Here is a 60,948-nt window from a genome sequence, read left to right on the forward strand (position 1 = left end):
ATTAGGTTTTTTTTTCTAGATGCCTTTATGGATACCTCGCATTTACTATCGAGGTTTCTTAAGGACTTTGGCACGCAAACTACTCTACTTGATGCTAGTCAAATGAAAATTGTGCCGGCTGAGAGAATATGCCTTATTGAAAACTATTCTTCTACCCGCATCGGCTATTGCTAATTTGAATTCGGCCAGGGCCTATGAAACCGCCTTGCAAAAACCCTGGAGAATTCTTTGTAGCGCAAGGCGATGGTGATTCTGATGAATATTTTGTCGTGTTCATTGGGAACTGACGACTTCGATTTGTAGCCGAGTTTTTTCCCGTGGTAAAAGAAATGTCGCATAGGACTGATATTCTGAGCATATACTTATCCTATCTTATACGATTGCATTCACTGGATCTGAAAGGCATGAATCATCGTTACATGTCGCCATTTATTGTTTTTATTCTTTTTATTACATCAATACAGAAATTAAAAAGAGCATCTCTTCCGGCCTCGTTTGTCATGGGCCCCGGAAGGTCTTGAATGTCCGCATCTGCCATCTGTAATAAAAAGTTCAGGTTGTGCCGCTCCTTGCTAAAGATTTGACAATCTAGGAGTAAATGTAGGACGTCCTGGTCGCTTATGTCGTCGCATGGACACATTCCATCACATGTTATTTTAAACCGGTGCAAGTATGCTCGCATGAATCCGTGGCCTGTAAGAATCTGAGTCATCTCAAAACACAACCCTTGATGCACCCTGACGTCTCGTGGTGCTGGAATCTAAGGTAAAAAGTTTCGGGTCAACTCCCCTGTCGATGAGTTTATATATCGTGAGTTCCACTCGTTTTTCACCCTATCTGAAATTGTAATTTTCGCGTAGCTCATAGGAAATTTGACATAAGCTATCGCGGTCTTGAATAGAAAAGGCAATCGGATTAGTAGACAAAAGATGTCCAATTGCTTGGATTGAGCTTTTGGAGTCCGGATAAATACAAATACTATGGTTTTCGGTGAGCTTTCGTTGTATTGGATCTGAGCTTGCCCACTCCAGAGCGCGTTGGATGGCACAGAGTTCGGCCTGCATTACCTTACAATAGCTAGCAAGGCGGTACTTACAAGCCGCTATCTTACCGCCATTAATGTATGCCACAAACCCTGCACCAGTACAGCCATTAATTTTGCTCCCATCCATGAAAATCGGCATGTTTTTGCATTCGTTGCAGGATAAGAAACCACTTCAGAAAATAGTCTAGCCGTTTGTGGCAGCCTTCTATAGTCCACCGGTTTTTCGTAAAGCCTATCGTCTGGCAGAAAATCTGCGAGGCCCTCTTCGCCCTTAGCTCTTGTTTTAAACGTAAATATAGAGGCATAAGTCCTGCTAGAGCTTGCATTGAATTTAGTGAAGCCGTGCGGTAAGCTCTGCATATTCGTATCGCTAGTGCACGCTGAACCGTATTGAGCTTATTTTTCCGTTGGGCAGCTTCATACCATATGCTGACCGCATACGCGATCATAGGCTCAATAGCACAAGTGTAGAGAATTCTAAGAGCTTCAGAAGATACACCCATTTGGGTTTGGCAACTCTTGCTATTTGAGCGAAGTCACCGCTGCTCTTTTGCAGATGCTGTCCGTGTGCTTCGACCAATTTAGTTTGTCATCGATTACTACCCCTAAAAGTTGTAAGTCCCTAGAAAAAGATAGAGGTTGCCCATTCATCACCAGCGAAAGCGAAGAGACGCGCCTCTTAGTAAGGAATAAGGCCTTAGTTTTCTCCGCGGAGAAAGACAGTTTGACCTTCCTTCCCCAGGCCTCGACGCTCTCCAACACGCTGTTAGTCATGGTTTCTAGAGAACCAAGTTCTTTGGATTCCACAATCAGCAATACATTATCAGCAAATGCCTGTACGTGTACACCTTCAGGACACTATATTCCACATGACAGGGCGGCAAGACGAACTTTGTATGCATCCCTTTGATGTCTCTTTGGTAGCAGATGCTCCAGCATATTCAACGAAAACTTCTCGGTCAGATAGATAGTTTTTGATGAGCCTGAAAATGTTAGCGGGACAATTTTTAGATTTCAACTGTTGAAGAAGATTTGGCCACCATGCGTTGTCAAGCGCGCCTTTGATATCAAGTGATACCGCAACTATGAGATGACCATCGCGGTTAGCCGCTCTGAGTCTATTAATTGCTGCATGAAGCGCGTCTTCAGTACTCTTTTGAGAAGTGAAACCGTACTGGTGTTGGCTGAGCAGGTGTTTAGTCTGAAGTTTCCAGGAATCTCGATTAATAAATAATTTTTCGAGTACTTTGCCGAACATGGGCAACAATCCGATGGTTCGATATGACGAGACGTTAGCGTAGTCGTCCTTTTCTGGTTTGGGAATAACCACCACTCTAGCTACCTTCCAGATTTTTGGAAAATGACCAATTCGCAAACAAGCATTATAAAGAGCGACAACTATGCTAGGAACAGTTAAGAATGAATTGAGCCTGGGATCCGGCGTGAAGTTGTCGTGTCCCGGAGCTTTTACCTGGATTGAACAGCCTTATTGTTTTTTTCGACCTCCTCGAAAGTGAAGTTTTCGTCGTCATCTACCTTTGAAGGAATCGGGGAGGCATTTCGGATCAATGTATGTTGCTCCGTTTCGAAAAAAACGATTAAATCAATCTCTTTGATTAAAACCAAATAAGTTTCCCTTTTTCTTTATTTATATATAAAATATAATACACATTGCCACTAAATACAGTTTTTAGTCAAGCTATCGTCATACTCAGCAGGTTGGTACCTTCCACTTTTCAAAGGACTACAAATCATTCTCATTCAAAACAAAAACTTCCGTCGGCTGACATTTTATTTAGACAGAACCAAGTCCAATCTCTATGGACATAACTATTATTACCATAACAAGGCAAAATCTTAATAATTAAGAGGAGCATGCATAAAACATTAAATAACAACAATATTTTACAGGCATAAACGAAAATACGATGACAGTTTCACAATTTTTTGTATTTAGTGACGTTACACGTATTAAAATTCAAGCAATCTTGTGTACAGAATAGATGAGCAAAGGCACCTAGCGCAAAAATACGAAGCTTGCACACATTTATATTTTTATAAAAATTGATATTTTTTTTTAAATATAAAAAATATTAAAACTATGCATGTGCCAAAAATCTTTTAATTCCAACATAGAAAACTTAATAAACTAAATTATAATAATACCTAAATATTACCAACCTAATAATAAGATGGGGTCCTTTGACGAATTCACATTTTTGTACAATTGTAAGCTTACTTTAGACTTAAAATATAAAAAAATATTTTTCAATGTTTACAGATACATATTTATTAATTAATACAGTTAAAATTGTAAATTATCAAAAAAAATGTCTATCGCCATAAACCTTGCGAAACCAAACCATAACAGAATAAACTTTGCCAAAAAATACTCATATTTCTATAAAATATCTAAAATTATGCCATTTAATCATACAGAGAATAAGATATTTTATAGATAGAATAATATTTTTATCGATTATAGTTTGGGCAGGGCAGCGCATAAAAATAAGAAAAAATTACAATATGTGTGATGTATTTTTCTAATTCAACAAAACAAATAAATATAATGAAAAAGTGTGCACAATATTGTCAGATCGCCCACACAAAGCTATTAACCAGGTAACCCCACGATTACCACGCGTCTTAAGCGTCGGCTTATAGCGTCGTGGGTTCCAGGTGCAAATCCTGGATCTGGCATGTTCACATATTGTTTTTCGAATTGTGTAGGGTTTAGAGTATGGACTTAATAGGTTGAGCAAGTGGCTGACATCCGATTCTCGTAAAAACAAAATCCGTTGGAGGCCCATGTGGTCCTATTAGGATCGGATATGGTTTAAAAAAACAACTAGCTTACGGAAGTGGAGTTAGATACACTTCAATTTATGTGACTAAGACCTAACGTCCACTTACACAAATCCAAAATACACCAAACAACAAACGAGATTTCTTAGAGCAAGTGGGTTTGAAGTATTCAAAAACTGTATTTAGCACATAGGCAATAATTATTATTGAATGGTTTAAAATAATATTACATACGGTTACATAATAATATTATGTCGCTATAGAATGGGCTACAAATATATTAATTGTTTACGTTATCGGTTGATAATAAAAATGACGTAGGTACGCACGTTCGGTCCTTTCTCGACTGACCATTATTTCAAAGTCTTTACTACAGATACTTTATCCTAGCTAATTAGTGAACGGGTAGCCAACGCCTTTATAGGTATAATATATTATATTGAAAATAGGTCCCAAAAACGCGGAATCTCTTAAAAATTATAAAGATATATGCTATCAGAAGTTATGCATGAGTTACACATTCAAATGGCCGTGTCAGAATACGCTAATTAGGATGGCCTTAATGCAATAGATAAATTCCTACCCACCTGACAATTTGACCCTTGCCTGGCACGACAAATAATGGTCAGTCATTCATCAACAGTGCGCATATAAACACTTACCTAAGCTAGAATGTCAAGTGCACGCACCGGATAACACAATGAACAATACCAAACGAGACCGATAATACGACCAGGCTTGACAACCAAACCATGGAGCCAGCCTCAATAGTATAAAAGGTCAGTGCCTGGCATCTTAGACATATCCTCCCTTCCCAACATTCAAATCATTCCTTCACAGTATACAGTTCACTGAAAAGCAAAGGCAGTGTCTTTTATTTAAGTGTTTTTACAGACAATTTGCATACGTATAAGAATTTACACGAATTGGCTTTTTACCGGAATGGGTCATTTCATGTAATTTCATCTTATTAAAATTATTATTCACTTATCTCATTAAAATGACCTTTCAACAGATTGAGTCAATTTTTGCGATATTATGACACTGGACGTTGTGCATGAGTAATAATATAAGATTTAAATGGCTTCTCACCAGAATGAGTCTTTTCATGCCATTTAATGCTACCAGATCAAATGCATGAGTAAATATTAGATAAATCACATTTAAAAAGCTTGTCACTAAAATGAGTCTTTTTGTGTATTTTCATGCTACTGGACGTAATGCACGAGTAATAACATTTAACACATTATGACTTTTTAACAGTATGAGTCAGTTTGTGTCTTTTCATGTTACCAGACGTCGTGCATGAGTAAGTGCATGTATCACATTTAAATGGCTCTTCACTAGAATGAGTCATTTTGTGTATTTTCATCTCACATGAACGTCTGCATGAGTATTTTCACTTGACACATTTAAATGGCTTTTCACTAGAATGAGTCATTTTGTGTGTTTTTAAGTGACCAGATTGTTTACATGAGTAATTACATATATCACAGTTGAATGGTTTTTCACCAGAATGCGTCATTTTGTGTCTTTTCATGTTACTTGAACGTCTGCACGAGTATTTGCACTTGACACATTTAAATGGCTTTTGACCAGAATGGGTCATTTTGTGTGTTTTCATGTTACCTGACTGACTGCATGAGTATTTGCATATATCGCATTTAAATGGCGTTTCGCCCGAATGAGTCATTTTATGTAATTTCATGCTACTGGAAAATCTGCATGAGTAATTGCATTTATCACAGTTAAAGGGGTTTTCACCAGAATGAGTTATTTTATGTGTTTTCATTGTACTAGAAGTCGTGCACGAGTAATTGCATTTATCACAGTTAAATGGCTTTTCGCCAGAATGAGTCATTTTATGGGTTTTCATGCTACTAGAACTCGTGCACGAGTAATTGCATTTATCACAGTTAAATGGCTTTTCGCCAGAATGAGTCATTTTATGTTTTTTCATGGTACCAGACGTCGTGCATGAGTATTTGCATATATCACAGTTAAATGGCTTTTCGCCAGAATGAGTCATTTTATGTGTTTTCATGCTACTAGAAGTCGTGCAGGAGTAATTGCATTTATCACAGTTAAATGGCTTTTCACCAGAATGAGTCATTTTGTGTGTTTTCATGTTTCCAGACTGTCTGCATGAGTATTTGCATATATCACAGTTAAATAGCTTTTCACCAGAATGACTCATTTCGCATCTTCTCATTTTACCTGACTGTCTGCATAAGTAATTACACTTATCACAGTTGGATGGCTTTTCGCCAGAATGAGTCATTTTATGTGTTTTCACGCTAATAAAAGTCGTGCACGAGTAATTGCATTTATCACAGTTAAATGGCTTTTCACCAGAATGGGTCATTTTATGTTTTTTCATGGTACCAGACGTCGTGCATGAGTAATTGCATTTATCACAGTTAAATGGCTTTTCACCAGAATGAGTCATTTTGTGTATTTTCATGTTACTTGAATTTCTGCATGAGTAATTGCAAATATCACATTTTAATGGCTTTTCACCAGAATTAGTCATTTTGTGTAACTTCATGACGTGACCAGGACGATATCTTGAAATATGACCATCGTAATCGGAATTGGTCGTTTTCCCAATTGTGGTTTTGTGTATCGCTTTGTGAAGCAACATTAGGTCTAACGATGAAAAAAAATCAAAACAGATACTGCACACAAAATTTTGTTTATGAAACGATTTTTTTTCCAGTAGTATAACAGCCACTAACAATCCTGTGTTTACCATATTCGATTGACAAATATCACGTTTAGTATTGCGACAGGCGACATCTTTGTTCCTTTCAATATATTCTTTGAGTTCTTTCTTAATGTCGTGTTCCTCAATATGTAGGTCTTCGCTAGATGCTTGTGCTTCAGTCACGTCCCAGGACGACATGAGGCTCACAACATTGGCCGGTACAGTGCTTCTAGCGATAATCTAAAAAATACATTTTTTAAAGTATTAATAAATTATGAGATATTAAATTAAGAGTTCATTATTAGTATGAGATCGAGGTAGAAATATTATACCTAGACACGGTGCTGGTGAACCTTTTTACGTAGGCACGAGTGCCAAAATTTTCCAAATATAATCTTTCGACTGTCTGACGTGCCGAGCAGTTTTTAATTGAGAAAAAAAGAAAAAGTAGTTTTTGAGTATTCTAATAAAAAGTTGAAATAATAACATTGAGGTTTCACCGTGTTTCTAGACGAAGGCATATTTTTTATTTTTTTAATATATTTTTCTTGTTTTCACGTTTTTCAAAAAGGTCGTGGGAGCATTTTAACCACGCTTTTTTATAGAATTCCCATAACTGAACGGTTTTCCATTTTCACTGTCATTCAGAATTACTACTACTAGCTCCACCAAGTTTTTGTAGAGTTGATGTTGATTTGAGGTGAGTACGACACGATTGTCGTTTATTTTATTTCGGGAACCGATTATAAGCGATTGCTTCAGTTAATTTCGAAAAATGGACCTGACAATTATTGGCCTCCTCCAAGGTGGTGCGATTTGATATATCTGGATTATTTCAACTTCAAACAACTGCGTTGACCATATACATTTTGATGCAAAAAAATGTTGAAAAGTTGTATTATTAGTCAACCTGTAAATGAACGTACCAGGTCCACTGGGCTGTATTGTCGATCGGAGGGGCCGGGTTGAGGATTATCATTATTGATTTGGCGAATTGCAACGTCAACAAATTCTTGTTTGATGGTGACATTCTCATTATCATTCTCTGACTTTATATTGATCAGGCTGTCTTCACACTCCTGAATATAACAACATGATTAACAATATTAGGTAACAGTATCATCATTATGATCAGCCAGAGTCAATCCATTTCTGGAATAGACCTGCCACAGCTAAATCCTCTGCTTTCAGTGGCTACCAATGTACGACTGCATTTGGCAAGTGTTTGTATACTCACCGAAAGACATTCCAGCTAACTGCAGCACTTTCCGTACTTTAATCAGTCTTTTTGTAAACATATCGCACATTGAGATCTATAGGGTCGTAACTGCAAATTTTATGATCTTGAGTAATTTGAGTTTGAATGTAAGATAATTAACTACAATTTAATTAATTGCAGTAGACTGTAGAAAATTGTACCATGTTAGAATAATTTTGTGTACTTTACCTTCTTACATATATAAATATATTTTTTTTAAATTATATTGCGGATTTTTACAGTCGCGGCCATATAGTTTGAGAATTGACGAACAAACTTCCAGATGAGGCTTCAAAGTTTAAATATAAAAAAACAAAATGCAACTTTTTCATTTAGAATTTATTAAAATAAGTGTTTTATATAAAAATTCTTTTTAATATAGAAAAAAAATATATATATATAAAACATAGAGAACTAAAAGAGAACAATGAAAATAACTTAATCATCAGTAGGACTCGAAATATAATTTATTTCAATGTCTTACGATTAAAAGAAATCGGTGTGTATACTTATGTACGCACGTTAGAAGTTATACTTATTTGGCGTAACAAAACAAAAACAAAACTTGTAATAATTTAGATTCTTCAACTAGTTCTTAATTATCTTGTTAAATTACAGACGTAAGAAAACGGGTCACTTATTGAAGCGCCGTTGGTTTAATTCTATAAATTTTAACTTATATTAATAAATTATTTATTTATTTATTTATTTAAGAATACAAAACATTGTGGACATAACAAATCTAAATTCAAGACGTACACAACATGAGATTTACATTATAAGTCAAACATTACCCTCACAAGAGAGAAGAGAATATAGAAAAAGAAATATATATATAATAACAATAATAATAACAAAAAAAAATAATCAAAACATACTTAAGTACAATTTAATACAGAAAATTATAATTTTTGAGAACGAAAAATATATAATTTTATACAGAAAAATACAGTTTCAAAAATAAAATGCAAAGTACATCATTGAAAATGTCTATGTCTTTAGGGAGCGCATTTACTAGTCTTGCACCCCTCGTTAATGGTGCCTGATAGGCTTGACACGAGGAAACGGTTTCAATCCAGAATAAATCATGACTGCGACCACGTAGATAATTGACAGGCGCATAGAAATTCAAATTCATTAGGACACCAGGATTGGAAACCATCCCTCGCGATAACAGGCAAAAGTGTTTCAACAGCAGAAGAGACCGACGAGATTCAAGAGAGTGAAAAGTAAGCATGCCTTGTAGAAAGGCAGTCGGAAAATAATCATCTGACGAATTATCGAAAGGAAAATAGTTAAATGTTTTAAAATAAAGACATGGAAGAAATTTCTTCTGGACGCGTTCTAAAATAAGCTTATAGGAAACCTCATAAGGACACCAGATAATCGACCCATATTCAAGAATGCTACGCACTAATGAGACGTAGAGTGTACGTAATACATTAGGATTCTTGAATGGTTTGGATTGTCGCATGATGAATCCTAGAAGCTTACTCGCACGTAGAGCCGTGGAAGTTATATGCGACTGAAAGGATAATGAAGAATCAAAAATTATCCCACGATCTTTCGCCTCAGATTGACGTTTTAAAGAATTTTTTGACATACTATAATTATATTTAATCGGAGTTCTTGACCTAGAAAAAGTAATACAAAAGCATTTGTCAGTATTAAATTCTAATTTATTCTTTTTTGATCAACTTTCAATTGAACAGAGATTTCTCTGTAAAATGCAACAATCCAACTCATTGCGAATTGGTGCATATAATTTCAAATCATCCGCAAAAAGTAAAAATTCTACTCCATCCATGGCTTTAACTATATCATTGACAAATATGAGGAACATAATTGGTCCAAGATTTGATACTTGAAGGACACCTGAAAGAGTTTGAAAGGCTTCAGATGCACACCCAGCGTACTCGACATATTGACAACGATGCGAAAAATAAGATTTGAAAAAATTTACAAAATTAATAGATCCGCCTACTGCACTCAGTTTAGTTAAAAGAATATCATGATCAACTCGATCGAAAGCCTTTGACATATCCGTATAAATTGCATCAACTTGACAATGATTGTCTAGTGAACGAGATATGTATTCAGTGTAGGTACTCCATGAGGTTGGTAACTGTTGATCGAGTAAATCGAAAACCATGTTGAGCGACAGTCAGCTGACCATCCACATGTGTATATATATATTTATGTAAAATGGACTCAAATAGTTTGACCGGTGCAGAGAGAACAGCCACTGGTCGGAAGTTAGTTATTTCAGATATCGAGCCATTTTTATACACCGGTCGTATACGAGTTAAGCTCCAACATTCAGGGAAGGTAGATTTACTTAAACATAGATTGAAAATATACAACAAAGGATCGCTTAAAAGTTTTTTGCATCCTTTTAATAGCCATGGAGGAATGCCATCTGGACCTACTGAGGATTTCGGATATAGTCTAGAGAAAACATATTTCATATCTGACTCATTCAGAGGACCAATATTTAGTATGGGCCAAGAAGACGAGAAGTATTCAGGTTGAGGTTGAAGTTTTGGTGGAATCGTGGAATAAACTGACCTAAAATATTCAGCAAAACCGTCAGCGATGGATTTATAGCCATTCAATACACTACCCCTAAAAGACATAGACGATAGCTGTGCAAAAGAGTTACGTAAGCTCCTAACATACGTCCAAAAAGTTTACGGGTCTGAGGTTAAATTCAAGAAAATTTTCTCAATGTACGCTTTGTGAGCAGCGTCAATGGCGCGATGAACTCTTCTGCGCATATCGGAGAAAGCACCATAATCATTCAGGCATTTCGAGCACTTCCATCGTTTATGACAGATGGCTTTCAAGTCAATGGATTTAATAATGCTATGAGTGAACCATTTAGGGTAGCTGCGCGAAGTACCCGAAGACTTCTTAATGGGAAAAGACTTGGAAAATACACTATAAATATTTACATAGAAAACATCAATTGCACTATTAATATCATCGGTACTATATAAAGCATTCCAATCAATACTCTGCATTTCATAATACATTTGTAATAGGTCGCCTTTGAAGAAATTCCATTTATTAAAAAAGAAAGTTTCCGAGCTAACAAAATTGAAATTATTGCTATCGCTCAGACGACTATTGGAAAAATTAGGATAATTGATTGGCAACTCAACTAATAGAGCAGGATGGTAAGCGTCTTCCTGAACAAGGGGATTAACGCAAGCATTCACCTGTGCATTACAATCTGTATCCGCCAAGACCAAGTCCAATATGCGTGATTTCACATTTTTAATTTGAGAAAACTGTTTAAAGTGCATACAGCTCAGAAAGTGCGCAAATTCCAAATCAACATTGGCAGATGCCGAATAAAGATTGAAGTCACCGATGATTGCAATTGAGCTGCCAATAGACAAATTTTCAAAATATGAGAAAAACATATTATAAGTATTACACGATGATCGAGGCGGAAAATAAACACAGCTAATAATAAAAGGCGACCCATTACACAGCAATTTGACAATAATTACATCGATACCAGTAAATATATGGTCAATCACAGATACACTATCTACCCGATCAGAGCGAACGGCAATTAACACACCGCCACCCCTTTGACCAAATGAACGATCACAACGAAATACAATATATCTACTATCGAAAAGTTCACCATCACAAATCGAGTCATTGAGCCAGGTTTCAGTCAAGCATATGACAGAAATGTCACTTGCCAAGAGAGTATTACGCATCTCGATTGTCTTCGTCCTGAGACCACGAACGTTCTGACAATAAACGTCAATGTATTTAGGTGACCGTCACGAGCTTTTGCTTGTAGTATGGGGTGAAGCTGACTTATTCCAACGCCATTCATTGACTATCGAGTCAACCGGCCAAATTTCAGGAACAAGAAAATGGCCAATAGAGGACTCTGGAACTGTTATCCTGAATGAAGAATATTTATTCTTTGTATTTAATTTAATTACTTCAAATTTTATATCACCTACACACTCCTTCACATAATCAGTTAGGCCGCTTACTGTAGTGTCTGGGTGTAATGACCAAATGTGTAGACTTCTGCGTTTTTCAACGCCAGAACACGATTTGGAACCAGGTTTGGAACCACATATTTTTTTGAGGGTAGAAGTTTGCAGGCTAGGTCGCTTAGATTCGTTTCCAGTGGATAAATTACGATGAGTCATTGGGCTTCTTTTTTTTACCGTTGACCATTCGCCAATGCTTGTAGATTGTGACTGAATGACGGTAATCTGTTCAGCAAATAGTGGCTCAACCTGTTTGTTTTTGTCTTTCACAGCCGTAGATATGGACACCGGTGGTGACGGAGCTACAATAACTTCGTCAGGCAAAACGTCTAAAGGCGAAACCGAAACACTCTGTGCTTGTATGTCCTTGTACTCCTTGCTTGTACTCCTCAGGGTCTCGTTTTCAACCGTTAATTCAGCAACTGCAGCAATCAAATCATTCGAAGCAATAGCCAGTCGCCCTTGCAGTTCTTTTGTGACTTTAGATTTCACTTCAGCCAAAACTTTGAGGATATAGTTTAAAGAGTTTTTGCACGAAATCACTTGTTTGCACGCCATTTTTTATAAAATTATTTAATTCGTGAATGTAAACAAACACAATAATTATAACAGTAAATATCAGTAATCACACGAATTAAATAAATACTTAATGACCGGTAATTACGTTTCAGCCAGCTTGGCAATAGAGTCTAACGGTATAAGTGAAATTAATTAGTGGATTATGATTACTTATTAACAATTAAATACGTCTGATCGCTTTGAATGCAGTAGGTCAACTACTTAGTAACTAAACGTGTACGAACAGACAAATTGAGTCTAGTACTTTAGTAAAATCATTTGGTCGAGTCTATCCATTCTGTTGTAATTTATCGGTCGAGTAGCGACCCCAAACCACCTCTCACTATATACCAAAGTGATGATATCGAATCGAACTCTATGCATAAAATTTGGGTGGAATCATGAAACAATACGACCAAAATCGGTTTATTGTTCGCATATGGTTAATAATGAATAATAGGTATCAGTTACTACGCTATAATATACATATTTAATTCTACTGAACTCCTACTGTGTACATGTCTTAAAATTAATATGAACATCTCACGATATATAAATGCGGAAGAATCTCAATTTTTCTTAATCCTAAAAATATTATAATGGTCATAGGTAATGCAATATTATGTAGGGAAAATGACATATATGTACGGAATATAATAAATGACTATCATTTTTAGGTTTGGTCCTGTCTGGACAGTTATTACTTTGACAGATCGTGAGAAGTGGTTTGACGTTTCAGACCAACCCACTTCTGACGGTCAGAAAATGGTTTGAAGTTTGCTGGTACAGTGAACTAAGCATTAAAACTAAAACTATTCCGGTTTGCTTATAACGCATGCGCAGTGCGCCAGTTTTGAAATGTCAAACTGTTTAGCTGGAACGCCTAAATTTATGTTGTCATGCAGCATGGCAGATAAGTTAGTAAAATTTGAGGCTTACAACATTAATTTGTTACAAAAAGTTTTGAAAATATAATTATTGGTCTATTCTCACCCAATTTCACGTAGATATTGCTTCCGTTTATGGTATTTTATGGCTGCAAGTAGTTTTTTATTGACAATAGGCTTACCTTGTATTACCTACCTAAAAAAGACTGACGGGCGATTAATTTTATGCACCATACAATTGATCATAATTTTAGATAATCTAATTCATTATTGCTTTACATTCGTATTATTGTGATGTAAAAATCATCATATTTAAATATACTTACATGATTTAACAAAAGATTTATATACCTACTCAATACTGTCTCAAAGTATCTGTTTTAGTAATCATAAATGAGACAAGTTTCACCGAATTATATTATAATAGTTCCTTATGAAGAATCAAGGATGCATTAAAAATTCAAACCTTCAATGTAAGACGGCATCAAGGGAAGAAAACGGCACATATACCGACGTACAATTGAACGTACCTGATTCATTGGCCTGTAATCTGAATTCGAACAACCCGGTTGAGGGTATTCATCATCATATAATGGGTGTGTTATATCTTCAATAATCTCGCGCTTGACGACAGCTGGTTGATCATCTGTCTCAGATTTTATATTAGAGAGGTCCGCCATACGCCGGTACTGAAAAAAGCATTATTACATTTTTTAAACACGGTGAAAACAGTTCCGGGTCTCGTAATCACCATATAAAATTGTATAATATATATATTTAACAAGAATTACTAGATAAACAAACCTAACATATAATATCACAGATGTATCGTAGCTGTCAAATTGCTTAATCAAGTATTCTTTTGAAACAAAGTTTAATGTCATCGAATGTCCTTACACAGTTTGTAAAAAAGCAACATATTATTATAATAGTATACTTATCGTCATTATTCTCAATCTAAAGTGATTGTAAAATAATTTAAAAATAACTAACCTCGAACTTGCAACTTGAAGCGTCCGCATTCTCTTGCGTTACATGAAAGCAAGGGTCCGGGTTGTTTGGATGGCTAGTCAGCGTGTCAAACAAAGGCTTGCCTTCTATATCGGAGTATTCTCCATCACAATCTTGCTTTACATCCATATTAAGGGTATATATTCCAGAAGCAACGTGTTACGTGACCGACAGGATCCTTTCAAGGTAATCTTAGAAAAGTGTTGCCGCAATACTGAAAAGTATTTCCGCGAAAACTACATAATATCTTGAAAATACACACTTGACACGTTGACACAATTTAATAATAAGTATGTGTGTTTTGTTGTCTAAACAAAACAATGGTACGAAAATGATCGTCAGCATTTTCTCAATCATAATGAGAACAGCGTATCTCGGTATATAATAACAAATAAATCAAATCGGGTTTTTTTCTCCTATAATGTCAACACTGACAACAGTCGTGCCAACCGTACTATATTTATAGTAATTGTACTATAATTTTAGTATTTGTACTATAATTTTGGTCCGCGTACTACGTACGTTATAAAACAGGTATAGTACGCCCAAAATACTATAATTTTAAGAAATCGGAAAAAAGGCTGCCAATAGAAGAAAAACAACGCCAAAATAATCTGTGAGAAGCAAAAAAAAAACATCCCCATGTCTAAAAAAGATGACGTTATTTCGTCGCTATAGGATTTGTTTCCCGAATATCCATTTTTGTCGAAATCGACATTTTAATGCAATTCAATTTCTTTTATCGAACTCTACCGAAATCATTTATAAAAACGATATATTTTTATCTAGGAACAGAGATATTTTTTTAAAAAACCCGAATACGCCATGTTAAGTTACAATTACTCCGTGGTGTTCTCCCGAATATCCAACTATTCGTACCTGAATATCCAAGTTAATTTTGGTCGAAATATATCTCTGGCTGAGTGTTTATTTCCCGAATATGACTTTAGCCAATCAAACCGTGCTCACGCCGTGCATCTCGCTCCCACATTCACGCTGTCTAGCTCTAAAACAATCACGCCCACTTTAATATGTTTCGGCCGTCCGGAGACTTCTTTCAAATTTCGTCTTATTGATATTGTTTTTAACGTTACTATTGTTTTAATAGTGAATTCATCAAATTTGAAGAGATTATTCATAGCTGATACATCACCAGTTCGCCCTGAACTTACAGTAGAGTTGTGGAAGTGACTATTTTACCCTAAAGAACTGCATTTTGTTTTGATAAATGACACAAAATCCCAACGGTTATATGAATTCTACAGTATGACCCGGCAACTACTATGACGTAAAAAATAATTATTATTTCAAATTATTATTAATCAAACATTGTTTGTCTTTATTTTACTTTTAATCTAGGTATTTCTATGAAAATAAACGCGATGCTATTATTTATTTTTGAATGCGCTGATAGTTAATTTAATTTAATATGTATGTTAGTAACTATTTATTTGGTGGATATTATATACTAAGAATATTGGTACCTACCTAATATTAGCAGCTAATGGTAATTAATTTATACATGCTATTATTTTGTGTTGTTATTCCTTACAATAGTAAATATATAATATTTATTTGGTGGTTTGTAATAAGTTTAATTGTCAATTATAGAAATATATAGATATAATAATATACAGATATTATATAAATAGATTTTTTTTTTTTTTGGAAAAAGTATTAATATAAAATTGTTAGCAAGTACGAGTAAGTACCATCATAAAATATTGGAGAAATGACCGTGACGGCGGTTAATAATTGAAGTAGTAGATACCTTATAATATATTTTCTCAGAAGTTATTTTAAAAAATTATGTAAGTATGTTCAATTATTAGAATGGTACATTCTTAAATCTTGTGAATTATTCGTTCAATAAAAAAATAGTTAATTACTTAAAAACTATTTTATTACTTAATCCGAAAAAAAAACCGAAAAAGCGATTACCGCATGTTATTATTACATACGAACTTGGGTAATTACGATCATTAAGTACCTATTTAAATAGTAGAGGTAATTATTAACAATTATCGTCTAAATAAATATAACATTTGAGGCGCGTACTTTTTGACCACTCAGTAATCTGTGAGCCGTGCAGCAATACGCTACGGTTTTAAATCCCGAACGTCCATGTTTTGTCCCGAATATCCATTATTCTGAGAGAGCGCTAAAAAATTCCCGAATATCCACAGTGAATACTTGTAAATAAAACGCATTTTCTGTGCATTTAATGATTTATACCAGTATATTACTCTTGGAATCTATTCTTAGATAATTTTGCAATCATACAGTATTGAAAGAATGATTGATACATCTACTGATATTAAAATATACGAAAATAAAATTTGTTTTTCGTCTCCTGTAAAATTGACATTTGGTCTATTCGGGAAACAAATCCTATAGCGACGATTTACTTAACACACCGATTTCCAAATTAGGAGGCGCGAAATGTTGCAAAGGGAGGCGCGAAAACAAATTTATATAGCCACAGGTTTGCAGTTTGCAAATGCATTGTTTATAAAACGGCCGCTAGTTATAAACTAAACAAAAAAACAGTCTTATAAAAGGTTGTATGCAAACCTTAATGCAAACATGGAGACTAATTTTATAATCCTGTTATACTATTGTGCGGCGCAATGGCTATCTCATATAAAATGAAATAAAAGGGTCAAATTAATCAAAATGTTGAAATTTGAGGCAAATTTGTTTAAGAACGATAGTTTTGTTGTTAAACTTGTTTATTTGGTTGTAATTTAAAAAAAAATGAGTAAATAAACCAATCCAAGGACCACTAATGCATTCACTGATTTAAAACGACAAAGTGAAGGCATTCATAAAAAAAATTGGAGCTTAGGAAATCAAAATGACAAAAAAAAAAAATAGTTCGCCATGTCTCCACTTTTAAATGATTTTTACGCCAGATATATTGACGCAAATAAAAATCTATTTACTGAGTTCTTGGTTAGTTTGCTAATGCAATTTTCACATCATTATTTTATAAATAGCAAAAAAGTCGCCTGCGGTGCTGCTTTGTTTCGGAGCTAATAAATATTTAAAAAATGTGGTTGAAAAATCCTCACCCGGGGGGTCCGCTATGGGATGTGGGGTCCATGATCGAATCCATTTGTAAATGAACGAAGGTATATTTGGATTGAATACTATTGACATTGATTGTGCTAATAAAAAAGCACATTCGTCAAAAATTAATGTAATATAAGTAGTAAAACCTTGTTTTTTTTTTTTCATTTCATTTTTGTTTTCGGAAGTAGGTACATTGTTTATTTAACCCTTAACACTCGAGTGCCGCCATATCGGCGGCATTAGAAGTTTCCCGTATTACTCGAGTGCCGCCGTAGCGGCGGCACGGCAATAAAGTATTTTTTTGTAATATTTTCAGCAATTTTTTTAATGCGATTTCAATCAAGTTAGAATGAATAATAATAGGTTATTACATTTATCTGAGAAAGAAGTCGGCAAAAGAATACTGCGTGCGTAATTTCAACATAGTATTTTTATCGGAATCTTCTCTTTTTTTATTCGTAGTTCGCTTGCAAGCAATGTTTTTTTGTCACATAAATTTTATTTATTGAACGTTCCCAGACTCGAGTGAACTGAATGAAGTGTTTGTCACGCATGATTTTGAAGTGTGTTTATATTTTTTATTGGTTCTTGCTTGCGCAGGGGCGTCTCGTATAGTTTACAGTTTTATATTTGAATATACTCTTTTTGATGACAATACTTACTAGTATATTATGCCGATCCAGAACCTTACAAATATAATGTGAAACTAATAAGTCAAATGAAAATTATTACGTATCGATTTATTATTTTTTGAGAAATCTTTTGATAATGTGTACCGCACTGGGAATGAGTTGTTATGAGCCCGAAACTAATTTAGAAAATTTACGAGACAGCCGCTTTATATTACAAGTGTATTTGAAGGCATAAAATTTGGATCATATTTACAGTCATAACTATATGTATGGACGATTTACACTTTATAGCCACTTCTCTACATACCGCTATTTCATTACGATTATGTGATAAGCCAGGATTACATATTGGAGATTGCTTTGTGAAATACCACACAATGAAGAATTATAAATGAACTAAATATAAGTACAGTATATTCATTGTAAATCTATTTTACAGAAATAATAAAAAAAAAAAAAAAAAAAATTTACATTTTTTTACCAATTAAATGTTTTATATTGAAATAATGCTTTTTACCGAAAAAAGTCTCGAGTGGGTGGTATGTACCTATAAAAAAAAATTCGAGTGGAAAAGGTTTTAAAAAGGTGTCTGTATTATTTAATAAAATAAAGGGAGGAGAGGCGCCTAGATTAGATTTTTTTAAAAGGGAGGTGTAGTAACATACATTTTGGAAACCACTGACTTAACATTTGAATTTCGTCTAAGAAAACAAGACGTTAATTACTTACCCCACGTTTAATTTTTTCAAAATGCAGAAAATTATTGGTCACTCAACGTGTACTATATTTTTTGCCGAAATACTATAATTTTGAAGGCACCGTACTATAATTCCACTTTCAAAATATGGCAACACTGACTGACAATATCTTTTTCGTGACGCCTCCACTCTCTACTAGTCTCCAGCGACAGGACACACGTTTTATTTACGATATAAGTTCTACGTTTAGTCGGTGTTCTTGACATTAGCATCTGTACCATAATAACTACTAACAAAATTCAATACTTACATTATTGTTTATCAGATAATAGCTACACAGAATATTATTAACTGTATTTCGGCAACACTTATATAAGTACAACACAACAGAAAGTTGTCAAGTTGTCTCTAAGCACATTGCATAGTACGATAGTTGATACGCAAACATGGAAGTCAAGCGAGAATGTGATGGAGACCAATCTGGTACTGAAGACAAGTGTGATGTAACAACCAGCCACCATAACAGCCCTGACACGCGCATCTATATAAAGCAGGAGAACACAGACGAATTCATTTGCGATTTTGAGGTTAGTTTTTTTTTTATTAAGTCCTTTCCTGCGTTTATTTATAATTATTTAAGCAGAATACCTAGGATAGGTTTATATTTTTTTACAAATTGTTTAACAACATACCTGCGAGGATGTTAAACTTTCTTTCAAAAACTTTTGACATAGGAACATTTAGACAGCTACCTACCTCAATTATATAAGTAAGCATTGTTATAAAATAGGTACGCGAGCTCAAAATTGTTTTTTTATATGATTACAAAAATGCATAATGTTTCCTTCAGTATCCAGCAACGCATCTCACTGAAATTAAACCCGAGATTGACCTCCAGCTGGTTGACGTTATACGCGAGTCCGTTGCAGACGCAAAATACCCATTGCATGATGAAGATCCAACACCTGGATTTTCGCATTCAGATAACGGACCAGTACAGCAGGTAATTGTATATTATGCGATATTTTCTTCCGTTTGCTATGTATCCTATCACAGCTTTGTGACTAAATATCAAAAGGTACATACCTAGTATTATCCTCGTCTCGGTTATACACGCTTCGTACAACTATTTATCTGGTTCAGTGTGAGTGGGTGCATTGACCTACAGTATTTGAATGTGATGTCTGTCACTGATGATGACCAATCGACCTCTTCTTTCAGAAAGTACTTTTGTCATACCTAACATTATTGTTTGTAAGTAGCAGAATAATGCTGCGATGACATTATGCTCACGTCACATGCTGGCATGGCGACAAAGTAGTAAGTCTGTGGTTTTGTCATTCCGCAGAATATTTTGAATGATCTTATTTCAATGAACTTTAACAGTTTATACGTGTGCGTACTTTAAAATTACTTGCGATATTGCATCTATACATAATATTGTGAACAGTGCCAGCGCCATCTTAAGATACAAAGATTGAGCATATCTTTTTTGTCAACGAGAACCTCATTCTGGATTTTCATAATTATAAAACGTACCATACCATAGTCACGTTCTCACATATATCGAGTAGGTTTATAGAAAGTGTTAAATGACAATACAATAATTAATTAGTTTCTCATAGAAAACGCGTTTTATAAAATGATATAAGTATCTCTTAATAATTATGATTATGTCAAGCTTTTTATGATTTTGCTTGATTTAAATTGAAGTTTGTTCGGGACTCCAAAAATCGAACTAAAAACAAAGATTATGTACCAATTTACACCACCCAGTACCACAATCGGTTTTAATCGATCGATCACTCCGCGCAACGCCGATTCCGTAGTCATTTGGCGGGCGCGGCGTGGCGGCGTCTTGAGAAACTCAAACGTAAAACCGTGTGTATTATGCTCCAAAAAAGACACTGTCTACGAACATTTTAAACACGGTTATACTTTTGAGTTTTGCAAGACGCCGCCGCGCCGCCCCCGCGCGATCACTACGTTCTTGCACTAAGCATTCGGAAACTTTCCGATAACGAGTGGTATTACCTCTCCTGCGCCTCCCACTGCTGATCAATCATTATTCTATAACAGTGATGGTGAACCTATGACACGCGCATGTTTTATATTAAAGAGAAAAAAATATTACCTCATATAATAATAAAGAAAAATCCAAAAAAGTGATACAAATAAAAAAGTATTTAAAATATACACTATTAAAAAATAATGACGACATAGCCATGCATATTTTCTACAGTTTCTAATATTATTTTTCTGGAGGTATTAATAATCGATGCGAAAACGGAACCGATGAAACTCGTGTATAAATGACAGATTGTAATGTATACAAATTAATAATAGGCAAATACTCTTCAAGAATTTGTTTAATGTTAATATATAATTGAACAAATCGCTCCTAATGATTTATGCGTGACACATAATATTATCGCACTCACCTCATCAGGCGGCGGAGGAAGCCGCTCCGCGAATTTCTGATTTTGATCGATTTACAATGCTTGAGACCTCTGTAGCGAGAGAATGCCTCATCTGATCGCAGCGAATTCTGGTGTCATTTTGTGTGTAAAGAACCAAGCTAAGTAATACAGTAACAAACTATTTCATTGGCACCAAAAAAAATGTCTGTACCAAATATGAAACAAAAACTTGGTGAAGCTAGTAGTAGTAATTCTGACAGACAGTGAATATGGAAAACCGTTCAGTTATGGGAAATCTATAAAAGAAGCAAGGTTAAATGCTCCCACGACCTTTTTGAAAAATTTGAAAACAAGCAAAAATAATATATTCAAATAATAAAAGATATGCATTCGTCTAGAAACACGGTGAAAGAAGATTTAAACCTTTTTTAAAAATTCTTAAAAACCATTTTTACATTTTTTCCCAATAAAAAACTGCTCGGCACGTCAGACAGTCAAAAGATTATATTAGGAAAATTTCGGCACGCATGCCTACGTAAAAAGGTTTGCTAACACCGTGTCTTGGTATAATATTTCTACCTAAATCTGTTACTTATAATGAACTGTTATTTAAAAATCTCATAATTTATTTAATAATACTTTTAAATTTCTTTTTTAGATTATCGCTAGAAGCACTGTACCGACCAATGTTGCTAGCATCATATCGTCCTGGAACGTGACTGAAGCACAAGCGTCTAGCGAAGACCTACACATTGAGGAACAAGATATTAAGAAAGAACTCAAGGAATATATAGAAAGGTTCAAAGATGTCGGCTGTCGCAATAGTAAACGTGATATTTTTCAATCAAATATGGTAAACACAGAATTATTAGTGACTGTTATACAACTGGAAAAAAAATCGTTTCATATACAAAATTTTGTATGCAGTATCTGTTTCGATTTTTTTTCATCGTTAAACCGAATGTTGCTTCACAAAGCGATACACAAAACCACAATTGCGAAATCGACCGATTCCGTTGCAATGCTGGTTGAATGTGACGATAGATATTTTTCAAGATTTCGTTCTGGTCAGGTTGTGAAATCACTTAAATTGACTTATTATGATAAAAAGCCATTCAAGAAGTGCGATAAATGCAATTATTCATGCAGACAGTCAGATACCATGAAAACACACAAAATAACCCATTCTGGTGAAAAGCCATTTAACTGTGATAAATGCAATTACTCTTGCAGACAATTGGGTAACATGAAAACACATAAAATGCGTCATTCTGGTAAAAAGCCATTTAAATGTGATAAATGCAATTACTCATGCAGACAGTCTAGTAGTATGAAAACACACGAAATGACTCATTCTGGTGAAAAACCATTCAAATGTGATAAGTGCAATTATTCATGCACGACGTCTGGTGGCATAAAAACACATAAAATGACTCATTCTGGTGAAAAGCCATTTAAGTGTGATAAATGCAATTACTCATGCAGACAGTCTGGTTGTATGAAAATTCACAAAATGAGTCATTCTGGTGAAAAACCATTTAACTGTGATAAATGCAAGTATTCATGCAGATATCCAAGTGACATGAAAACACACAAAATGACTCATTCTGGTGAAAAGCCATTTAACTGTGGTAAATGCAATTACTCGTGCACGACTTCTAGTAGCATGAAAACACATAAAATGACTCATTCTGGCGAAAAGCCATTTAACTGTGATAAATGTATTTACTCGTGCACGACTTCTAGTAGCATGAAAAGACATAAAATAACTCATTCTAGTGAAAACCTCTTAAACTGTGATAAATGCAATTACTCAAGCAGACTTTCTAGTAGCATGAAAACACATAGAATGACTCATTCGGGCGAAACGCCATTTAAATGCGATGTATGAAAATACTCATTCATACAGTCAGGTAACATGAAAACACACAAAATGACCCATTCTGGTCAAAAGCCATTTAAATGTGTCAAATGCAAATACTCGTGCAGATGTTCAAGTAACATGAAAAGACACACAATGACTCATTTTGGTGAAAAACCATTTAACTGTGATATATGTAATTACTTATGTAAACAATCTGGTCACCTAAAAACACACAAACTGACTCATACTGGTGAAAAGTCATAATGTGATAAATGTTTTTACTCATGTAAAACGTTTAGTGGCATGCAAATACACAATAATACTCATTTTGGTGATTAGCTTTTTAAATAAGATTTATCTAATATTTGCTCATTCATTTGATCTGGTAGCATGAAATGGCATAAAAAGACTCATTCTGGTGAGAAGCCATTTAAATTTTATATTTATGTAATTACTCATGCACAACGTCCAGTGTCATAATATCGCAAAAATTGACTCATTCTGTTGAAAGGCCATTTTAATGTGATAAGTGCAGTTTCGCATCCACAACGTTTGGTAGCATGAAATTGCATAAAAGGACTAATTCAAGTGAAAAGTCATTTACATTATTATTATGATAAATTCAATTACCCATGCATATATTTTAATAACATGAAATCACATGAAAGGGCCCATTCCGGTGAAAAGCCATTTCGTGTAAATTCTTATACGCATGCTAATTGTCTGTAAAAGTCACTAGCTGTGCTTATCAGTGAACTGTAAAGAAATGATTCGGATGCTGGGAGGGGAGGGTACGTCTAGGATGCCAGGCACTGACCTTTTATGCTATTTAGGCTGGCTTCATGGTTTGGTTGTCAATCCTGGTCGTATTATCAGTCTCGTTCGGTATTGTTCATCGGGTCATCCGGTGCGTGCACTTGACGGTTTAGCTTAGGTAAGTGTTTATATGCGCACGGTTGATGAATGACTGACCATCATTTGTCGCGCCAGGCAAGGGTCAAATTGTCAGGTTGGTAGGAATTTATATATTGTATTAGGGCCACTGACGATACCCCGGTCCCAAAATAGTCCCAAAGGTACTTTATCTCCAACCGGTCCTGCCCTCAGACCGATTAAGAAACTTTGTTTGGCTAGCTCAGTACTACTTGGGAGAGGGTGGTCAACTAAAATTCTTGATTGACCCTTTTGGAATACACTATATCGATATTGTTTAGTTTTATAATGTTTAAGAATCACCACCTAGTAATAGGTTGGGGTCTGGGTTATTAATTATTTAATTAACCTCAAATTCAAACAATATCGTTTAAATTATTTATTAAATTATTCTTGATAAATAAATTTATTTTATTTAATTGTTTATTGACAATTATACACTTTAATTAAATTACAAATAATTACTTAATTATTTTATAAAAACTTATTTACTTAATTATTAGATAAAGTTACTAATTATAATTATCTTTATATTTATTTTATGTACGATCACACACCTATAACTATGAGCCACCGATTACAAACTTTAGAAAACTATGTTTCTTTATAAAATGAGATCTCACAAATAAGATCGCAAACCGTTGACGCGACGCTGTGTTGTTTACATTATCAACTGACAGCCCGAATCTCACGTCATTTACTGTGACGTCAGACCCGTGACACGCCAGAAAATATTCCACGAATAAAATATATCGGGAGAAATATTTAAAAAACTATGCGAATTCGGATCGCTCTCAGGCACAGCCTCTCGGCAATATTGGAAAATCGACGACTGAAGTAGATGGAAATGTATGGCGTTATATAGGCCCCAAATGGGAAAGACCCGAGATTTTGACGTCATTCCCCCACTTAAAATTTATGTTTTCTTTGAATAACTAAAGAACTACTTATATTTTTAATCAAGAGATTTTGTTTACGTATAAAGATTCAAATACTTGTTATCGAAGTATAGATTTTATCAACTTATAATATTGAAAAGGAACCTTAAGGGTCTTACAAGACTTTTCTATGCGTGTTCACGCGTGAAAAATGGACCTATGAGGTAGTTTCCTACCTCTTCCACAAAGCCAAAAGCTAAAGTCTTGGACCAATCACAGAAAAGCCGTTTATTTCCCGGCTTTTCCGGAAAATTATAATCATTTAATTAAATAAAAATAAGCGATTTATAAATACCTATAAGTGGTACAAATTTAGTGACATTCGTAAAAGTCCTTATAGTACTTTTGACATAGATTGTCCAAATATCTACTAACTCATTTATTAGGTTAGCGGTGAGGAAAAATGAAAATATTTTCGTTTCAAATAAAGCGTAACAGGAACGCGATTCATTAAAACCACCGATCGGTTACGTACGCATCAAGAGAATGGCAGAAATCGAACTTGTCCATTTCTTTTATGCAGAACTTTTCGCGCTAATTGCGGGCATCTGGAAGGGGTTACGATTAAAAGTTATTTAATTACATTTATAGAATATTCCAACATAAAGGTATAACATAAGTTTTAGTCGAGATTTCTATAGCAAGTATCATTTATTGAGTTTGAAAATTACCTATTTCGGGTAATTTAATATTGATCTGTTGAGTTTAATTGACAGATCTAAAGAACAATTTTTATTTGGTAATTAGGAGAGCAACTAAGTCCTTAGATTATCAGAATTTCTATTTTCGGAATTCCTTCATCCATCTATTATAAAAGTAGGTACTTAAATTCGTACCCTTTTTATTACGACTCAAAACATTAATTTATTATTTAATTAGAACGTGTGTAATCAGTACTTACAAAACGTATTCATTAGATTTTAATTAGAACAATATTTGATATCATAATTTATTTATTTAAGATATTTCATTTTAACGTCGGGAATTAGATCACGACCAAATTTGAAAAAATAAAATTCATTTTTATATAATTCAAAATCAGATTAAATACAAATGGACATTTATTTACAATGTTTAGCAAATGATATCCCATAAGTCGTTTACAATTTATTATCTATTTTTAACCTTAATCCTATACATTTTAATTACTTACATTTCACCTTATAAGACCGTTTGGTCTTCTTGAAAGAAAACTCATCCATAGTTCACTCTGAGGGGCTATAAGTCTCTCAGATTGTACTATGAGACTCAATACATCATTTTTATAGTTTTGTTTAGAGGTAGGCCACGTATTTTTAAGTAGAAATCGACATTTAAGGTCGGACCGAAAAGTTGTGACGTCACAAATTTATCGAAAGAAAATGTCGGCAGATGGCTTACATTTTATGGCCGTGTCATTAGGTATTGTTTTTTTAATGTGTTTGAATCTAGAACATGGACATAATATGTTGAGCATGTGGTTAACATATATTTCTCGTAAAAAACGATGTTATGAAAAACTCTTTGTGGGGCGGCCATGATCCACACCGGATTATGGAGCCAAATAATAATATATTTAAACTTTTTTTAAAGTATTATTTGATAAGTATGTTAATTTACAGTGGATTGTAATAAAAGAATAATATTATATAAGTAGTAATATCTTTTATTATCCAAAAACCATAATATAACAGGCTGCCAACTACAATTTCAAAACAATATATTTTTTTTCAATATTGAATATACACACACACATTATAAAAACATCAGAAACAAAACCGTCACCATGAAAGACCCTCCTTTTCCCCGCAGCGATGCTAAAAAAGAGATCTACGCGCTGCTTGTCTCACATATCGCAAGACGTGGCAATAGAACTAGGTAGGTAGTACGACCTTGTTCGTGCACTATGTATATATCAGTGGTTAATCAATGACAGGGTGAAGTACGTAGAAAACTACAATAATCAATAAGTATACCAAATTATATTATGAGGACATCCAATAATTATACATCCAGGTATAACTATACTCGTTTTTTTATCAAATTTTTAGATAAAATAATAGAAGATTAAACTAAAATAATCATAATTTACGTGGCTGCGTATTTTTTTTAATGGGTAATTATGAAAATATACATGCATGAACCGATAAATTGGTGTTGGTTAATTTCCAACTCCTAATAATTTAAAAATAGCAATTCAGATTCATGTATACATAATTTTTTTAACTCTCCAGACGTTTGATGGTTTTGGCAGGAACCAACATGTAGTTTTAATTTATTCCGGTAGGAAATTCCAATACAATTTACACTATTGTCACAACAAGAAAAAGAGGGATAATTTTAATATCAATAAAATATAGTCAGAGGCAACTTCATACAAAGGCGGCAAATTAGTAGGTATAAATCAGATGGCATTATAAAAGTAGTCGTTCGAGGCGCCGTCCGACAAAACAATAACTTCTTGCAAATACTCTTAATATACAATATGCCCTACCCCTAGGGTCGCTTGACAAGATAGCATATAATCACTCCTAATGACATTACCCCGGTCCTGGTATAACCACAAGGGCATTATACCTTCAACCAGCCCTGCCCTTAGACCAGGTTGAGAGCCCCTGGTTTAGGCTAGCTCAGCTCTAAGTCGGAGGGGGTAGTCAACTTAAAGTTCTTATCGACACTTTTGAACACACCGCAACAATATTGTTTTATTAATTGTTCAAAATCGCCACCTACTAATAGGATGCCGTCAGGATCCTTTAGATACTTTATTAATCTTCGATCCAAATTCGTTTCGCACTCACGTGCGCGAAACGTCAAGAACAGCTGTTAGCTGTCATCCAGTTTTTGTGCTGAATTATTTTCCCGAGAAATACCTAGATCTGGAATTATTTCAAATAAAAATCTTCAACAGTTTTATTTTTATTATTTATTAGATTATCTTCTTATACTTACATAAATTTATTATAATTAATGTTTATTGAACAACTTGACACTATATTTTGTTTCTAAACAATTACTATATTTATTATATAAGCTTATTTTAATTAATAATTCATAGTATAAAACTATCCGTATTTATTTTAATTTATAGATATGGCTGCACACTTACTACTACATATTACCGAGGCACCGACTATAAAGTTTGGGAAACTATGTTCCTTTCATATATATATTTGCGGGTACTTGGTACTAAGTAATTAATGACGTATTCGTTTACGAGCGAATAATCCCCGTCGCCGCGTTATAATATCAACGTCGCAGATTGTGATGACGTAGCCGTTATGACGCACTACTTATACTACCTACGCGAGAAAAACTTCCGATCGGGTTTTCGAAACAACGCGAATATCTGCAAAATCTCCAAGAGGAGCTGTGCAGGTTAGAGAACTTATCTCAGAAGTGAAGGTCGAAGACTAAATTTGTATGGAAAAACACGAATTTTTATACCCATCAGACGGGACTGTCCCAAAAAAACTGACGTCAGGGATACGAAAAACCCCCTCTCTAAATTTAGGTTTTTATCAATTATCTAAAGAACCGTCCATAATTCTGATTAAGAGATTATGTAGCCTCGTAGGAGTTCTGATACCTGTTATGGAAATATAGATTTTAATAACTCTTAATGCTTAGGAAAATGTAGGAAAAAGCAGTAGATTTTTTTTAGGGCGTGTTTACGCGCGAAAGGTGGACCAATAAGGTTATTTTTGCCTCTTTCTAGCGGACCAGGAGCAAAACCCTCGGACCAATTACGGAAAAACGGTTTATTTCCCCGTTTTCCCGGAAAATTACGAATATCTAATTAGGTCAAAAACAAGCGGCCTATAGGTATCTACAGGTAAGTCAAGTTTCATAATCATTGCAAAAGCTCTTTTTGTACTTTTGACGTAGATTAGATAAATATTTTCTGATTCAATTATCAGGAATACAATAATGAAAAATGAAAGATCGTCGGTTTAAAACGGTGCGTAATATCAGCATGTATATCGGAATCGACCGTACCGGCATATTACGATAATGAGAATGAGTCAAAATTCAATCTCGTGTTTTATTTTATAGTCCGTACTTTTCGCATCGTTTTCACTCCTTCAAGGAGGAGGTACCAGTGACGTCCCGTGGGGGTAAGCAGATTGAGCGTCGCTTGGGGGCGGCAATTACTCGAAGGGCGGCAAATCGAGGAAAATCATTTGGAATATATACTATTTAGAAATAGCTACCGAAACTTAGTAATAACGAAAATATCTTTAAATTAAAAAAATCAGCTCACTGGTTTTGTTGGGTTCGCGATATCTAGTTTACTTCCGTTGCCCTTTGACATCCTTGGTGACCAGAAACGACACGTGCACATTTGCGAATAAATATTCTGATATTTTGTTGGTAATGTATCTAAACAACACATTTCTTAGATATTGGACTCATGAAAGGATGATAAAAATAATGTATAAAAATAAGGCGGCATTTTGGCGCTGCCTAGGGGCGGCATTTTATCTAGGAGGTACGACTTAGATTTATACAAATACATATTTTATGGGGCACTATAAGGTCAAGATAAAGTTTTAGATCCAAATAATATTCCCACATGTACAGGTTTCCAAGGTTCAAAAATTACCTGTTTTAGAGTAACTTTTTACAAATTGATAATGATCTGTAAGCATAGTTAACATATCGAAGAAAAAATTTGTATTTTTAAATTAACGGAGTGCCTCCAAGCTTACATTATTAGATTTTTAAATTTCGTAATTTTCTTATCTACTTTTTACATAAGTACGTACCAAATTCGTACGTACTTTATTACAGTTAATTATATTCATTTATAAATTACATTTGGTGTGCGTAGCGATACTTACAATATCTAATTATTAGATTTTAATTACAACATTATTTGATATCATATTTCAATTTTCAATACAAATAATTATTATTTAAGATATTTACGGCGCTCTACATCACATCATCGCGAGCTAAATTTCAACTTTTTTTTCGAAAACAAAATTTGATTTTATATAATACAAAAAAGGATTAGTTATAAATTAACCTTTGTTTAGACTCTTAAGAGTATTCAACTAATGATATCGCAAAGGTCGTTTACATAATATTGTTTATTTTTAACCTTAAATTCTAGACTATTTAATTACTTACATTTTTCTTATAAGACTGATCTGCCTGAAAGAAATCATCCATAGTTCACTCTTAGTGGCTGTAAGTCACTCAGACTAGACTACGGGACTAATCACATGCTTTTTTAGCTTTGTAATTCAACACGGAATCGACATTCACGATCGGACCAACATAATTGTGAAGTCATAAATCGTCGTAAGAAATGCTGGCAGAAGGCACGCATTTTAAGGTCGTGTCATAAAGTAGGTAGATAATGTCTCATTGTACAGTGTTTGACGCATACCAATAAAGGCGCAGTACAAATTGTTTGAAACTCAATGCGTGGAATCATTCGGTCATATCATATTATATGAAGTGTGGACAATTCACGTCGTAGGTTATTTGCGCGTTTTAACACATGCCACGCGTTGTTTCTTCTTAAAAAGAGTAAACATTGCCACAGCGTTTCGGTCAGTGTATTTGAATATGTTTCCTGTTCGCAATAAAATACAATAAATACTTATTATTATGATGAATGTGGCATCTGACCTTTGCAATGTTGGCATTTAAAATAAGTTCTGTGTGATTAGTAAAACCCTTTATAAAAACGTCAGCAATTTCATATCACAAACCTTACTTCAATAACAAACATACCCCTTGATAAAAGTTTACAATCTCTGTTAAATAATATAAAATAAATAACATTTCGCTAACGATTTCTGCGAGAGGCAATTTTCGAGTACCTGCCCTGCGCTTAATGCTATTTTCTATTCCTAAACCTCGGCCAAGCCAAGGTTGCTTCGATCCCAAGCAACGGTAAATTTTCAAAACCCGAAAAGACCTGAGAACATTCGGGAATTTAGCTATACTCTTCAAACTTCTTACGCATCTGCCTCCCTCCCTTCATAAGATAATAATGAGAAATATTTTCCAATCAGTATGATAAAAAACTGCGAAAGCGGTGATACCATGCAAGGGTTTGCTGCCCACGCGGCGGATAAACCATGCCAACAGAAAGCCACACTTGTTTCAACATTATAAATCAGTGTATCCATTGTGTTATAAAAATTCATATAAGTTTAACTCCTGATAATGTACCTAAAATTAATTATATAACATTCCTATATATATTATTGGTTAATTTAATAAAACGCAACAATTTTTAGTGCTTCATCAACTTCCGCCTCAGAGCGACAAGTCTAAAGTATATAATGTCTCTCTAAAGCAGACGAAACCTTTATTAAAATTAAAATAAGTACTTATAATTTTGCGATTTATTAAAGTATTAATACAATGCAGTTCCACCATTTATTGACATTAAACACATTGAAAGAAATTCCAATATGTTATTATCAATATTATGACAAAATTCATTATTTTTAAAAAATATTTATGTTTTCCCTTGTTAGCTCTGAAGTCTCTTAGCATAATTCCAAGTCATACCAACATTTCGTAGGTCTCCAGTGTGCACTCTATAGATAGATGGTATTAAACTACTTTCCAGGAAGCCAGAATCTATTTGGCTAGAAGAAGGTTGAAGTTTTTGCTCGAAACTCAGTAAAGCTACCTCCAGCCTTCTCGGTCCTTAGTTTTTTTGAGGCACGTGCATCCTCCAAACATTATGAATCTAGCGGGCTTAAGGGTGTACCTGTGGGCATTTAGTGCTCCGCTCTTTGGGTACCACTGTAGGACGGCATTTGTCCAGCGGTTGTCTACTCACTGATAGACATCTCTCTCTATCATTCTTGCCCGCAGCAGAACGCTTGGGTCTTTACTTGGGTTTTACCTAAAGGGTCATCCAAGTCACCTTTTTGGCAGGTAGATGAAAGTTACAGCGATTTTGAAGAATTGAAACCAAAAGAAACAACATTTATAATTAATTAATAAAGAGCATTGTATTCATACAGCGGCTATAAAAGGACTTTGGCTTGGTAGAATATAAGTGATCTTAAAAAACACAACGTGAAACATACAGGTGAACAACCATTTGCATGTGACATTTGCTCGTTTAAATGCTCGTTTTCAACTTATCTCAAAACGCATAAAATGATACATTCTGGCGAAAGACCATTTAAATGCAATTTATGCTCATTTGAAAGTTCTCAACTTGGTAATCTCAAAGCACATACTATGAGACATACTGGTGAAAAACCATATCAATGCACGGTTTGCTCATTCAAATGTTCACAGCCCAATAATCTCAAAATACATAGCAGGAAACATAATATAGTGTTGTAGCTGGTGAATAAAAAATATATCAATGCGATACATACTAGAAAAATGTTCATCTTTAAATTTATTGTAAAAAGACTTTGCTGAATGAAGAATAAATAAACAATGTGGTTTTGTTTATATTTACCTAATGTTCAGCAAATGGCGCCTATTTGACGCTTGCATTCTGATGGTGCTGCTTTACGTTAACGAAAGGAACGGTATAATGAGCTTTGTAAACAGATTTTTCTGATGGAAATGGGTGTGCGGTGGGGTATGACTTTAGGCGGAATGAGTAGATAAGAAAACGCATCGAGCAACCTCTTGACACGCTGATAGTGAAGAGGCATCGTGCTGCAGATGCCGAGAGAACCTCAACCGGGCTCCTTATTCTTGAAATCAAACATATTCCATTATTCTAAAGGGCGCTAAATATTATATAATATGGTGGTCTGGTATGACTAAGAATGATACAAGAAGACTGGCTAGCGACAAACATTCTTGGAGGCGCCGCGTGATGTCCATATGATCCAAGTAAGGGGCGGATATGACCGAAGAAGAAGAAGAAATTTATTTAGTATCGCATTATTATGAAATGCTTGCGATTTGGTTAGTTGAAAGGATAATTAATCACTAATAATCCTGAATAATCATTTTATAAATGTGATGCTTGCTAGTAATATGATTTTCGACTGGTGTATTATTGAAGTACTGCACCGCGATTTCCTAACTCTCGTCTCGTGTGGCACCAGACGAGATGACGTAATTGTGTCGTCACGCTCGAGGCATGCCGACCGCGCACAGAATAACCATAGAAAATATTATTATCATACACCTATATGTGTATGGTGACAATGAATAGCGCCGCTGTCTGACCACTCGCTATTTTCTCGAATGCTATTATCACTCCGGTAGTACGTCATAATGATGTCATATGACGTCATCTCGACCGGGAAGCTTGCACTCGCAAGTTCTAACATAGAGCCCCTGCAGTGCGGAGCAGTCACTCATTTTGCCATACAACAACTCATACAAGAGAAATGAGTATAATGATTGTCACTTATTCGACGAATATCAATGTATTGTTCCGCAGTATTTAATATTCATTAAGAATGTTTTTTATTAAAACCAATTCCAGGCACATCATTTATATATGTAGGTACCGAGAATTTATATAATTATAAGTTAGTATTTTCTGGTCGGCCCCAAGTGGACACATTGACGCCAGTAGATGTGTTCATAGCAAAAGTTGGGAAATGCCAAACTGCCAGCAAGTCCCATCTGCTGGCCTCCCCGTGGCGACCTCCGGGCAATGCAGCGTACGCTGTAGCTAACAACAGGGGGCGAAGGGCGAGTGACCGGCGCCATAAAACTGGCCTTCTGGCTAAGGGAAGGAAATCCCCGACAGAAAAACCTGGTCGAGCCGACCTTCAGGGCCCTCGTGGCTCAGGCCTCGGGAGCGCTGGGCTAATCACCTTGCCTCCTTAAACGAAACAGATTAACAAAACACCTACACAGCAGCCTCGGACGACAACCGGCTCTGTAAAACGACGACCTTGCATGGAAATGGACAATGAAACAGGTAGAGTAATCCTCTCTAACAACTCGAGTATGCGCATTGGGACATATAATGTTCGCACCCTGCGTACCCCCGGAAAGGACCTGCACGCCACACGCATCATGCACACCTATGGTGTGGAGATCCTAGGGCTGAGCGAAGTGCGCTGGAAAGGAGCCGGGAGAAAGTTGATTGAGGGTTACTCTATTGTCTACTCAGGTCAGGAGCAATACCATCGCCAGGGAGTGGCAGTGTTGATGTCAAAGAGAGCGGCCCGTTGCCTCGTGAAATGGGAACCAATCTCGGAGAGACTGATACGTGCCTCCTTCAAGACGCCTGGTAGCTCCTTGACCGTCTTTCAGTGCTACGCCCCCACTGAGGATGCCGACGCGCAGACAAAGGATGCTTTTTACGATTCTCTCCACGCGGCAGTCTCCGCCATCCCCCGAAGAGACCGCGTGATTGTAATGGAGGATTATAATGCGAGAGTAGGAGCAGACCCGGTGCTTGGCCCCACGGTGATGGGACGACACGGCCTCGGTGACCCCAACGATAATGGTGAGCGGCTCGTAGAATTCGCCACTCTGAACGAGCTTGCAATCGGAGGCACTGTTTTTCCCCACAAAGACATTCACAAATATACGTGGACGTCTCCTGATGGACGCACGAGGACGCAGATTGACCACTTCTTATACAGCTTGAAGCACCGAAAGGAACTTCTCGACGTGCGTACTTACAGAGGCGCCGATATCCATAGCGATCATGAGTTACTTATTGGAAACATCCGAGTAAAACTCAGTCGCCAGGCGAGGCCTCCAAAGTGCGAACGAATTGACGTTGAGAAGCTCCGACGCCGAAGAATTCGGACCGACTTCGAAACTGCTGTACGAGATAGTGTAGATCGTATCTACGAGCGGCACAAATCTGAATCCGACCTCATTGAGGCGGACTGGAGCCTCATAAAGAGTGCGATTGTGTCGTCGGCTCGTACCGTCCTTGGTACCAGAAGGAGTGAGCAGCCAAAGTGGATGTCTGACGAAACGTGGGTTGAAATTGGTGAACGAGCCAGGCTGAAAGCCCTGAGAGACGAGGAGAGAGACCCCGACCGAACCGAGGACCGCCGGACTGACTACCAGACCCAAGACAGGGTAGTCAAACGATCCGTGCGGTTGGACAAGCGCAATTTTATGAACCGGCAAATTGAAGCGGCAGAGGAGGCAGCAAGCAGAAATGACACCAGGAAACTCTTCCGAATCACCCGTGAAGTCTGCGGCAGGCGACCACCGACTCCCGGAGCCATTCGTGGTCCCAGTGGAGCAATAGAGTCTGACGCAGAATGCGTCAAGAAGATTTGGAAGAATCATTTCTGCGGAGTGCTGAACCGCCCACCCCCCTTGGATCCCTTTGACATATCTGCGGAAGCTTTACTTTTGGACATTCCCCGAGCGACCGACATTTCCGATTGCCCGCCCACGCACACCGAGATAAAATCGGCTGTGAAAAGGCTTAAGAACGGAAAGGCACCAGGGGGAGACGGGATTCATCCTGAATTCCTCAAGTACAGCTTGAGCGCAATCCTGCACCCTATGTTTCATCTGATGACAAAGGTGTGGGAAGAAGAGCGCTGCCCAAGGGACTGGGTGAACGGTGAAATCATCACACTTCTTAAAAAAGGTGACCCTCTAAGCTGCGACAATTACCTAGGCATTACGCTACTCAGTGTTCCGGGAAAGATTTTGGCAAACATCATTTTGATGAGAATAAGGGACCCAATAATGCACGTCCTCAGGAAAAACCAAGCCGGGTTTCTACCTGGTCGAGCGTGTGCAGACCAAATCCACAACCTTCGATGTCTTCTCCAGCAGAGCCATGAGTTGAACAGTCCGATGGCCTGCTGTTTTGTGGATTATGAGAAGGCTTTCGACAGTCCGCACCGCCCCTCCCTCTGGATGATACTGGGAGCATACGGGATCCCTCCCAAGATCATTGCCATAATCAAAAGCCTGCACGAGAATAGCGAATGCTGTGTCAGAATTGGAGACACTGTCACGGAATGGTTCGGGGTCACGACCGGAGTCAGACAGGGTTGTGTCCTTGCACCGTTTCTCTTTATCATTCTCTTTGACTTCATACTACGGAAGTCAATACCACCCGACCGAGGCATACCTGTTACCCCCACGGTGAAGCTATGCGACCTGGAATACGCCGATGATGCTGTCCTATTCGACAACTCAATCGAGGGCATTCAAGAGACAATCGACAGGTTGCATAACAACTCCTCTCGCGTTGGTTTGAAAATCAACGCGAAGAAAACCAACGTCTTGTGCAATAGCACCTGTCCTGATCCAGATTTCCCTCTGATTAGCGATGGACAGAGCATCGAGAGCGTCGACAGCTTCAAGTACCTGGGGGTACACATCACGGGAGATGGCATTTTGCAGAAAGAGCTCGCTATCCGAATGGGAATGGCTGGAGCAACATTCAACTCGATGCGAAATGTCTGGGACTCACGATTGTACTCGGTCAAAACCAAATGCCGCCTATTCGACGCTTGCATTCTGACGGTGCTGCTTTACGGTAGCGAATCATGGCACCTTACGAAGGCTCAGAGCAACCGTATACTGAGCTTCGAAAACATATGTTTGCGACGAATACTGGGTGTGCGGTGGTATGACTTTAGGAGCAACGAGGAGATAAGAGAACGTACCAAGCAGCCTCTCATCACGCTGAAAGTGAAGAGGCGACGTTGGACCTGGCTCGGCCACGTGCTGCGGATGCCAGAAGAGAACTTTAACCTGGCTTGCCTGTTCTTCAAGCCGACCGGATTCCGGCGTCCTGGAAGGCCGCTAAATACAATCTACAGAGTGTATACGGCGGAGCTACGGGATGCTGGTTTGACCTGGAACGAAGCAAGAAGACTGGCGAGCGACAGGGATTCTTGGAGGCGCCGCGTGGTGTCCATATGCTCCAGTTAAGGGGCGGATATGGGCAAAGAAGAAGAAAAAAGAAGAAGATTTTTTTTAAGTAGGTATATGGGTGGAGGTTTATATAAGTATTTAATTTTGTGATAATTACATTGGTGAGTAAAAGTATTTAAAATAATTATTATTCTTTGCTTTTATTTGATATTATTAATAATTTGAGACTGTGTGATCACTATCTATCCTATACATCCTAACATATACAATTTTGAAAAATAATTTCTGAGAGAATATATTATAACCAATATGATTGTGACAATAAGTTAAAAAAAAAACTAATATAATTAAGTAATTGTTATTTCAAATCTGATTGTTTTCTTTTAACCTTTCACACTAGTTTCCCGTACGCTCCGTGGTGGCGCTGTAAAAACCTTCAATAAATTTATTCATCACCTGCGAATTTATTTCGATGTATAATCTATGACTCAACGAAGTGAAAGCTGTGATGAACGAATGTAGACAGTAAAACGGATTCATCTCCTCTGCGCATGCACAAAACGTCTCGGTGTAAAACCAGAATTTACAAGTTGAAGAGGAAGTCGGCGTTGTAGTGACTAAATGTGGACTTAGCTATTGGGCGAGGAACGTTGGATGTTTTTGAATTGCGTTGCCGATCGCATCGCATCGTCCACGAGAGTGGTCTGAAGATTGGGATAGTAGGTCGTAGGTCAGTAGAAGAAAGCTGTCCAGTCGAGAGAACGTAAAAAAATAAACGCGAGAAATTTAGCATAAGGAATAATGTTAAAAGATAGCGCTATTTTTAACCTTGTAAGGTTGAATGATTTTTATTATTAATGCAATTAATATTATTATAATTAATGAATTTTTTCATTGTATTCGACTGGTAGCTAGCAAGATGGTCACTTACTTACTCAAGATCAGCTGACTAATATACTGGAGTGCGATTATCCGGTCTTTTCGTACTCTATGGGAGCCGTCTGCTGAAGGCAGACAGTTCTGTCGGTGTTAGTACCTACCTATCTAAATGCCATTGGGAACTTACCTACCGACTATAACTTGGCTATAGGTCATGCACAAACGAGGTTGATTCCATGCATTCCTCAATAAACTGAGCAACAGAAAATAGAGTAGGAGTCAAATCATACTTCTCATTGAAGTTAAATATGGTCAAAATATACAGCTTTTCTGTGCTTGATAGATTTAGTTACCTACCTATTTATAAGTTATTTTGTCTTATTTTCTGCTGTTAAAAATTTCACATTAGTAATATGATCAGCCCAGTGGGTCTATTCTATACTTATCGAACACTAAAGTAATAAATAGTATCAAACTTAGGGTAGGTTTGTATCAAAATATTAGCACTTATTGTAACAATTACACGAAGCTGGTTTTTATTGTTGCAATAAGTGCGATATTTTAACAGCAGCAAGATAGGTGCTGTTAAATATAGCACTTATTGCAACAATAAAAACCAGCTTCGTGTAATTGTTACAATAAGTGCTAATATTTTGATACAAACCTACCCTAAGTTTGATAATATTTATCACTTTATCACTTTAGCGGTCGATAAGTATAGAATAGACCCACAGGATATCTTCATGGTCCCCGTTACAGCCACACATAGAGAGCCTTACCCTCTTCTTATTTAACGTTTTAGTTTTGACTTAATAGACCAGAACGTAACGCACCTACTGATGTACTTACCCTCAAGTTCAAAGCTAGCTCAGGGTGTTGGTGTGCACTTATGGTGTCAATAAATTAATAGTGAAATAAATTGTTAGTTTAACTTTGTAATTTAATACTATAAAGGAGCACGGGTCCAGAATTAAATAAAACACCAGGATTGGCTTTACTTCGTATATTGTTTTCACCAGATATTTTTATAATATTCCTTTACACTTGCATCTTAGTATTAATTTATGACTTAATATGAATACGAAAATACTTTATAACAAGGTTCTTAATATTTATTATTTTTTAGATACCTAATTAATGTTTTATAACATAATACGAATTGCTCTTTACAATTATTATTGCTTTGAATTACATTCCTCATTGTTTCTTAATCAACAATTGTGGCTATTGGATTACAATTCTTATTGTTATTTTATAATAATTATTATTATATTTCAGTTATCACTTAAACACCTAGCGATTACTTTAATTTATCCGGATAATTAAAACAATCTTTGCAGCGACCGGCGTCGGCTGTAACTTTGCACTATCTTTCTTAACAAACCGTTGAGGTCATATTACGTGCATCTCAGTCTGAGGCTCTAACCGCCCTTCCCGCGAGAACCGGCGCCTTTAACAGAGATAAATTACTCCGTGTAACTCTGCTTCTAATTGGCTAACGGTTGGCATCAAAATTATTATCCGAATACATACAATCTTATATCTACAAATATTTCCAACATTGTCTAAGTACAAGTCTTATTAATAATGAATATAAGGTTCATATCTTAATACACATGCCTAATTACATAATGGTGTTTATTTACAATTCAAAATAATACCAGATCAAACATTATTATAATATAATTATTATAACCTACTGATATTATTTAGCTTTCGTCTCCTTCTTTCCGTCAGCACTATCATGTATTCATCTACGTTATACTTATATGTTTATCAATTAGCTTATATTATTATGTAGACATTTTACAAAATTATTCAATCTTATTACTAGATAAGTACTCTCCTCATCTTTCACCCTGTGTTACCGTTTACTTCTACGCCTCGTATACCAGCTCGATACTCAATGCATACGACTTTTATCTGAAGAAGGAAATCGATAATATTATTATGTTTTCAGCCTTTTGACTACAAGGTCAGGGAACGTGTTTACGCTAATTAATTACTCAAGGATGGATAATGGTATAAGACCACAAAGTCCAGCAACGTAACACCACCTATAGTTATTATGAATGAAGCATCAGATCTTTTCAATGTTGGCATTTAAAATAATTCTAGGTGATTAGGTACTACTAAGTACACTCTAGTTAGGCAGGTACCTACAAAGTTGATAAAAAAATCCTACTTGAGATATAGTATAAATTAATTAAATTAGCTACAAGAATTTTACAATACATATTGATATAACAAAATTATTTTCCAATATGCAGGGTGTATAGAAAGACAATCCGACACGATATATAGATAACACGAGCCAATAATAAATACCTACTACACATCATTATTATTTAGTTGAAAATTATGGTAATTTGTGCAAAACCATTTATTACTGCACTCAAGTAAGTAGATAATCACAAAGTTAATAAAATACTGCCACTGTTGCGCGTGTAAAAAAATGGAATGAAAACTGAGCGATATTAATATTTTTGTGGAGTTTATGGAGTTTATGGAGTTTGTGGAGTTTAACATGATGTTTGACAGACTGCATAAGTGGTACGTCTTCATAAACGTCATAACATAAATATAAAATAATGGGTAAGTTTGCGAGTATCTATACGAACATACATTATAATTAGAAGGCTATTAACATTAGTATGTCTTTGTATGATTTTTAAGACTACTAGCTGTTGAGCATCTACATAAACGTAGATATAATGCATTTATAAGGTTTTTAACCAGTATGTGTCATTTTATGTATCTTAAGATCATCAAGTCGCGAGCATCTATATGAACATCATCATCATCATCATCAGCCTGAATCTATCCACTGCTGGATGAAGGCCTCTTCAAGTTGCTTCCACTTCTCTCGGTCCTGTGCATTGCGTTGCCACGTACTTCCGCAGAACTTTATCATTTCATCGATCCAGCGGCCTCTAGGTCTACCTTGTGGACGTTTTGTACTTCTTGGATACCACTGGATGACTAGATTTGTCCAACGATTGTCTCTTCTTCGAGCTATGTGTCCAGCCCATCTCCATTTAAGGCTTTTAATAAACTCTATTACATCGCAAACCCTTGTCTGCTTCCTTATCCACTCATTCCTCTTTTTGTCCTTTCGCGTTATGCCCAGCATGCACCTCTCCATACCACGTTGTGCTACTCTAAGTTTCTGGATCTCTCTTTTACTTAGGGTCCATGTTTCACACGCATATGTCATCACGGGAAGCACACACTGGTTGAACACTTTGCGCTTTAGGCACAGTGGAAGGTCACTTTTGAAGACATTATTCAGGCGGCCAAAAGCACTCCAGCCTAGCTTTACTCTGCGAACAATTTCATCAAATATACATCCATCTATAGATACTTGTTGTCCCAGATAGATGTAGCTTTTCACCTGTTCGAGCTGAGTGCCATTGATGAGGATCTCTTTTTGGCCTGCAAAGCAGTTGAACATGACTTTCGTCTTTGTTACATTTATTTTCAAACCTACTTTGTTGCTTACTTCAGCGAGTTCCTGCATTCTGCTTTGGAGGTCTTCTGAGTCTTGCGAGAAAATTACTATGTCATCGGCAAAGCGCAGATGACTCAGGTATTCTCCATTTATGGGGATCCCTTTGTCATTCCAGTCAAGTTGCCTGAATAAGTCTTCAAGGGTAGCTGTAAATAGTTTAGGTGAGATTGTATCACCTTGTCGGACTCCTTTGCTGATAGGAAATCTGCGCGATGGTTTATGGAGATTTACAGATGCTGTTGCGCTACTGTATATATTATTGAAAATATTTATATAGCGTCCAGGGATTCCTTGTTTTCTGAGTGCGTCGAGTATTGAACATTTCTTTATCGAATCAAACGCCTTCTCATAGTCTATAAAACCCATGCATAGTGGCAGTTTGTATTCCTGGTACCGCTCTATGATTTCTCTGACGACTTGGATATGGTCCATAGTGCTGTATCCTCCTCTAAATCCGGCTTGTTCTCTCGGTTGGTTCTCGTCTAGTACATTTTGCAGACGGTTTGAGAGAATTTTTGTGAACGTCTTGTAGAGAATAGGGAGTAGACTTATTGGACGATAATTTGCTAGGTCTTCTCTGTCACCTTTTTTGTGAAGAATGACAATGCTGGCATTTTTTCATACCTCTGGGACATCCTCTTTGCATATGCAGGCTGTGAACAATTGTGCAAGTACTTCATTTGCATCCTTTCCTGCTTTTTTGAGGATATCTATCGTTAAACCGTCTTCCCCGGGGGCTTTCCCACTTTTCATGTAATTTAAAGCATGGGTTACTTCCCAGGATGTAATTTCGGGAGTATGGTCTTCCGAATTTCCATTTCTCTGAAGATCTAAGTCTATAGTCGTATTGTCAGTGTCATCACTGTAGAGATCGCTGTAGAACTCTTCAACTCGGCTTAACAAGTGTTCCCAATTTCTGACGATAGAACCATCTTTTGCTTTTAGTGCTGTGATTTGACGTTTTCCTATCGACAAGCATTGCTTGTTTTTGTTTAAACTTCTGCCTGCTTTCACAATTGCTTGTATGAGGTTTACATTGAATTTACGAAGGTCTTCTCTAATCTTCCTTCGGAGGGTTTTGCAAAGTGATGAAAACTCCATATCGTTTTGCGCCTGTCTATCGCTCTTGGTTTTCCTTCTCTGCTCCATAAGATTCAATGTTGCCTTCGAAAGCTTGGTGGAAGGTGTAACTTCTGAGCTTTTTACGCCTGTTTTTTCTGCACATTGTAGAATAATATTCGTTATATCCTCCGCGTTGGATAGGGAAACGGTTTCGTTCTCATCTAAGAAAGCCGATAGTGCATTTTTGAGTTCATTTTGGAATTCAGTATTGTTCTGCATGTATACGCGAGCATTTGACTTCTTCTGCAGTTTGGATCTTTCTGATTTGACGTTCAATCTTATCTTACATCTCACCATCCGGTGATCACTGCCGGTGTTAAACTGATTGATCACCTTACAGTTTAACAATGTATATTTTCTGTCAGCGAGGATGTAATCGATTTCGCTGGTCCTTCCTGTCGGGCTTCTCCACGTCCATTTACGTGTAGGTTTATGTTGAAAAAAGGAATTCATGATGTGAAGATTGTTGGTTTCAGCAAACTCCACAAGCATGTCCCCTCTACCATCCCTTGAGCCATGTCCGAAATGTCCAACCGCTACGTCATCTCTTTGGTATGATCCAATACGTGCATTGAAATCTCCCATTATGATGTTGAAGTGGCATTTACTTTTATTTTTCAAGGATGTTATTTCCTCGTAAAACTCTTCCACTTTTTCATCAGGATAGCTCTGTGTCGGAGCATATACTTGCAAAATCTGAATGCGGTACCTAGCATTGATTTTAAGTATCATTGCATTTATGAGGTTTTTCACCAGTATGTGTCATTTTATGTATTTTGAGACTACTAAGTCGCGAGCATCTATATGGACATACATTGCATTTATAAGGTTTTGCACCTGTATGTGTCATTTTATGTTTTTTAAGAACACTAAGATGCGAGCATCTATATGAACATGCATTGCATTTATAAGGTTTTTCACCAGTATGTGTCATTTTATGTGTTTTGAGACTACTAAGTCGCGAGCATCTATATGAACATACATTACATTTATAAGGTTTTTCACCAGTATGTGTCATTTTATGTGTTTTGAGACTACTAAGTTGCGAGCATCTGTATGAACATACATTGCATTTATAAGGTTTTTCACCAGTATGTGTCATTTTATGTGTTTTGAGACTACTAAGTCGCGAGCATCTATATGAACATACATTGCATTTATAAGGTTTTTCACCAGTATGTGTCATTTTATGTGTTTTGAGACTACTAAGTTGCGAGCATCTGTATGAACATACATTGCATTTATAAGGTTTTTCACCAGTATGTGTCATTTTATGTATCTTAAGATCACCAAGTCGCGAGCATCTGTATGAACATACATTGCATTTATAAGGTTTTTCACCAGTATGTGTCATTTTATGTGTTTTGAGACTACTAAGTCGCGAGCATCTATATGAACATACATTGCATTTATAAGGTTTTTCACCAGTATGTGTCATTTTATGTGTTTTGAGACTACTAAGTCGCGAGCATCTATATGAACATACATTGCATTTATAAGGTTTTTCACCAGTGTGTGTCAATTTATGTGTTTTAAGAAGATCAAGTCGCGAGCATCTGTATGAACATACATTGCATTCATAAGGTTTTTCACCAGTACTTGCATTTTTATTTGCTTTAATATTACTATGTTGAGAAAATACTGTGACTTGATTTTGATCATCAATCACGTCCATGTGAGCAATTTTGTGAGTTTTTAGAGCACTTCTGCTACCAAAAACTGCGCTACAAATGCAGCAAATTAAATTACGTGAGAAATGGATGACTTTTCTTAGAATAAGGCGTAGTTCCTTAGGAGTATCTCGTTCTAAGATTTCTTTTTTAATGTCTTTCTCATCTATCGTGACTTCTGAATGCTGCATCATTCTATCCTGGATTCCATCATCTGAGGATTGTTGACTGTCGCCTGCATCGTGATGCTTTGTGAAAAATGCCTTGGTAGAAACCTAGAAAAAATCAATATCATCAATTAGTATGTGTTATAATATTCCATTTGTTTTTTTTCCTTTTCAGTTTTCTTTGTAGACATTATTAAATAACGAAGTGAGAGTAAACTGACAATAGTGTCGTTGGAGGGTGTGCATAGGCCTGTGACACAGACACAAGAGCACTGACCTTCAGTTGGTGTTCGTGGACGTGAAATTATGACGACATAACTGCATATTTCAGCCTTATAATAAATCTTGTCGCTAAATAAAATTACTTTTACCACCTATAACAAAAACAAAGTAAGAACCAAGGAGTAAGTCCCGCAATTTATACTGACCGGTTTAACAACTACTCAGGATGGGCTCTGGATGCCAAGAGTCGACCTAAGCGGTAAGTATTATAGATGAAGTATATAGGATTAAATAAATAAATTTATAGGTATTACTGGTATGCATAACGAATTATGTATTAAAATGTTTAATTGTATTGTTAACATAAGTTCACCGAGCAAATTTAATATGCCATTACTCAATGTATAGAATCGATTAAATTAATAATCATTATATGATTGCCATTATATTATAATCAAATGACGTATCAGAATACTGCATCTTTTAAATATGTATTATTATTGTGCAAAGTTACGTAAATTTAATAATATAGTGCAAGCTCTCCTTCTTATAATAGCTATATTACTCCGTATGTCAGACAGAGCCAGCGCTCGGGCCAATTTTCCACTCACCTTTTGTTTGAAGTATAAGGTGCAGTGAGTGGAAAGAGCATACACTAGGTGGGCAATTTTTCATAGATAAACTCTATACGAGTGAGCGAAATAATACCGTAATGCTAAAACAGAATTAATTAAAATTTTCTTGCACATTAATTATTTGTGATGCCATAATTAATTTATATAAACATAGATATAAGGCGAACATAATAATATTAACTAATAGACTAAGATAATCTTAAGCCTTTATAACTTTGTATCTATCATTTAGACGAGTATGTCCAAACATAAGTACAGATGAAAAATCATAGTTTGTATAGCTCAAAACTGGATGATATAACCATAAAGTGTAAACTTACATTATTACAAGTCCAGTCGATGAGCTAAGGGTTCATTATGTGAGCAAACTATTAACTTCTTTTATTCAAGATGTAACTATTTGAGATGTAAAACTTTAATCCGCGCAGCGTATGTCTTCTTTTTCTGGTTAAACCTGATGAGAAGCCGCGACTACATCCTAATTACGTGTGCTGTTCTTCAACTTTCTAATTAGCGACTCTATATTATTAAGACATTATTAAGACTTTTATAAGTCAATACAAATTAAATAAATAAATATATATAAATAAATTCTAATGGATTCAAGCTCTGTACTATTCCATTTAAGTCGTTTTTTGCGACCCGGGTTTCGCCTGACACAACACACACTGACAACGAACACCCTTAACTCTACCTTATATAATAAAACAATACAATAAAGTAGGTAAAAACTCCATTACCTACCTATTTAGTCAGAAATTACAACAAAAAGTACAATAAACAAATTATGAATAGCTGAAGTGTCAGTAAAAAACCCAATTAGTAAAAACCCTATCTTAATAATAACAATACACTGGACAGCATATTATTATAATAAATCGTCAAACCGAAAAAGTGGCGCAAAACCAGACGTACAGAATGCACTTCGTGAAGAACTCCGCGGTGGCCAGATACTACAAATCATTTTGAAATGTTAGGCACTGTCGACTATCTAAAGATACACAATAGATACCTATGTCCATTAATTTTAAAGCTTAAATACGCTACCTGTTGATATAAATAATAGCGAGGATATTATATTTCATGTGATTAAGGATTACTAAGTCGCTGATCAGCAATCATGTTAGGATACTTCCGCATTCAGAATTGTGCAAATGCTTAAAAATTAAATACGTGAGAAATATATTACCCTCGTCAGAATAAGTCGAAGTTCTTTCGGAGTATTTTGTTTAAAGATTTCGTTTTTAATGTTTTGTTCGTCTATCGTCACTTCTGAATACTGCGTCACTTGATCTTCGATTCCAACAGGCGAGGATTGTTTCCTCCTATCTGTATCGTGATGCCTTGTGAAAAATTCCTTAGTAGAAACCTAGAAAGCCAAAATTATAATTATAAATTACTTTTTATAAAATTATTATTTTTTTTCAACGTTTATGATTTTCAGAATCTTCAGACATCAACCCAATTAGAGCTGACACTGCGACTGGCACGATTGAATTAGTTGGCCATTAGATAAAATTAACATGATATTTAAATGTGATAATTAATTAGTAATTAGTAGACCAGCAAAGAATCGATTTTAAGGCTATACCTCAGTTGAGGCATGGTATAAAAAGATCGTGGCTAGGCGATGCGCGGATTGCGGGTCGCGGGTGCAAATGACGCTTGCCGAACGAAATATAATTTGTCATATAAATCTAAGATGCATCCATTTAATGTTTGTTTATTGTTCTATTTTTAACAATAATAATATATTGACATGTTTTCTTTTTCAAGTAAATAGTTAACGTTTTTAGTCATCTTTACAAGATTTAAGAATTAATACCCCCGTCGCCATCACGGAACAAATTGACGTATTCACACCTCGACGTTCACTCTCCAAATACCAGCGAGTCCAAAATTTCGTCGCGCCTATAGTTGAAAATTATATGCCGGTATTTATTAAGTAAAGAAATGAGAGTAAAAATGAAGACAATAAATCGTCTCTGTTCTGGCAGAACATACTAACTGGAGAATACTAATTTAGAGTAATTTAACTTTGAAGTTGTTAAAATGTTTGAAATGGTCTATCATGTGAGTTTATTCAGTAATCGTAAAAAGGATGACTTTAAAATAAAGACTGTTTATTTATTAAGAAGGTTTCCAGGCGGTTAAGTATGAAATAAGGAACATTTTGGTACAACTAACTCAATATGTCATTTTTTCGAATTAGTGTCTTCTGCCAGAACAGTGACGAAATGATCATAGTACCTACCCTACCCCTGTCAAGGTATTACATACGAATTCAATATTGTTACAGAATAATCCGTAAAAAGTTAAAACAAAATATGGAACTCAACATGTAACATCCAAAAGGAAATACATAAAACAGAATAATATGATACAATTATTGTGGTACAAGTCTTCGTACAATATGTGTAATTTATTTTGTACTTTGGAATGCAAATTCAAAGATAGGATGTAACGATGGCCATGCAGCTTTCGCGTCGGGATGCGTGAGATAAACCTCCTTTTTGCTGGAAGCAATTTTTTTTATAAATGTTACGCCGAATATGCGAAATTGACTATTTACATGAAATGGGCAAAAATTTGTCTAAATCATGAAAAATGCGATCCCGTAGCCTTATTCATGAATTAGACAAAATATCTGCCGAGTGCGTGAATTCAGCGCTAATTTTTCTGCCTAGTTCATGTATTGGACAAATTAGATAATAGCGCTACGGTGGTGTTTTTTTGCAACAAAGTCAAATGATCATGCATTGGTCAAAATTTACGTATATTATCTATAGTCAAAATAGATGGTCGCGCTCCAGTGGTGTTTTTTGCAACTAATGAAACTAACCAAATATGTCAAATGTCATTGATTATAATATAAAAATATACCAATAAATAACTACAATGTCGTTCATATTCATTTACTATGCGCAAAAAAAAATCTAGAACTATAATATGATACCTAACGGAAGAATTTTATTAAAAGCTATTTACGCGATTTGATTCGTGCTTGGGTATCAATCGTGCAATGGTCGATTGTATGTTTGTGATAGTTTGTCGACACTTGTTAGCTAACCTCAAAATGGACATTCAGTTGAATTCAGAATTACATGACCTAACCTAACCTAACCTAATAATAAAAATATTATATTACGTCCAATTATAACTAATAAAACCATCCGTATTAAATTTACTTTTTCTACTGTCATGTTGACAGTTTAAGAATTCCATACCCTGGCGAATTCACGTAGTCGGCAGATAATTTGCCTAATTCATGAATAAGGCAACAGGCTTGATTATTACATGAATTAGCCAAAATTTTTCCCATTTCATGTAATCGTCAATTTCGCACATTCGGCGTAACATAGACAAAAGAATAAACGTTATTTTTTTTACATAATACTCGTATCTTACCTTGCATGACATAAAAGGCACTCGCGGGAGATTAATTTAACGTACAGTGAATCGCAATTTTAGATACCTATTCACATTAAAAATTGCTTTACATTAGAATGATTGTGATGTATAAATTATCATAATTAAATACTCACCATTTAACTGAAGGTGTACAAACCTACACATATATTATATTAACATATTATTAGTGTAAGCTAAAACCAACAAATGAAATAAGTTGGAGCGAATTAATAATGGTGTAATGAGGTTCAAAGATGCATTTGCAAATTCCAACCTTCTATATAAGACAGCACACATGATGTCTACTTACAATTGGTTTGTAATCTGAATAGGAACAACCCGGTTGAGGGTATTCATAATCATATAACGGGTGTGAAACATCTTCAATAATCTCACGCTTGACGACGGCTTGTTGATCATCTGTCTCAGATTTTATATTAGAGAGGTCAGCCATTAGGCACTGAAAGAAGTAATTATTATATTTTGTAAACAGTGTAAAACCAGTTTCAGTTCTCGTAACATCCATATAACAATGTATAATAATTATCATCATCATCATCATCATCAGCCTGAATCTATCCACTGCTGGATGAAGGCCTCTTCAAGTTGCTTCCACTTCTCTCGGTCCTGTGCATTGCGTTGCCACGTACTTCCGCAGAACTTTATCATTTCATCGATCCAGCGGCCTCTAGGTCTACCTTGTGGACGTTTTGTACTTCTTGGATACCACTGGATGACTAGATTTGTCCAACGATTGTCTCTTCTTCGAGCTATGTGTCCAGCCCATCTCCATTTAAGGCTTTTAATAAACTCTATTACATCGCAAACCCTTGTCTGCTTCCTTATCCACTCATTCCTCTTTTTGTCCTTTCGCGTTATGCCCAGCATGCACCTCTCCATACCACGTTGTGCTACTCTAAGTTTCTGGATCTCTCTTTTACTTAGGGTCCATGTTTCACACGCATATGTCATCACGGGAAGCACACACTGGTTGAACACTTTGCGCTTTAGGCACAGTGGAAGGTCACTTTTGAAGACATTATTCAGGCGGCCAAAAGCACTCCAGCCTAGCTTTACTCTGCGAACAATTTCATCAAATATACATCCATCTATAGATACTTGTTGTCCCAGATAGATATAGCTTTTCACCTGTTCGAGCTGAGTGCCATTGATGAGGATCTCTTTTTGGCCTGCAAAGCAGTTGAACATGACTTTCGTCTTTGTTACATTTATTTTCAAACCTACTTTGTTGCTTACTTCAGCGAGTTCCTGCATTCTGCTTTGGAGGTCTTCTGAGTTTTGCGAGAAAATTACTATGTCATCGGCAAAGCGCAGATGACTCAGGTATTCTCCATTTATGGGGATCCCTTTGTCATTCCAGTCAAGTTGCCTGAATAAGTCTTCAAGGGTAGCTGTAAATAGTTTAGGTGAGATTGTATCACCTTGTCGGACTCCTTTGCTGATAGGAAATCTGCGCGATGGTTTATGGAGATTTACAGATGCTGTTGCGCTACTGTATATATTATTGAAAATATTTATATAGCGTCCAGGGATTTCTTGTTTTCTGAGTGCGTCGAGTATTATATTTAACTATATTTAACATGAATTAGTAGATAACCTAACCTAACCTATAATATCACAGATGTATCGTAGCTGTCAAATTGTATAAACATGTAATTTTTTGAAACAAAGTTTAATATCATCGCAAGTTCCTACATTGTTTGTAAAAAGCAACATATTATTATATTACACGTATCGCTGTTATTGCCAATTTAACGTGTTTGTAAAAGATATCATTTTCCAAAAACTAACCTCGAAATTGCAACTTGAATCGTTGGCATTCTCTTGCTTTATATGAGTGCGAACCTCCGGGCTGTTTGTGTGGCTTGTCTGTGTATCAAATAAAGGCTTGCCTTCTGTATCAGATTGTTCTTCATCACATTCTCGCTTTACATCCATTTTAATTAATTGTAAGTATGCTTGGAACAACGTGACAAACAGGATCCATTTAAGGTATATTAATTTTAGAGAAGTGTTGCCACAACACGTATAAATTATCTAAGGCCAAATTACTGAAAAGCATATTCTAAACAAATACACATTGACAACGTATACGGTTATTTTTAACTTATATATTAAATTAATACAATAAAGTAGAACACATTATTTATTACCTACCCATTGAGTGAAGGATCAAGTATAACAAACAAATTATTAATAGGTAGGTACTTTTAATTTATTGTTTGTAAAAAACCATGGATACTATTCATGGCTTTCTCATAGATAGTTATGCTTACATTACCTATTATAGACAATTTGTGTTTAAATGCTAGAGGATATTGATATTAATTTTGGTCACTTATTTTGATCGACTTCGGTATATTTTGTAGTGAAAAAAAAATTAAAACTCTGTCTGTTCTCGATTTTAATATTTCTAATAGGTATTTCTTGGTAAAAATATTTTGGTATTATAACCCGCACGACCCTCTTACATGTAATTTTCAATCTAAAACAAGGTTACAGAATATAGATGTTTTGATCTGGCAAAGGAAGCTGGCTATTCAGGTTAACCATATCAGTGGATACCAGAAAACCTGGACTGGAATGAGGCTATAATGAAAATGGGCCAAAGTATGTGGATAGACTTTCACCATACTAGGGCATCATTAGAAAAGGGGAAATGGAGTAAGTCTATTCTACCATCAACACGAGAGGTGCTCTGGTTTGTAGAGTCTCCTTTGACGAGGAATGAGCTTAAGTTAAAACTGAGGCTAAGTACAGGACACACAATGGGCAAAAGATTTGATGAACTCATGGGAAGAAGCGAATCGCTACTCTGCAATCACTGTCATGTTTTAGAGGACATTGTACATTTTATAGCACTACAATGCCCTAAATATGAACTTCACAGAGTACAGTTGCGAATTGCGGATATCTATGAGAATGTCGACGAATTGAAAGGTGTCCTGGCGGTGGGTAAGACGGAAGAGCTAGGCAAAATTGTAAAGTTATTAAACAGAATAGGAGTGAGGACCTGATCGATGGATCCCCTTCTAGAAGCGAAGAGGTGATTATGACAGCGAGTCGCAGTCAAAGCCTCGGTAAAATCATAAAAAAATATAGATGTTTAATAATTATTAGTTTGTTTGTATTATTATCTAAATTGCGGTAACACTTTTTCAAAAGAGAAAAATACCACTCCGATAGGTACAGTTAAGACGTATCTTTTAAATAGGTACGCAAACATGGATACAAAGCAAAGAGATTGGACTCCTTTCTTTTGGACGTCTTTCAATCTTTTTGATACAAAGCGACAATAATAAAATTGTCACTTTGTATTTTTGTCTAAGAAAATAAAATTATTTTATGTAGACCAATCTGACACAGATAAGAAACCTTGGACTTATGTACCAATTATAATAGTGTGCCTCGTAATGCCTAACAGATTAATATTGATAATTCTAGGTGCAATTTTAATGTTATTTATTAAAACTAATTTCCTGTGTTTTTATTGTGTATGCAAAAATATATCAGCGATCAGGAATAATAATTACTATGGTTTAGTTTTTACAAAACATTAAAAAAACCTACGAATGTGTCAAACAAGCGACCACGTAACCTACAATAATGTTTATGTTCTTCTTGTAAATTATTAAATTCTTTTTTGACGTAATAATTGAAAGGTATAATATTAAACAAAGGAACTGTTTATCAAACAACGATTACAGCTCGTAAGTACTATAATTTTATCCGAAATACCGTGAACTACTATAATTTCTTGGACTGCGTACTATAAATAATTCGAAAAAATACATGGCAACACTCTCCTGATGTCTATGGTAGATTTGTAGAAGCCATTTTAGTCTATGCCATTGTATATTAACCTATAATAATTCAGCGCACACGTGGTCGTGAAGCTATTGACAGTTTTGATATCAAATACCGTATACAATGGAAGTAAAAACTGAAATAATCGATGAAATATCTGACGAAACGGCGGAGGACATCAGCGACGGTGCATACCAATCGATTGACCTAAATCACTTCAAGAGCAAAGGTCGATTTGACGTGACAGTCAAACAGGAAAATATCGATGACATCAAAAGTATCCCCTTAAAAGAGGTAAGTAGATTCATATTTTGTTAAGGCGAAAGTATTCACAATTGTGTTAACAAATGCGCATTCAGTTTTTAAAAGAAAGCATGAATATTCTTCAAGGTTACCTACCTAATATATTATTATACCTACTCTTAATTGACACTACAACATGCCATGAGTTTAAATGACAACAGTGTAGTGAAACATTAATGTAATAATAGAAGTGAAACGATCAAAAATCTATCCATACTTTGAGAAAATATCACAATAATGCATCATACCGTACCAGGAATCAAACTGTTATCACCGAATGAAAGGCTAGTCTCTTTCGCACAGGACCACGTCTGTTTACAAATGTAGATAATATAATACGACGTATTTGCTATGTAGTAGTATTTCGTATTCGTATATTATAATGTAATCATTAGTTACTTAAAATAATTTTTCTTTGTCGGAATATGACAGCTGTCGGATGTTCAGCTTATCCATTTCGTTCGCATATTTTTGTTCGCAAGCGGTGTGCACACAATATAAACACTAATAACAACCGATAACACGAAACACGTTTAATTAGTGTTAAGTGACATTCTTGGCATCTTTGCTTTAAATATGTCATATACAGTGATATAGGTACTATTAGATGAGGAGTTCCCATACAAGTGTCATTTTAAAAATGTACCACAAAAGAAGATATTACGAATATCGTCTTATAATATTTCCTTGTAGGTATAATGCGTTAAGACCGTTAACATGGATTCCCGAATTTCACCCGTATTGCCCTGGCTGTAAAACTAAATTTGCGTTTTTGGAATAGTGACCCTAAGGGTTCTGAAACCCAAAGCTTGCAAGCTACCAAAAATTCATGTCTGAGCGGACAGAGCAAGTCGTCATGCGCTGACTATTAGTTAGAGTAAGATGCAAGCTAGATCGGGCTTACTCATAATTATTGCCAGGTCGTTTTCGAGACAAATATTAAGTGAGCTTATATCGAGTTAAGTTCGCTGATATTAAAACAGTACACTGGCCGAGTCGCTGAAAATCGAGCGTCATTTTAAGAAGCATATGATTCATCCCGTAGTATATCAATGGTCATAATATAGCAATCGACCAGGTAGGTTATTGGCATAAATAATTGTTGTATTATGCATTCTACTGAGAAACATATCCGAATATGTTTAACATTTAATTTTATGCTGTGGGTATTTTTTTTTCTAAAACTGACTACAAAAATATGTTTAGTGTTTAAGTACGTGCAAAAAATCGATGGGTATATTATTTTTCATTGCAAACGCTGTTATAATGGGCTATTTTGCTATTTAACACCGTTTTTTTCATAACAAACTAAATCCTATTTAAATGGCGAGGGTGGAGAGGTTATTGACAATGATGTCCCATTGACTACTTTCTTTCAATTAAAAAATATCAATACTTTCTGAGTTGTTATGGTTATTGTTTGGAAATGGATCCCCCCTACTATTTGTCTGTGAGCGTTCACGTGTGTGTAAAGCTGGCTTACATCTTAATTTCACATTAATAACAGTATGACAGCCTTGAGCCGAGCCACACCGGGCGACTCTGGTCTCGAGACCAGACTGATGCATGCAGTTATATGGACCATGCCACACCTGGTCGCCCAGTAGTCGCGCAAGTAATAAAGTCGGGCGATCAGTAAAATCTCGTTTTGCGCTCGGTCTGGTCTCTCTGGTCGGGCGACCGGTAGCGATGTATGAAAACATATAGCTATGTATTGAGTGCTGCCACACTGGGCGATCAGTCGCGAGAAGCCACGTCTCGGAGAGAACGTATTTTTTGCATACTTGCGTGTACGTTCAATATTATTTTTATTATTGGCTGCCTCTCTTGTCGCCGGCAAGTCGTCCGAGTAAATCGCACGAGGAGACCAGTCACGCGACTGGTCTCGAGACCAGAGTCGCCCGGTGTGGCCCGGCTCTTAACCACATCGTACTATCGTACTAAAACCAACATTGCTTTTGAAATTATGTCACTCTTTCTTTCAATAGGGTAATTAAAAAGAAAATAATTGTAAATAGTTATCCTTTTAATTTAGAAACACGTCAGAAACATACCTATTGGAAAAAGTCGAATTCGATTTGCCACCTGTACCTGCCTTACCTAATTACGCTGAAATAAACAAATAGTCACACAAGTAAAACGTTCCTCATATTTAAATTTCAATAAGTTGATGCTTGCAGTCATTGTACGGCGCGTAGTGCCATACTGTTGAAACCACATCTCGTTCAGATCATTGTCGTCCAAATTTTCAACACGAACAAATCATTGATCATGATTCGGTATCTAACGATCTCCATTGACCGTGATGATGTTGAATAACATAACTTACATGGAATAGTATAAAACATAATTTAGAATTTATATGATTGACTTCAGTGATTTTGGTTTCTAGGTTTCTACCAAGGGATTTATCACAAGTCAACAAAATAGAGATAAGAGTCAACAATCCTCGCCTGATGGAATCCAAGATCGACTGATGCAGTATTCGGAAGTGACAATAGATAAACAAAACATTAAAGAAGAAATCTTCAAACTAAACACTCCAAAAGAACTTCGACTTATTTTGACAAGGGTAATGTGATTTGATGTGCAGCATTGCAACGCAGAAATCGTCCTTCGTCCAGAAACGTTGATAAAATATCTAAAACGGATAACATAATTTAGAATTTATTAGAACGATAATTTTGGTTTTCTAGGTTTCTACCAAGGGATTTTTCACAAGGCAGCGCGATACAGATAGGAGTCAACAATCCCCGCTTGATGGAATCCAAGGTCGCATGGTGCAGTTACAAAATGTTAAAGAAAATATCTTAAAACCAAATACTCCTAAGGAACTTCGACTTATTCTGACAAGGGTAATACATTTCTCCCGTAATTTGATTTTTACATTTGTAATGCAGTTTTGGATGCGGAAATGCTCTAAAATATGACAAAATGATTCACATGGACGTGATTGCTGATCAGTGTCTTTTAATTATGTATAATAACATTAACTAGAAGTGTAGGTATTTGAGTTTTAAAACTAATGAACATAGGTACCTACCTAGCTTGTACTGTCAAACAGTCGACATTGCTTAACCTTTTAAAATGATTTGTCGCGTATGGCCACCGCGGATGTCCTTGACGAAGCGCATTCTAGACCGTCGAATTTGGGCCACTTTTGAGGGTATCAATTATGTATGAATTATCAAAGCATACCAGCGACTTCAGCTAGCGACACAGGTAATATTCCTCATTTGTCAAATCGCAACACTTTGGAGGCAAATTAAGAAGTTCATATAATGAAATAAACTGCCAAATTTTGATTCCAATAAGTTAATGTAGGTATGTGGTACGACACGTAGTTTTATCCTGTTAAAACCGCATCTTGTTCGGATCACGGATAACTCGAGCTCCGGCCTCATTTTTATTAAATAAGGTTCGATGATTCCACCAGCATGTAAACTGCATAAGCCAGGCATGTACGGTTTTTTCTAGATTGGACTCCATATGCGCTAGTTTTGCTTATTAACAAACCCGTTTAGCCAAAAACGAACGTCGTTGCTTAAGTAAAAGATTACCTATTCGGAATCGCTGTTCGATCTTCATTGTATTCATGATTTGCCGGACTATATACTGATTATTTAATGCCAAAAAGTTTGCGCAGTATAACAGTTCGGTTTGACAGTTAACCCTTTCGTAAATTCTTTGTAAGCAAAAAATAAAACTTTGTTTCCATTGTGATATCTTGAAAACAGAAAGACTACCTATGATATTTCATGCGAATCGAGTCAGTTGTCGTTCCTATTTATAATATTTCACCTGCCATAAAATATAAAGCTGTTCGTTGTTAACGAATGTAGTTATGTGCAGTGGTTAAAAATTCATATCTAAAGTAAGTAAGATATTCTTGGCTCTCCTTGCATGCGGCGTGTATTTTTAGTGTGGATAAATGATTGCATCCCTCACCCATCTCTGTCTTAGAGCCTGTCCACATGGCGCGATTCCCATCGCGATTTACGCTCGAGAACCAGAAATATCTTCCATCCAGATGCGGTGTAGTTTGCGCGTTTGAAACAATTAGGTGATGTAATTCATTATTGAATCGGCATACAAAAGAAACGCGAGTGTAGAAAAAAGCACTATAACTCGATGGTGATGGTCGGTTCCTATGATATTTTGTGTTTCGCGATTACTTTCTATTCCTATTCTCGGCACTTTTCAACCTAGGTGACGTAATTTATTAGGGAGTAGCAATAAAAAGTCTCGGGTTCGAGCGCCAAGCGATCGTATTTCATTTTGTAATGGCTGTAAACGCCGCGATTGCCCAGAATCTGGCGTTTGCAGGTTGCGCGAGAGTCGTCACGCGCGAGTGCTTGTGGACAGGCTCTTAGACTATACAAACAAAAGATCAGTGAAAACTAGTGGGCGTATTTAAAAATTAATGGTATTTAATAATAATATTGCAAATTCACGAAATATTGAAACCGACAGTAAAAGTTTCCACTGGGTATAGTAATTTTCTGTTTATCTGAAATTCCGTAATATGTTATATTTAAATATTGTCCATAGTAATGAATCGAGGATGCTTCAAAAAATTAAATATAAATAATTCTGATTAAGTATTTTTGTCGCTAACGTTTTGCCTTTCGGCATCTTCGGGTACTATGCACACTCTTCAACGATACGCTGTCACAGAATATTAGCGCCTGTACACGTGCATGGATTTATTTGCACCAGTACTTAATATGTATTTTAAGCTATCGCGATAATAACTGTTTACACGTAAACATGCTAACTGTCTCGGCAATTTCATTTTTCAAGTGTAAGCGAAACGCGATGCTGTCATTTCATGGAACTATTTGACAGGTTGTGAAAATCGGTTAACCTCAAAATGAAACTGCGCGGTGTAGTTAGTTTTTTTTTTACCAAGAGGTACGTTTCTATCGTTATATTGAGCAATCGCAAATATTGCATATTCTAATTGTCGCGTGAAAATTCAGAAACTTCTGAACCTTTTTGATTCATGTATGTAATCTTGCATAATACGAAACATTAGAAATAAACAACGCACGGTTGCAGGTAAATCTATTTTGTTCACATCAGTCAATATTTTTGTTCAATCTGAAATTTTGCATTCGAATTATAATAATTTCTATAGGCATCTAGAATCTTTCCACATCTATTGCATCTGTGTATAATGCATCTGGTTTTGGATGTTACATGTAGTGGAAGTGGAATGGTGTTAAAATTAATTTAGAATTTATAATAGAGTCCGATTATTTTGGTTTTTCTAGGTTTCTACCAAAGGCTTTTTCACAAGGCACCTTGATACAGATATGAGTCAACAATCCTCAGCTGATCTAATCCAATATAGAATTATACGGTATTCTGAAGTGACGGTAGATGAGCCAAATATTAAAGATGAAATCTCAAAACTAAATACTCCGAAAGAACTTCGACTTATTCTGGGAAGGGTAAAACACTTCACTCGCAATTTGATTTGCTGCATTTGTAACGCAGTTTTTGGATGTGAAAATGCTTTAAAAAGTCACAAAACGGTTCACGCGGACGTGATCGCTGATCAAAGTCAAGACAATGTATTCTCGCAACTTAGACTTCGCAAAGCACATAAAATGACATATACTAGTGAAAAACCTTATAAATGCAATATATGTTCATATAGAAGCATGCGACATAATCATCTTAAGACACATATAATGATACACACTGGTGAAAAACCTTATAAATGCAATGTATGTTCATTTAGATGCTCGCAACTTGGTCATCTCAATACACATAAAATGACACATTTAACCGAAAAACCTTATAAATGCAGTGTATGTTCATATAGATGCTCGCAAAATAGTCATCTCAAAACACATAAATTGACACATACTGGTGAAAAACCTTTTAATTGCAATATATGTTCATATATATGCTCAACATCTGGTAGACTGAAAATACACAAAATGACACATACTGGTGAAAAACCTTTTAAATGCAGTGTATGTTCATATAGATGCTCGCAAAGCAGTCATCTCAAAACACATAAATTGACACATACTGGTGAAAAACCTTTCAATTGCAATATATGTTCATATAAATGCTCGACATCTGGTAGTCTGAAAATGCACAAAATGACACATACTGGTGAAAAACCTTTTAAATGCATTGTATGTTCATATAGATGCATGACATCTAGAAGACTTTATTTACATAAATTGACGCATACTGGTGAAAAACCTTATAAATGTGATGTCTGTTCATATAGATGCTCACGACACAGTCATCTCAAAACACATAAAATGACACATACTGGTGAAAAACCTTATAAATGCAATGTATGTTCATATATATGCTCGACATCTAGTAGTCTAAAAACACACAAAATGACACATACTGGTGACAAACCTTTTAAATGCATTGTGTGTTCATATAGATGCAGGACATCTAGTAGACTTAATATACATAAATTGACGCATACTGGTAAAAAACCTTATAAATGCAATGTATGCCCTTATAGTTGCTCGCAACCCGGTGATCTTAAGAAACATTATGTGACACATACTCATGAAAAACTTTATAATTGCAAGGTATGCTCATTTAGTTACTCGCGACTCGGTGGTCTTAGAAAACATGAAATGAGTCATGTTGGTGAATAACCTAAATATCTAATATATATTCATATGCACGTTCGCATCGTCCTATGTTTAAAATACATGACATGCTTGATACTGTTGAAACCCCTTATCTATGTATGTTAGTACGATTATATGCATTTTTGACCAGCTGCCTGGGAGTAGGGCATATTATAATGTTTAAACGGTCGCTGTGTCGGGTTTCGCTCGAACGACTACCCTTTTAGTGCAATCTGATTTTGTCACCTTTGTATTAAGCTGAATTCAATCAACACTTTTTTTCTGGTTGAGTCATTGTGAGTATTGGATTTACAAAATAAATTAAAAGTATGTCTTGTTTCCTACCAAAACTGTCGAACATAATATAACGTGAAATCATCCACCTTTGCCCATTTTTTTAGTATATTTTTTACCCAAAAAAAATATGTTACGCTAGCATATGTACAAAACAACCAATTATTTTAGGAAATGCTTGGATTTTTGAAGGTATAATAAACAATACTCTGTAGAAAAAAAATATTTAGGTAATGTTTGCAACACCTTGGATTTATTCATACAAATATTATTAAACAAGGGTTTTCCCGAACAAAACATCTAGTTGAGGAATACAAATATTATTATAGTTATGTATAGGTATGTAGTAGTTTTTTTATTGTTTTTTTTTCTTTTATTAATGTTATGTTAGACTCTAAGCCGATCATAGTTTATTTAAGTATTCGAATTGAGATGTAAAGATTGTATACATTTTTGCAGGGGTCAGTCTCTGAACCCTCATAGCTTATTTAAGTACCTACTATAAATTCAACATGTAAAACTTGTATATGGCTTAATTAAGCAAAAGAAATCTAATCGTATGAAATGCGATCTTACGATAGTGTCATGTGTCAAAAGAATTACAATGTTAACATGACATGCACAAAAGCTAGCCGTATGATATCCGTTATTGCAACATTGTTATAATTAAAATCAATTTTTTATGATTTACTTATTAAGGAAACAAACAGTTACATATTATTGTTTACAAAAATTTAAAATATAATAATGAAAAGTTATTGCAACCACCAAAGTTTCCACGTATACGTTATAGTATAGTTAAGCCTAACAAGATAGAGAGTAAGAATAACATAAATATAAAGAAATTACAATACAAATTAAGAAATAATGTTCTGTAGGTTTGATGACCATAAAAATCGTTTCAACCTTACGCCATTGTTGTTATTACAAATTAATAAAACAATGCAATGTAAGTCTACAAAGTAAAGTATGATACATTGTATTGCGAAAGCAAGTTTGTTCAAATCATAGATATCGACTTCGATGGATTAAAGGGAAATACAATAATTGTAACACTTGTCCTCAAAAGTTCATGTTCCGAACAATCGCAAAATGTGGTCATCAGTAGGTCACTGCTCCTGCCAAGCCCTCCGCATAAGCCGATTTTAGTGAGTAGCCAATGAGTGCAGCCAACACGCCAGTGTTGCCATAATATAATTTATATAAACATCGCTTATAAAATTATAACATCGGAATAAATATTCAATATCTGGCAACACTACGACACGTACACATTCACACATATTTTCGAATAACCCAAGAAAGGGTCGCGGAGGAAGCGTGAAGGGAGCGAGGCAAGTGCGTGAAAAAGTTCGTCATGTTTTGAGGGACAAACACTTGCAATAGCTCTATCTATATTTTTCTATAATCTAAGGCCCCTGCTATTGTGTGCCATATTACAAATATAACAAAGCCACCTTTCATTGTTAACAGCGGTATAATTACGCGAAGGGAATTAAGACGAAGGACACGCGTTTTTAGACGTTCATTAGAATCGATTACTTAGGTAAATTCCAAGAATCCGCATTATCAGCATTTGTTTACATTGCATTCTTTAATCATTTATTTCATCAATCAGTATTTGTTTATCTGTATAACTGTGCATCTGTCACTTTTGAAACCTTGAA

At 35.7% G+C, this 60,948-nt stretch overlaps 2 protein-coding genes across 2 annotated transcripts; one reads left to right on the forward strand and one right to left on the reverse strand.

The window, feature by feature from the left end:
* Positions 1-37,064: 37,064 nt before the first annotated feature.
* LOC147077441 (uncharacterized) lies at positions 37,065-48,690 on the reverse strand. Its single transcript, XM_085941090.1, has 4 exons — positions 48,547-48,690; positions 46,015-46,194; positions 43,881-44,076; positions 37,065-37,075 (listed from the first exon to the last, which is right to left on the reverse strand). The coding sequence occupies exons 1-4, from the start codon at positions 48,688-48,690 to the stop codon at positions 37,065-37,067; spliced, it is 531 nt and encodes a 176-aa protein (XP_085797216.1).
* Positions 48,691-52,129: 3,439 nt separating this feature from the next.
* Positions 52,130-58,803, forward strand: LOC147077442 (uncharacterized). The gene is made up of 4 exons (XM_085941091.1): positions 52,130-52,358; positions 54,760-54,939; positions 55,064-55,222; positions 58,789-58,803. The coding sequence occupies exons 1-4, from the start codon at positions 52,188-52,190 to the stop codon at positions 58,801-58,803; spliced, it is 525 nt and encodes a 174-aa protein (XP_085797217.1). The 5' UTR covers positions 52,130-52,187.
* Positions 58,804-60,948: the final 2,145 nt, after the last annotated feature.

This window comes from Rhyacophila brunnea, unplaced genomic scaffold (genome assembly GCF_057557595.1).
Source record: "Rhyacophila brunnea isolate RB1 unplaced genomic scaffold, BYU_Rbru_1.0 scaffold_13, whole genome shotgun sequence".
In the NCBI taxonomy this organism is placed as follows: Eukaryota; Metazoa; Arthropoda; class Insecta; order Trichoptera; family Rhyacophilidae; genus Rhyacophila; species Rhyacophila brunnea.

Bases quoted from the DNA above. Each gene is read 5' to 3' on its own strand.
- LOC147077441 (XM_085941090.1), bottom strand. From the start codon at position 48,690: ATGGCTGACCTCTCTAATATAAAATCTGAGACAGATGATCAACAAGCC. The intron at 46,195-48,546 runs GTAAGTAGACAT...TTGGCTTTCTAG, and splicing joins ATTCAGATTACAAACCAATT to GTTTCTACTAAGGAATTTTT. The intron at 44,077-46,014 runs GTAATATATTTC...GATTTTTTCTAG, and splicing joins TTCGACTTATTCTGACGAGG to GTTTCTACCAAGGCATTTTT.
- LOC147077442 (XM_085941091.1), top strand. From the start codon at position 52,188: ATGGAAGTAAAAACTGAAATAATCGATGAAATATCTGACGAAACGGCG. The intron at 52,359-54,759 runs GTAAGTAGATTC...TTTGGTTTCTAG, and splicing joins AAAGTATCCCCTTAAAAGAG to GTTTCTACCAAGGGATTTAT. The intron at 54,940-55,063 runs GTAATGTGATTT...TTGGTTTTCTAG, and splicing joins TTCGACTTATTTTGACAAGG to GTTTCTACCAAGGGATTTTT.